This window comes from Zingiber officinale, chromosome 1A, assembly GCF_018446385.1.
Source record: "Zingiber officinale cultivar Zhangliang chromosome 1A, Zo_v1.1, whole genome shotgun sequence".
NCBI lineage: Eukaryota > Viridiplantae > Streptophyta > Magnoliopsida > Zingiberales > Zingiberaceae > Zingiber > Zingiber officinale.
Window position 1 is genome coordinate 171,417,483 of NC_055987.1, and position 62,390 is coordinate 171,479,872.

At 35.6% G+C, this 62,390-nt stretch overlaps 1 protein-coding gene across 3 annotated transcripts; it reads right to left on the reverse strand.

Annotated features, from left to right (window-relative positions):
* Nucleotides 1-16,322: 16,322 nt before the first annotated feature.
* On the reverse strand, nucleotides 16,323-56,424 carry LOC122038411 (uncharacterized protein YfhR-like). Of its 3 annotated transcripts, XM_042598155.1 has the most exons (8): nucleotides 56,308-56,386; nucleotides 55,697-55,815; nucleotides 45,603-45,685; nucleotides 30,311-30,432; nucleotides 29,669-29,833; nucleotides 17,973-18,066; nucleotides 16,612-16,796; nucleotides 16,323-16,481 (listed from the first exon to the last, which is right to left on the reverse strand). In XM_042598155.1, exons 1-8 carry the CDS (start codon nucleotides 56,348-56,350, stop codon nucleotides 16,465-16,467), a joined length of 828 nt encoding a protein of 275 aa, XP_042454089.1. In that variant the 5' UTR covers nucleotides 56,351-56,386; the 3' UTR covers nucleotides 16,323-16,464. The 3 variants fall into 3 exon arrangements, with proteins under 3 accessions (XP_042454089.1, XP_042454088.1, XP_042454090.1); XM_042598154.1 differs by having other exon boundaries at nucleotides 16,327-16,796; nucleotides 56,308-56,424; XM_042598156.1 differs by having other exon boundaries at nucleotides 16,329-16,796; nucleotides 55,697-55,786; nucleotides 56,308-56,424.
* Nucleotides 56,425-62,390: the final 5,966 nt, after the last annotated feature.

A 62,390-nucleotide genomic window follows, 5' to 3' on the forward strand; every position in this document is an offset into this window, starting at 1 on the left:
CACCCATCTTACTTGTATTCTATGTAAGACATCTTTCTCAATCCCTCCATCATTTTGTAAAAATGATCCTAAATATTTAAATCTCTCAGTTTATGGCAACTCGTCCTCTCCTATCTTAACAATTATTTCATTACTTCTAATATTGCTGAATTTAAATTCCATATATTCTGTATTTAATCTATTAAATTTAAAACCTTTCCCTTCTAGTGTTTCCCTCCAAAATTCTGGTTTACCATTTACTCCTTCACGTGTCTCATCTACCAAAATAATATCATCTGCAAACAACATGCACCACGATATTGTGTCTTGAATATGCGCAGTGAGTTCGTCCATAATTAGTGTAAAAAGATAGTGTCACGCCCCGGAGGAGTCCCTGTCCGAAGAAATTTCGGCAGCATCTCTCCTGTACGGCGGACAATCTGAAACTTTCTACATATCCATATACCTCAGCCACATGCGGCTGGAATAATAACAGAAAATATAACACAATCACACAAACATCCACGCAATTATATATAATCAAACAAAGCAGTAATACTCTGACTCGAAAACCACCCTACTCAACTACACTCGTAAAATACAAATCCGACGATAAGATCAACTTACCTCTTCTGCCGTCCAGGCAGACATGTAGTAGAACAAATCCAAACCATACAAAAATCCATCGATCATAAGAATCCATACAATATCCAAATCCTCAAATAGAATAAGTCTAACACAGTCTAAATAAGAAACCAAAAGATAAATACAGCTTGTGGTCTGCAGGGGACTAGCAACTGGAACTCTCTCCTGACAGCATCAACCTGAAAAATATCAACAATGGAGGCGGGGTGAGTCCAACACTCAGCAGGTACAACTGATATACAAAGTAGGGAAATAACACCTAACACTAATCATGCGTACAGTCTCCTGATGTAATAAAGGTAAATGCAAACTGAAGTAAACAGGAGAGAAACTGTACTAACCAGAACCTGGGTATAAGGACAAACAGTCCGAGTGGTATAGAAATCCTGTATGCATGTCAAACATAGGTATCCAAACAATATGCAGCATATAAATGCAGCAAACACAAACACAAGCAATAAATGCATCATGCATATGATGCCAATGATGTGTCCTAGTCACCCCTGATGCCAGTCGATCATCTCACACAATAGTGAGGCCGAGTGGATAGGGCTGTGGCAACCGTGCACTCTGTCGTCACTACTCCTGATGAGTGACCGAGTGGACGGGACGCTGTCGGAGTACACCTATCCTCCTACCCCAAATCATAAATGGGGGAGCGCAATGCTCTCATCTCCCGGTACACGATGACGGGGAGGAATCCCTGTCGGATAACACGTTGTGTCACACTACCCATGAGCGGACCAACGGTGCCTAACAGAGTCCCTGCTGCAACACACTCTGCCTGAATCGACCACTAACCCATGAGTGGTGGTGTGTGCAGATCCATGTAACTGGCGATGTGCTCAACAATAATGGAGCGAACTATCGCACAGCATGCAATCATGCAAATGGTGCATGGCACTAACCACAAAATATCCTGACCTAATCCATATATATATAAAAGTGTATCATATGTCAACGAATCAACTCAAGTCAAAGGTACACAGAAGGTATAAAAACCTAGGTCCTGAACATGGTAAAGTATGGTATATCACTACCCCTATGAACATGTATAAGCAGGTAAAGTATACATGAAATGCAAAACAAGAAATCAATCAATCATATAACAGGTATTGGGTAGTGACTAACCGAAACAAATAAGGAATATAATTAATGCAACTTGTTATATTCACTACTATGTATATCAAATGACACAAGTCAAAAGTACCCGCCTCCAATCAAAAAGTCCAAATCTGGTCCGAATACGACGTCGAGATACTCGTCTCGCGTCAAAGTTCTGTAATACCAATAGTTATACTTTTATTTAGCTAAAATTCCTATAAATAGCTAAATAAATTCTTTAATCCTAAATTAGGGAAAAACCTTAATTCAAAAGCACATAAACCTAATCAACATGTATCATAATCATGTTCCTTACCTAGACTCACATGATCATCTAATTAAGCAATAATGCTAGATTCATAGACCACATCAGATATAAAATGCATCAAGATCTCTACATCATACCTTACTGCTCCTTCACCTCTCACAACCCTCTTCTGTTAATTTACAACCAGATAGGTCAATGAAGTCAGTCCCCAGTAGCATTGTTGTCGGATCCCAATAGCCAGAGTCGCTACTGGAAACCTAGAAAACCCACCAGAAAAACCCCCTTCCAGCTGTAATCCCTCACTGAACATAACAGGAAGAGCTTAAAATTCCAACTAAAGATAGATTCTTATTCCAACTTCAATCCAGCACTCCCTTACCTACAAGATCACCACTCTGCTGTAAAGAAGAGAGTGGCACCGGCAGTGGTGAACTAGGGCACAGTAGCAACATAGATAGAAGAAATCCACTGACTGGTCCAAGCAAGGTCAAGAACTGAGATCATTAACACAGATCAAGCCATAACCCAAATTCCACACCACACAACTTACCTCCAAAACCAACTAAGGCTCGGCTGTACCTGATGGCCGGCGACAGTGAGGGGCAGAGGTGCGGCTCCGTGCAACGCCGGCTACTAGCTAGGGCACGGCGGCGATCGGCACAAGGGGTGCGGCGCTGCTTTGCTGAGGACAAACGGCTGGCGTCAGTGGGCAGAGACAGCTCGGTCCGGCTGTGCTCGCGCGTCACCAGCGCTTGGACAAGGAGGAAGAAGAGATCGGCGCAGTCGGGGATGGCTAGGGCACAAACCGGCTCGGCAGAGGAGAGAAAGGAATCGGGAGAGGAAGTTGGCGCGAGGGAGGTTTAGGGCATGGTCCTTAGCGAGGAGATGAAGAGAAGGGGGAAGAAGGAACCGCCGGGCCGGCGCTGGTTAGGGCAGAGAGTTCGCGTCGGGCGGGGGAAGAAGTGCGGCTCGGGTGCGCGAGGGAGAGGGAAAAAGGAACGGCGAAAAAAATAAGAAAAAGAAAAAGGAAAAAGGGAAAAGAAATTAAAACTTTTCCTCATTAAAACAGGGTAGCCTAAACAGGCTTTTCCTGACCCTATTTTTATCCCCGTAAACTCGTACATACGAGCTCCGAAAAATTCCCGAAAAATTTCCAAAAATTTCAGAAAATTCCCTTATTAATATTCGCCTATTTTCGGTATTTTACATTCTCACCCACTAATAAAAATTTGATCCCCAAATTTCGTTATTTACTATCAGCAAGTACTAACAACAGATATATAGTATAAATGTTGAACGGTAAATTAAATCACATACCTCAAGTGAAAAGATGGGGGTATCGAGCTCGGATTGTATCCTCGAGCTCCCAAGTAGCCTCCTCATCCGAATGATGCTGCCATCCGACTTTAACCAGTCGGATAGTCTTATTCCACAACTGACGCTCTTTCCGGTTTAAAATCCGTACCGGAATCTCCTCATAAATGACGTCAGGCTGAACAAGAACTGAGATATCTGTCAGCACATGTGTCGAGTCAGATATGTATCTCCTTTGCATAGATACATGGCATACGTCGAGAACGCCTGCCAAGGACGGCGATAGTGCCAGCCGATAAGCTACCGCTCCAATCCTCTCCATGATCTGGAAAAGGCTAATGTATCGCGGAGCTAGCTTACCTCTGAAGTCAAATCTCTTCACCCCTTTCGTGGGTGAATCTCGCAGAAATACATAGTCGCCTGCAGAGAACTCTAAGAGTCTCCGACTCCGGCCTGCATGACCCTTCTGGCGGCCCAGCGCCTCTGACATCCTCCGTCTGATAGTACGGACCAACTCTGCATCCTGCTGAACTCTATGAGGTCCCAACAACTGGGCCTCTCCAACCTCATCCCAGAGGACGGATGTCCGACAAGGTCTACCATACAACGCCTCAAATCTTGGTACATACGGGTACCGCCTGGGTGGACAGCAAATCATGAGCGATGAGCCTCCGAAAGTAACTCCTATAAGACCGGATGAGACTGAAGTACGCATAATCTACCTCGGAAGTGTATAACACCCTCCTCGTCTCGTGTGAACTCGGTCTGCTGCCAGAAGCTATCTGGCTGCAAATAAATTACAAATACTGATCAGCAGCCTAGGGCTCTCGTATCCTCGTCCTAATCAACGACTGAGCAACCATGGTAACCAGAGTACCCTACTCTGTCTGTCCTTACCCCTCAAGACCCAAATCGGAGAAACCTTAAATCAAGTCTGTGACCACAACTCGGTGGCAAGCTAAAGTCCCTCCAGACTTCCTGCTAAGCGCATCGGCAACCACATTAGCTCTCCCCGGGTGATAGCTAATGGTACAATCAAAAGCCTTCAGGAACTTCATCCATGTCCTCTGTCGGAGATTAAGTTCCTTCTAAGTAAACAGATATTTGAGACTCTTATGGTCAGTGAGAATCTCAAATGTAATACCGAACAGATGTTGCTGCCAAATCTTCAAGGAAAAATAATGGCAGTCAGCCACAAGTCATGTACTGGGTAGTTCTCCTCATGCTCCTTCAACTGCCGAGAAGTAGGAGACTACCCTGCCGTGCTGCATTAAAACAGCGCACAAACCCTGTAGAGATGCGTCGGTATAGAGCTCGAATCCGTCCTCTTCAGAAGGTAAAAACCAAAAATCAGAGCTGACATTAGTCTCCGCTTCAGCTCCTGGAAGCTGATCTCATAATCCTCAGTTCAAGTGAACCTCACGCCTTTCCTGGTCAAGCGTGTAAGTGACATAGCAAACCAAGAGAAACCCTCAACGTATCTCCGGAAATACCGAGCCAAACAAAGGAAATTGCGAGCCTCTTCTATAGACTCCGTCTACTCCCAACGGTAACAACCTCGATCTCCTGTGGAACCATGGTATACTCCTACTGGTGACCGTGTGCCTCAAACATCTCACAGAAGACAACCAAAATACGTACTACTGATCTTCACATCTAGACGTTTCCATCTAAACATCTCTAGAACTATGCAAAGATGATGTGCGTGACTCACCGTGGATCCGAAATAAATCACAACATCGTCAACAAAGACAATGGAAACTGATCCAAACATCCTGGGAATACCAAAATCATCCAGTCCATGAAAACATCTAAGGCTCCGCAAACCCTAATGGTAAAATCATGACACATAATGTCCATATCACAGACATTTCTAACCATAAGATCCCTGACAATAAGTCTAAATATAATCAAAAATTTTGCCAGGATTCACAAACCAATCCAATCATAATCAACCGGATATCATGTTCCATACATATATCCACTCAACAGACCCAGAAAAATTTCAACTATGACAACCAAAGGCAGCACAACAAAAATCCTACCAGTTCATTGATCCATAATCTATATAAAACTATCCGAAGGGATCCATCTTTATAGACACCAGAGCAAGTAACAACTTGACCCCCAAATAAATTTTCAAATAACTAAATCAGTTCATTGGTCAATTCAACACTAATTACCTCAACTCAAACTAAAAAAATTCCAGCCCACATAATATCATATGTATAAATGTGTACGACCCAAAAGATAAAGTCAGAATTCAAGAACATCAAGACACTCTCATTTTTATCCTCAAAAATATCAGCCCACATAATATCAGATGAATAAGGCTCTACTTCCCATGAGAGCAAGTTGACATTCAAAACATCAAATCATTATTTATCCACATAGTCCAATATCAGAGGAAGCAAATATCAATTTTATCATCCTGTTAACTAACCACAACTAACCAGATTTATTAAAATCTCATAAGCACACTCAACCGTAAACTCTCTAGCACCCAATTTATAATCTGATCACCAACTATAATCAGCAAACCTATGAACATCATACATGACACTCACTATGTCACCATCAACGACAACCCAAATACTAGATCATCAAAATAGTTATCCACTAATAGATCATCAAAACAAATATCTAGTAATAGATCATCAGACAACCACATAACATTTACTCTCATAAATCATTAGAAATCAACATATCACAATATCTGATCTCATAATATCCCTCAACCTCAAACCATTCTCAACAATGATCAAACATGCTAACTCCCAAATGAACAATTTTCATCGTATCAGGTACCCTAATATCCAAAAGATATGAGTAAAAAACTCTACTGGCTAAGTCAACAGGAATATATAGGTATCATCCACTACCCATCAAACAATATCAGAGGTTGGTATGTGCCTCCATCTCCTACTAGTAGTAATAGAAGCTAAAACTACTGATGGTATGATATGAAAAATCACCAGAGACTATAATCCTTGATCTCTATTAAGGTCAATCATGCTCAATGGCTAACCTATCACACGTAATGTGTGTTACAACAACCAAACAAGTACTAAAGATAAAGTGCTAATAAATGTCATAACTATCATAAAATAAACATCATACCTATATGCCGTCCGGAGATGTTCCGTCGTTGTCCAGTCCTCAAATTAACCTCAAAATTTCAAATGAGAAAATCACCGAAAATCCATATAAATCTGAAACGGAAGTCTGAAACATATACGTAATGGAAAACCCGTGCAACCAAAATAACTACCCAGTTTGACTCGCAAACTAGGGCTAGCACAACATATCCAGAATACTAAAAGCAGGTATCACACCCTGCTCTGATACTAATAAATTGGTATCAGATAAATCTCGAAAATCCTACACACGAAAATCAAACAAGTATCGCTAAACCTTGGCGCTCTGATACCAATAAATTGGTATCAGGTTATCCCCAATATCCAAAATACAAAAACACACGATCGTAAAACTTATGCTCTGATACCACTAAATTGTCACGCCCCGGAGGAGTCCCTGTCCGAAGAAATTTCGACAGCATCTCCCCTGTACGACGGACAATCTGAAACTTTCTACATATCCATATACCTCAGCCACATGCGGCTGGAATAATAACAAAAAATATAACACAACCACACAAACATCCACGCAGTTATATATAATCAAACAAAGTAGTAATACTCTGACTCGAAAACCACCCTACTCAACTACACTCGTAAAATACAAATCCGACGATAAGATCAACTTACCTCTTCTGCCGTCCAGGCAGGCATGTAGTAGAACAAATCTAAACCATACAAAAATCCATCGATCATAAGAATCCATACAATATCCAAATCCTCAAATAGAATAAATCTAACACAGTCTAAATAAGAAACCAAAAGATAAATACAGCTTGTGGTCTGCAGGGGACTAGCAACTTGAACTCTCTCCTGACAGCATCAACCTGAAAAATATCAACAATGGAGGCGGGGTGAGTCCAACACTCAGCAGGTACAACTGATATACAAAGTAGGGAAATAACACCTAACACTAATTATGTGTACAGTCTCCTGATGTAATAAAGGTAAATGCAAACTGAAGTAAACAGGAGAGAAACTGTACTAACCAGAACCTGGGTATAAGGACAAACAGTCCGAGTGGTATAGAAATCCTGTATGCATGTCAAACATAGGTATCCAAACAATATGCAGCATATAAATGCAGCAAACACAAACACAAGCAATAAATGCATCATGCATATGATGCCAATGATGCGTCCTGGTCACCCCTGACGTCAGTCGATCATCTCACACAATAGTGAGGCCGAGTGGATAGGGTTGTGGCAACCGTGCACTCTGTCGTCACTACTCCTGATGAGTGACCGAGTGGACGGGATGTTGTCGGAGTACACTTATCCTCCTACCCCAAATCATAAATGGGGGAGCGCAATGCTCTCATCTCCCGGTACACGATGACGGGGAGGAATCCCTGTCGGATAACACGTTGTGTCACACTACCCATGAGTGGACCAACGGTGCCTAACAGAGTCCCTGCTGCAACACACTCTGCCTGAATCGACCACTAACCCATGAGTGGTGGTGTGTGCAGATCCATGTAACTAGCGATGTGCTCAACAATAATGGAGCGAACTATCGCACAACATGCAATCATGCAAATGGTGCATGGCACTAACCACAAAATATCCTGACCTAATCCATATATATATAAAAGTGTATTATAGGTCAACGAATCAACTCAAGTCAAAGGTACACAGATGGTATAAAAACCTAGGTCCTGAACATGGTAAAGTATGGTATATCACTACCCCTATAAACATGTATAAGCAGGTAAAGTATACATGAAATGCAAAACAAGAAATCAATCAATCATATAACAGGTATTGGGTAGTGACTAACCGAAACAAATAAGGAACATAATTAATGCAACTTGTTATATTCACTACTATATATATCAAATGACACAAGTCAAAAGTACCCGCCTCCAATCGAAAAGTCCAAATCTGGTCCGAATACGATGTCGAGATACTCGTCTCGCGTCAAAGTCCTGTAATACCAATAGTTATACTTTTATTTAGCTAAAATTCCTATAAATAGATAAATAAATTCTTTAACCCTAAATTAGGGCAAAACCTTAATTCAAAAGCACATAAACCTAATCAACATGTATCATAATCATGTTCCTTACCTAGACTCACATGATCATCTAATTAAGCAATAATGCTAGATTTGTAGACCACATCAGATATAAAATGTATCAAGATCTCTACATCATACCTTACTGCTCCTTCACCTCTCACAACCCTCTTCTGTTAATTTACAACCAGATAGGTCAATGAAGTCAGTCCCCAGTAGCGTTGTTGTCGGATCCCAATAGCCAGAGTCGCTGCTGGAAACCTAGAAAACCCACTAGAAAAACCCCCTTCTAGCTGTAATCCCTCACTGAACATAACAGGAAGAGATTAAAATTCCAACTAAAGATAGATTCTTATTCCAACTTCAATCCAGCACTCCCTTACCTACAAGATCACCACTCTGTTGTAAAGAAGAGAGTGGCACCGGCAGTGGTGAACTAGGGCACAGTAGCAACACAGATAGAAGAAATCCACCGACTGGTCCAAGCAATGTCAAGAACTGAGATCATTAACACAGATCAAGCCATAACCCAAATTCCACACCACACAACTTACCTCCAAAACCAACTAAGGCTCGACTGTACCTGATGGCCGGCGACAGTGAGGGGCAGAGGTGCGGCTCCGTGCAACGCCGGCTACTAGCTAAGGCACGGCGGTGATCGGCACAAGGGGTGCGGCGCTGCTTTGCTGAGGACAAACAGCCGGCGTCAGTGGGCAGAGAGAGCTCGGTCCGGCTGTGCTCACACGTCCCCAGCGCTTGGACAAGGAGGAAGAAGAGATCGGCGCAATCGGGGATGGCTAGGGCACAAACCGGCTCGGTAGAGGAGAGAAAGGAATCGGGAGAGGAAGTTGGCGCGAGGGAGGTTTAGGGCATGGTCCTTGGCGAGGAGATGAAGAGAAGGGGGAAGAAGGAACCGTCGGGCCGGCGCCGGTTAGGGCAGAGAGTTCGCGTTGGGCGGGGGAAGAAGTGCGGCTCGGGTGCGCGAGGGAGAGGGAAAAAGGAACGGCGAAAAAAAACAAGAAAAAGAAAAAGGAAAAAGGGAAAAGAAATTAAAACTTTTCTTCATTAAAATAGGGTAGCCTATATAGGCTTTTCCTGACCCTGTTTTTATCCCCGTAAACTCGTCCATACGAGCTCCGAAAAATTCTCGAAAAATTTCCAAAAATTCTGGAAAATTCCCTTATTAATATTCGCCTATTTCCGATATTTTACAGATAGAGACTTAGAGTTGATCCTTGATGTAACCCTATCTTTATTGGAAATGCTTCAGTTACTCCGTCTGAAGTCTTTACTCTGGTCGTTACATCCTTATACATATCCTTAATTAGTTCAATATATGTTACGCTAACACCTCTCTTTTCTAAAATTCTCCATATAATTTCTCTTGAGACTCTATCATAAGCTTTTTCTAAGTGAATGAATACCATGTGTAGATCTTATTTTTGCTCCTGATATTTTTTAATTAATTGTTTAAGAAGATGTATAGCTTCTATTGTCAACCTTCCAGGCATGAACTCAAATTGATTTTCTATCACTGTTGTCTCTTTCCTTAATATTTTTTATATTACTTTTTCCAAAAGTTTCATAGTATGACTCATTAGTTTAATACCCCTATAGTTTGCACAATTTTGTACGTCCCCTTGTTCTTATATAAGGGAACTAGAGTACTTATCCTCCATTGACCAAACATTTTTTTCGTTTTCAATATCATGTTAAATAATTTTGTAAGTTATTCAATACCTTATTTCCCTAAGCACTTCCATACCTCTATCGGAATATCATCTGATCCAACGACTTTTCCATTGTGCATCTCATTTAAAGTTTGTTTTACTTCTGAAGTTTGAATTCTAGAATAAAAATTAAAATTTCTATGCTTATTTGACCTAATTAAATTACCTAAGTTAAGTTGATCACCTAAACCTTTATTAAAAAGTTGATGAAAATATCTCTTCCACCGCTCTTAAATTTCTCCATCATTTACTAATACCCTACTACATTCATCTTGAATACATTTTATTTGGCTAAGATATCTTGTTTTCCTTTATCTCACTTTACCTATTCTATAAATGTCTCTTTCCCCTTCTTTTATATTCAATTTTTTATATAACTGTTTAAAAGTTTCATTTTTTACTTCACTCACTACTTTCTTAGCTTCTTTCTTGGATATTATATATTTTTTAAGTTTTCCTCGTTCTTACAAATATATAATTCCTTATAAGCTATTCGTTTTTCCTTCACTTTCTCTTGTACTTTCTCATTCCACCACCAAGATTCTTTACTTAGTGGTGTATGTCCCTTTGACTCACCGAGTACACTCTTAGCTACTATTTTCAACTTTGATACCATCTTATCCCATGTTGTTTTAGAGTCATCGTATATTTCACCTAATACTTGCACTTCTACCTTCTCCTTAAATATATTTTGTTTCCCATCCTTTAACTTCCACCACTTAATTCTAGGAATTGTATGTATTTTATTTCTATTGATACTATGTTTGAAGCGTATATCCAACACTACTACCCTATGTTGGGTAGTTAAGCTTTCTCCAGGGATGACTTTGTAATCTTTACAAATTTTTCTATCCTTCTTCCTAACCATAAGAAAGTTAATTTGCGATTTATTATTCCCACTTTTGAATGTGACTAAGTATTCTTCTCTTTTCTTAAAAAACGTATTAGCTAATATAAGATCATATGCTATCGCAAAATCTAATATAGTTTTCCCTTCCTCATTCCTCGTTCCAAACTCATAATTTCCATGTACTCTCTCATATTCCTCATTTTTTACTCCGACATGCTCATTTAGATCACCTCCTATTAAAATCATTTCATTTGGTGGAATATTTTGTTATATTTCATCTAAGTCCTCCCAAAACCTTGATTTGGTAGTTTCATCTAATCCTACTTGTGGTGCATATACGCTAATTATGTTCATAGTTTCTTTCGCCACTATTATCTTAAGGGCTATAATTTTATCCCCTTTTCTAACTACTCCTACAACTTCATCCTTTAACAAACTATCTACAATAATACTCACTTCATTTCTTGCTTTACTCTTTCCAGTGTACCATAACTTAAAACCTGAGTTCTCTATCATCTTTGTTTTCTCGCCTGTCCATTTTGTCTCTTGTACACACAAAATACTAATTTTTCTCCTAATCATCATATCTACTACCTCCATTGATTTACCAGTAAGAGTTCCTATGTTCCATATTCCAAATATTAGATTATTAGTTTTCCTATCATATTTGTTCTTATCCAACTTATGGTGTGAGAACTCTTGCCTATTTAACACTACACCCAAGTTCTCATGGAGATGTAGCGATCTTTGCTGAGACGTTACAGTCGGACCCTGTAACGCAAACTCTTACATATTTATCACTACACCCGAGTTCTGGAGATGTAGCGGTCCTTGCCAAGACGTTACAGTCGGACCCTGCAACGCGTTCCTTCAGAGGGACAACCTAAAATTAGCACAATAGTTTAATGGATTCATTCATTGAATATTTGCCATAGTTTGACGTTGGCTGACAACCTAACACAACCCTCCTCCTTTATCCAAGCTTGGGACCGACTATGACCGGTCGTCATGGGCGGAGTGTGGCGGAGATGTAGTGGTCGGGAATAATTGAATATAAAGCAAGAAAATATAATTTTAGGTATTTTGAGAATATAAAATATAAACTATAGAGATGAAAAAATTAAAGATTTCTTTTTAAAGTGTGATTATAAAAATCATTAAAGGTAAAAAAAATCGAAAGAGCTTCTCAAATTATACAAATCATTAAAAAAGATGTTCTTTTTCAAAAGACAGTCAAAAGGGTATCCCATCATGTGTTTTGTAATCAAAATATGGTAAAAAAAGTAACTATTTTATTTTAATCAAAATTATTATATACAAATACTATTATATCAAAATACTCTTTATCAATTTTATCAAAATTACTTAAACTTAATCAAAATTACTTTAAACTAAAATCACTTTGAAACCCTTATAGAAGTTATTAAGTAGTTACTATATAGTTGTAAAAGCTATTAAGTAAGCTGCTAAACCCTAAATCATAAAATCCTAAACTCTAAAATCTTTAATCTTAAATTTTAAATCCTGAATACTATTATATAAACATACTTTTATTATCTTCATCAAAATTAATTAAACTTCATCGAAATCACTAAAATTGGTTTAAAAGCTACTAAGTAGTTGCACATGATTATAATTAAATCCTAAACCCTACCTCTTAAATGTTAAAATATTTAACTCTAAATTTTACACTATGAATACTATTATATCAAAATACTTTTTATTAACTTGGTCAAAAATATTATCACTTTATCAAAATTATGTTGGTGCTGAAAACACAACATTTAACCTAGAGTTTTAATATATGACTAAGGTTAAAGTTATGTTTGTTGTGATCTAACAAGTTAGTGTCAAGTGTGCAGGAGTAAATTATTTGACAGTGATAAAGTCCTGGTTGGGGGCCAGGCAATAACTAAAGTTCTAGCGGATCTAGACAACTGAAAACTTGATTGGAAGTCAAGTAAGGGAGCAAAATTAGACAGTCCAGGCGACTAGCTAGTGATAACTCTCGGCAAGAAAAATCAAAGAGTCCAAACGATCGTATTTGGGTCGGGGCGATTGGAGCAACTTCCAAGCGGCTGAAGATGACATTATCCAACGATTCAGGCAAGTCAAGTCAAGAACTGGTTTGACCCTTCTCTACGCTACCGGAGGGCTTCCAGTCAATCGGAGAATGTGGATAGTATTATCTATTGGATAGGTATTGTAGCCACATCAATACTCTCCAGGTGACCAAGGAGGTTCCAATCGACCGGAAGTGCCATATTATCAACAGGAGAGGGCTATATAAAGGGCATCGAGGTAAAACTTTCAATACATCTCAAGTCACTCATTCTTGTGCTCGTGCTCTAGTGTTCTCATGTTTTTTTGTGTTGTGACATGCTACAACTTCGCGCTTCAACATTGATCGACAACATCTAACGTAACTTTTCATTATTTCTTGTGTTGTCATATTTGTTTTATTTGAGCTTAATTTTTAGATTCTTTTTCTGTACGATTTCTTTTCTTCAAAGACTTTCTGGAAAGGAGAAATTAAAAATAAGAATCACTTATTTTAATTTCCCTGTGTGTAGATTATACTCTGATTTATAAACTGCTGAATCATTCTTGTATATTTATATATCTTGTCTTACTTCATCAAATCTATGCAAGTTAAATTATTTTCATTGTGTTAGTTTATAGGATTAAGTTGTGTGTAAGTATTAAGTTTTGTGTTAATTTATAGGATTTTTTAATTTTTTTAAATGATATTTTTTTGTTTTTTTGTTTGTTTGTTTGTTTTGACGAGGAAAAGAAGAAAGTGTCTGTCATAGAAGAAGAAGATGATTTAGTGATGTACATATTGACTTGTATGGATTGTCTTGACTTATTTTTATGGATTATATTGACTTGTTTTTATGGATTTGATATGTAAAGTACGTAACTTATTTATTTGTTTTAATTTCTGGATTGATATGTAAATAGGATGTGTAGGTAACCTCTTGACTTGTTTTGACGTATGAATTTGATATGGATTTGGTTTAGAATATAAATAGGATGTGTATGTTGTGAAATATGATGTGTTGGATGTATATATTAAATAGGATATGTTATATAAACAGGTTTGTAAATGGTTGTTGATGTATATTGTATTAACATGATAAAATGGAGAAATGGCTAAATTCTAGCCAAAATTTTAATATTTTGGGATGAATTTGGCAAAGAATTATTTTTTCATCAAATTATCATAAATTATTATGTATCACAAATCTACGATGAATCTAGAATTCATCATAGATTTAGCAAATTAGCATTGTGATAAATCTATATTCATCGTAGATTTAACAACGAAAATAATATTTATCACCAAATCTGAGATGCAATGAGGATTCATTGCAAACTAGATTTTTTGACTTTTCATTGTCAAATCTACGAAAAAAACTAGATTAGTTGTCAAATTTGGATCGAAAACATATTTTCATCGTAGATTAGCATTTGGCAACTATGACGAATTTCAAAATTATAATGAATTTAGCAACGAAAATATAATTTATTGTAAATTCTATGTTTTCATTGTAGAATTTGACAACACCTTTTTGCCAAAAATATATATATATATATATATCGTAAATTTATTTTATGATGATTTTTAAAAAAAAAAATCATCATGAAATTTGTCCCAAATTATTAATTTTTTTGGGATAGTGTAATATTATAGATTGATTAATTGTAGCTTTTTGCAGTGCGACCAAATGCTACGTAATATATATCCGATACTAGCTCTCCCCCAGAGGTGTAGTACAGCGCGTCCAAATACTATACAATATCAATATATATCCAAAACTTTCCTGACTAGTGACTCATCCTACACTCCCGACTGGACTCATGAAGACGCTCGACGATCACTTGACTCGGCAACTCAGTACTCTCGGTGGTGCTTGGCGACACAATCGACTCGACATCCTAGATTGGCTCTTGATGGTGCTAGCCTGCTAGGCGACCTTGGCAAAATGTGGAGGCGATGCTCGACAGCCCATCTGGCATCCCCGAATCTTGGCAACCCGACAACGAACTTGTGGCCCATTTGGCAACCCGGCCTAGGTTCTCCCAAAATATTTCCCGATATCCATGACTCCTCTACAGTAGGTGCTCACAAAATATTTCCCGACTGGACACCCATTCGGCACTCCCGACTGAGCTCACGAAGGCGTTTGACGACCCATTCAGCAAACGACATTGTGAATTGGAACTCTAAGGTGATCGGTGAACAACGGCCCACTCAAGGACTTGACGATTCACTTGACTCAGGGCTTGGACACTTGGATGGACATGGAGGAAGCACTACTATCTTGCAAGAAGACCGGAGGATAAAGAGGATAGACGTGATGCACAGAAGGTCTGGAGGGGGCTGGGAGATGTAGGGACACACCTCCCTTCGCTAGTTGGGATTCAAGCTAAATGGTGGCAGTAGGCTCGGCACCCTACCAAACATTCATGTGACAAAAAACGAAATCGTTCGCCTCCAACGTTTCCACCGCATCCGACCTCAGGCCATCACGAGAGAGATAAATCATTACAGCCGAGAGGGCAAGTGGTGATGAGATGAATTATACAAGGTCCAAGGATTTACACTCCAACAACCCTGTGATTTGATCCGACGACCTCATGTGACAAACATGCCACCACTTATCATCTCAGAACTCTACCAGACATTCATGATACACCATCTATGACTGCTAGGGTACCATAAGATGTTTGATGGCGGTCCTTTAGCAACCGAGTTGGTATACACAAAATACAAATGCATGTCTAAGAAGTCTAGATCCTTACTTGGATATAATATTTCATCAGACATGAGATGAGCATGGGCAATGGCGTAGCCAGCTTGAACAACTGCCCTGGGCTAAAAATGCTAAGCCCAGTAAAACTTAACCCAGCATAGCAAGGTTGAAGCTTAAAATTACTGGACATTGCTAGGCTGAACAACTGGCCTGGGCTAAAACTGCTGAGCCCAGTAAAACTTAGCCCAGCATAGCAAGGTTGAAGCCTAAAATTACTGGGCATTACTTGCTGGGTGAGGCCTAAAATTGCTAGGCATTGCTAGGCTTCACTGGGCTAGAACCCAGCAAAGCCCAGCCCTGACTACGCCTTTGAGCATGGGAGTATAGCCACTTGTGTGTGTTTGGTATATATATATATATATTTATATACTAATTCTTAGTGTTGCTGTGCTAGCAAACATTGTTGTCGTCGACCTAGGAAATCCTCAATCAATAGTAACATTACTCCATAAGGTTTTTTATAATGCCACTCAACTTCTCAAGCAACTGAACGTTCATAATTGTGCAGGGCCACTAAACCATGCCCGAGATTACAATTAATTCTAAATTCACCGGTAGTCTCTTCGATCAGAAAATCTCAGCAACTTCTTCAGTCAGTAGTCTAGTCACAACATTTATCTTTAACCATGGCAAAGCAAAACCCATGCAGCAGACATCGATGTTTCCCCATAAATCAGTTGCACGATTAATTAGTATCATCTGTTTTTATCACACAGTTAGAGATTACATTTCTGCTTTTCTGTCATACCTTTGAATACTTGACTGGATTTCATGAAGTCCAGAACAACTGAAGCCAGTTCTTCCAGATGTGCAGTATAACAATGGTTGGCACCTTCCATAATATGTAATTTGTGGTTTGGAATGAGCTTCGCAAACTGCATTGCATCTTCTGCCGGAACAGTTTGATCTTTTGAACCATGAACAGTCAAGACTCTGAAACAAGCAGACTTATACTTATCCAAAAAAACAAATGTTCGAACAGTGGAACTGATAAGAAACACCAATTATTCAATGTAAAAAAGCATCCAACCCCTCTTAAATGAAACAATAGGCACATTTATAAAATGGAATTATAGGATGAAACTTAGTAGTCCATGCGCATGTTTATAAAAATGCAATTAAAAGATGAATGTTAGTAGTTTTAAATAACTTCAGCTTAAAACAACTTTAGATCAGTGCTGATGCAAATAATATTCTTAGACGTTAAAAGGTACCGAATCAATTACGTATGTGCGAATGACAAGATATCCATAGTCTCTACCTACATGAAACCAGTCAACTAAAAAGTTTCCTCAAACTTCAGATATAGAAAAGGTTCCTAAAATTGTCAAAAAATAAAAAAATAAAAAAATAAAAAAAGGCAGAAACTAGAGATAAATATTAGACAGTGAGTACCATCCTTTTTTATGTACCCTAAAGCTTTGTTTCTTACAGGGGAAGGAAACAATTAGGTAAAGAAAACGGTAGAAAAAAAGATCATATATAATATTTTCTATATGTTCTTTTCCTTTGATGGAAGGAAAGAGTGAAAAAAAAAGTTTTAAAACATTATTTGTCAAAGATAAAAAAAAATACATAAATGAAAAATAGATTTTAAAACATTATTTTTTTTTGTGAAGTTTGGATTTAAACTCCATTCCTTGCAACAGTGAGTTTTCGGCTCAAATCATATGACAGGATATATATAAAAAGTGAAAAAAAAAACTTTTGCCAGTGGTTTCTTTTCATCAAAGGAAATGGGAACAATTGCAGCTGGGAAAATATATTGTTTTTTCCTCATAGGAAACACTCCATGACAAAAATCATTCAGCAAATCAAAAGTTCAATTCAATACCACCAAGTAAGACAAAAACAACAACAACAACCAAGCCTTTTCCCACTAGGTGGGGTAAGACAAACAAGACTAGAATTTTATACCATTCACTAACTGCTCTGACTTAACTACATTGAAATTCCAAGTAAAATACAGGTAAACATGCCTACTGTGTTATTTAATATATTTCAAATCTGAAAAATTGTAAAAGAATGGCCTCAACACAGATCCATACCTGAATTGGATTTCCCGGGTCAATGGAAAAGGTATAAGAAGATTACAGAAACTTTTCTAACCTGCATTTCTTGTCAATAGAATGGCATGCTATGCACATATCAGTCTCTAGTCTATCCTTCAGACTGTCTTCGGTGACCCTATACTCAAAATTTCCTGCGGTATAATCAGAAAAAAAAATATGCCTAATCTTAGCAATACACCAAATGCACTAACTGACCACTACTGCCACTGGCAAAGAAGATAATTGACAGAAAGGAAGAAATGAAATACAGCAGGAACTAAAATTTATGCATCAAGTTGTAGATACCAACCATAATAGATTTACAAGAATTATAATAAAATTGAAGCTGTTGATTATATCTTCTTATAAATATAGACTCGATCAGATTGATAGAATGATCATTGAGATCCCCAAAAAATATAGAGATAGGACTCATAGTTGTCGTGTGAAAAAAAAATGAAACAATAATCAATGGCCAAACTAATCCTCAAATCAGCCCTAAATTAAATTTCTTGCCTCCACAGCCTCACAATCCCAAGCCTTTGAACCCTTCAACCAACAACTCTCCCAACACTGGACCAATTTGTTGGCAGCTCACTGCTACACCAGTTTTTTTTTAACATCAATCAGCAATTCCTGCTTCTCCTAGCAACCAGTGTGATCCCTACACAAACAATAGCATCCAATTTATCTCCCTTGTCTTTAATCTTTTCACTCTGACTTTGAGGTACACAATTGACCTCTCTTTGTTGTTATTGACTTAATGTGGTACAACAACAACAACAACAACAACAACCAAGCCTTTTCCCACTAGGTGGGGTCGGCTGTATGAATCCTTTTACGCCATTGAGCTCTATCTCCTATTATATCATCATCTATATTTAAATAAATTTTATCTTGTTTTATTGTTGCTAACCAAGTCTTTTTTGGTCTTCCTCTTCCTCGTTTTATATGCATGTTTATCATAGTTTCACATCGCCTAACTGGAGCATTTATTGGTCGTCTAAGTACATGTCCATATCTTCTTAAACGTGTCTCTCTGAGTTTTTCCTCAATAGATCCAACTCCTACTTTCTCTCTAATGCTCTCATTTCTTATTTTGTCCATCCTCGTATGTCCACACATCCACCTTAACATCCTCATCTCTGCAACTCTCATATTCTGCTCATGTGCTCGAGTCATAGCCCAACATTCAGCTCCATATAACATAGCAGGTCTAACTGCGATTTTATAGAACTTACCTCTAATTTTAAGAGGTACTTTACGGTCACATAAAACACTCGACGCTCCCCTCCATTTCATCCATCCTGCTTGTATTCTATGTAAGACATCTCTCTCAATCCCTCCATCATTTTGTAAAAATGATCCTGAATATTTAAATCTCTCGGTTCCAAGTAACTCGTCCTCTCCTATCTTAACAATTGTTTCATTACTTCTAATATTGCTAAACTTAAATTCCATATATTCCGTCTTTAATCTACTAAGCTTAAAACCTTTCCCTTCTAGTGTTTCCCTCCAAGATTCTAGCTTAGCATTTACTCCTTCACGTGTCTCATCTACCAAAATAATATCATCTGCAAACAACATGCACCACGGTACTGTGTCTTGAATGTGTGCAGTGAGTTCATCCATAATTAATGTAAAAAGATAGGTAGGCACATTTTAAACCCTATCTTTATTGGAAATGTTTTGATTACTCCACTAAGTCTTTACTCTGGTCGTTACATCCTCATACATATCCTTAATTAGTTCAATATACACTATAACACCTCTTTTTCTAAAATTCTCCATATAATTTCTCTTGGGACTCTATCATACGCCTTTTCTAAGTCAATGAATACCATATGTTTGCTTGTTTTTACTCGATATTTTCAATTAATTGTCTAAGAAGATGTATAACTTTATCATCGACCTTTCAAGCATGAACCAAATTGATTTTTCATCAAGTCTCTTTCCTTAATCATTTTTCTATTACTCTTTCCTAAAGTTTCATGATATGGCTCATTATCTTAATGCCCCTATAATTTGCACAATTTGTACATCTCCTTTATTTTTATACAGGGGACTAGATTACTTACCCTCCATTGATCGGACATGTTTTTCATTTACAATATCAACTTAAATAACTTCATAAATCATTTAATGCCCTACTTCTCTAAACACTTCTATATCTCTATCGGAATATCATCCAATTCAACTGTTTTTCATTTTGCATCCCATTTAATGTTTGTTCTACTTATGAAGTTTGAATTTTCCAATAAAAATTTAAATTTCCATATTGCTCTAACTTACTTAAATTACCTACACTAAGTCATGTAAACTTTCATTAAAAAGTTGATAAAAATAGCTCTTTCATCACTCCTTTATTTTCTCATCCTTCACTAGTATCCTATTTGATTCAACATTAATACATCTTATTTGGGTTAGATCCCTTGTTTCTCTCTCTCTCTTGCTTTAGTTAATTTATAGATATTCTTTTCCCCATCTTTTAAATCAAGCTACCTATACAAATGTTCGAAAGTTTTATTCTTGACTTCACTCACCGCTTTTTTGTCCTCATTATTGACTATTGTCTACTTTTTTAATTTTCTTCGTCCTTACAAATATATACTTCCTTATAAGCTATTCGTTTTCCTTCATTTCTCTTGTACTTTCTCATTCCACCACAAGATTCTTTACTTAGTGGTGCGGCCCTCTTGACTCACCGAGGACACTCTTAGCTCTATTTTCAACTTTGATACCATCTTATCTCATGTTGTATTAGAGTCATCGTATATTTCACCTAATGCTTGTACTTCTACCTTCTCTTTAAATATATGTTGTTTCCCATCCTTTAACTTCCACCACTTAATTCTAGGAATTGTATATATTTTCTTTCTATTGATACTATGTTTGAGGCGTATATCCAACACTACTACCCTATTTGGGTAGTTAAGCTTTCTCCAGGGATGACTTTGCAATCTTTACAAATCTTTCTATCCTTCTTCCTAACCATAAGAAAGTCAATTTGCGATCTATTATTCCCACTTTTGAATGTGACTAAGTGTTCTTCTCTTTTCTTAAAAAACGTATTAGCTAATATAAGGTCATATGCTATCGCAAAATCTAATATAGTTTTCCCTTCCTCATTCCTCGTTCCAAACCCATAACTCCCATGTACTCTCTCATATTCCTCATTTTTTACTCCGACATGCCCATTTAGATCACCTCCTATTAAAATCCTTTCATTTGGTGGAATATTTTGTAATATTTCATCTAAGTCCTCCCAAAACCTTAATTTGGTAGCTTCATCTAATCCTACTTGTGGTGCATATACGCTAATTATGTTCATAATTTCTTTCGCCACTATTATCTTAAGGGTTATAATTCTATCCCCTTTTCTAACTACTCCTACAACTCCATCCTTTAACAAACTATCTACAATAATACCCACTCCATTTCTTGTTTTACTCTTTCCCGTGTACCATAACTTAAAACCCGAGTTCTCTATCATCTTTGCCTTCTCACCTGTCCATTTTGTCTCTTGTACACATAAAATATTAATTTTTCTCCTAATCATCATATCTACTACCTCCATTGATTTACCAATGAGAGTTCCTATGTTCCATGTTCCAAATCTTAGATTATTAGTTTTCCTATTATATTTGTTCTTATCTAACCTATGGTGTGAGAACTCTTGCCTATTTAACACTACACCCAAGTTCTCATGGAGATGTAGCGGTCCTTGCTGAGACGTTACAGTCAGACCCTATAACGCGAACTCTTGCATATTTATCACTACACCCGAGTTCTGGAGATGTAGCGGTCCTTGCCGAGACGTTACAGTCGGACCCTGCAACGCGTTCCTTCCGGGGAACAACCTAGCATTAGCACAATAGTTTAATTGATTCATTCATGAAATATTTGTCATAGTTTGACACTGGCTGGCAACCTAACGCAACCCTCCTCCTTTATCCGGGCTTGGGACCGGCTATGACCAGTCATCATGGGCGGAGTTACTTAATGTGGTAATAAATATTAATTTTGGATGGTTTAGATTATGCTTCTTTCTCTTGATTTTTCATAAATTGATTAATGTGAAAAATTGCTGTAATTTTTTCAGGACTTAATTATCATTAATTGGGCAAAATAACAATTTCTGTTGTAGTAGAAACAACATATTATGTTTAACTTGATATAGTTATATCAATTTTCTCTTTAAATTGGTGATTTATGGTGGAAAGAATTGATTCCACATTGTCCACACCAAAATAAGGTTGTAAAAGTTCCAAGCCTAGTTAAGCTTTGTGTGGTTCAAGCTTATTTGATAAGGTAACCAAGTGAAACAATGTCGAGCCTAAAATGAACCAAGCCGTTGAAAAGGTTGTTCAAAGTTGGATTGCTTTCTTTTTTAAGAGCTTGTACTTGGTTCAAGCTTGCCTTGAGCTCCATTCAAGCTTGGCTTGAGCTTGATTTGTTTAGATGTTATTATGCTCTCAATTCAAACTTGTTTGATTGTTTAAAATTTTTATATTTTTAATCTTATTTTGTTGATTAATGAGCTTGATATTATAAGCTTATTTATTCATATTGAGAGTTTCTTTATAAATGGATTTTCTTTATAATTGGGCAAATTATGTCTATTACCTTGATCCGCAATTTTAGCTTAGATGCTACTACTACAAAAAATGGATTAAAGTTGCTTTTCTTTTTAATTTAATTTCCAATTTTTTAATATCATTGGAGGTTCATGAAAATAGCTTGCCATTCTTTGAGATAACAAGTAGTTAAGGTTACATAAGCATTGGCAAATTGAGAAATTCATAGTGGTAGAGAATTAACCAAGAAACGAGTATTAAGAAGTCTAGTGACACTCGTTGGAGTTTCCATTATGGGACTATCTTGAACTTATTAATATGCTTCTTCTACCATGATGTACTTAAGATTATCTTGGAGAATGGGTCAACTTTAGAACAAAGAGTTGAGGCAAAGGCCTTTTGAAGTTAATGCAAACATTTCATTTTCTAATCATATTGCATATTTAATGAAGGAATTAGTACAAACTTTATGAAGGGAATCTTTTTATTCAATGAAGCCATAATTTTTTTTTTTTGTAAAATTAATTAAATTGAAATTTCTTTTATGAATGTGACTGGAACAATTAATTTTGACGTATGGCGAAGACTTAAGTTAGGTCATTATTTGATGACTTATAACAAATATATGCAAGAGTAGCGATGGAAGAAGTCCTAGCATATGAAGAGTGACAAATGTTAGGCAAGAAGAAATCTTGGTATGTCGAGGTTAATTAGGAACTTGACTAAACGGAAGTCTCGGCGCAAAAGGAAGAATACCTCAACAAAAGTCTTGAAGAAGGGTATTCTCCAGTGACTTGCCAGATTTCAATTGTGCAACAAAAGTGTGAGTCCATATGGAAATCAAGGGCTAGATCTGGCTCAGACTAAGGCCTTAGAAGTGGCTAAGTCAATATTTTATGTGATCACTAGTCCACTGATATTCGAGTTGACTACTGAGTAGACAACTTAGGAATAAAAAGCCTTCAATTTACTTACGTTGATTAAGCAATCAACTGAGGAGTCGACTTATCTAAAGGAACAAAAGGTTACAAAGATTGTCTTTGTTTAAGAGTCGACTGGTGATTTTTGAATCAACTAGAAATATTGATTAATCTATCAAAGAGTCGACTCATGGTTTCTTGAATACTGTTAGTGGTTAAATGGTTGTAATAGAACCATTAGTTGTTATGGTGGTTATTTTAGAAGTTATAGTACAGAGCAGTCAACTGAAGTGACAGGTAAAGTGGTTGTGCACCAGTGGCCAATAGACTGATGCAAATTAGAATAGATGATTCTAGAGATTTCTTGGAAGCTTGGTTGCTGAGTATAAATATAGGGCATGTTGGCTATGAAATTACATCAATCTATAGCAAAGTTATTCTATCATACTCTCTCCTCTCAAGCTCTCTTCTCTACTTTTGAAATTTTCTTTCACTCTTTTGTAACAAAGGCTTTATAAAAGGTTTCACCACCTTTAGAAGGTTTCAAAAAGGAGAAAATTAATGACATTCAAAGAGTGACCTGTTGAAAGATCATAGGCTCTGAAGTAAGAGCTCAGAGACTATTGAACCACGTAAACAATTGAGTTACATTGTTATCTTCTTTATTTCTTTTACAATTGCATTGTTTTGTTTCATGTGTTTTGCCTTTACATATACTTGTGCTTGTTGCAAACTAAATATTTGTCTAAAATCGAGAAAAGGCTAACCCTTCCCCCCTCTATTCTTCCCTCTTCAGTCCTTCAGAATGAAATATTATAGACAAAGGATGTCAACAACATGAAATTATACAACTTAATTTAAAACATTAGCATTTGGGATTGTTTTATAAAGTGAATACTAAGTTGCTCTATGTGGCATGCCTAAGTACAAATAATTTTTTGTGGATTTTGATAAAAAATAAAAGATAAAAAAATAAAAAAAATTCAAGTAGCTTAATTCTATTGATATGAATTTTTTGTTATAGATTTGATGGTTTTGGATAATTGAGACAACTGATACGATTATGATTAAAGGGAGAAATCTTGAGTTGTATAGAAGTCTCAATCTTTAACCGGAAATACACCATTCCAATAACCTATTGTGTCGTTCTTTTATAGTTTTGATATTTATTTAATTGAGTTATTAATGATAACATGATTTATTAATTATAAGTTATAATTTTTAATAAACTATTTTAGTATTGTTAATTATTATATAAAAATTAATTAGATTGTTAAAATATGTTTGTTTTTCTCTTTGTATTTATTGATTAATTTGATACTCTGAGTTAAAAATGCTCGCCGCCAATTAACTTTTATCTAGAAGGTCCTAAAAACCTTCCATTGTTAAGGATGTTAAGTAATAATGCTTTTGACTTCTTCTAAGTCAAATAATTTAACAATACGTTTCGACCATGTCATGTAGTATAGTATGAGATTTTAAGCTATGGTGCAGAGATAAATTTAGATGAAACTTTAGCCCTTTTAGTCTTTCACTTATTTTATTTGACATGCTTTGTCATATGTTAAAGTGTGACAAAATAAAGCCAGCTAACAAAAGATGATACCGGGGCGTTGACCAGCTTGACTTTGACCTCCCCCATGTCATCGACCCTCCGAGGGGTGGACCCTTCTCCGAGGGGTGGACCCTTCTCCGAGGGGTGGGCCCTTATCACCGGATCAGTACTTATTCTCCAATTACGGGAAGAGATGTTGTCAGGCTTACAGCAAATATCACTCTTGATAATGTTCTTTTTGCACCTAAATCTCCTATTAGTTTACTGTCCATAAGCCAGCTAACAAAAGCTCACAACTGTTCTAGATCTTTTTATTCATTCTATTGTATTATTCAGGACCTGCACATGAAGAGGACAATTAGTGGAGGACATGAGAGTTATGGCCTATACTATCTCGATTCGGTTACACTTTTAACTGTCTCCTTATCAGTGGCATTAGTCATCCATCTTCTTTTGCTCTCAAAAATTTAGTTCTCATTCTGTCTACTAATTTTCAATGCGAGTCCTGTGAGTTCGGCAAACACCATCATACTTCTTTTCCTTCTAGAGTTGATAAACGTAGTTCTTTTGCTTTTGAACTTGTTCATTGTGATGTTTGGGGACCTAGTAGAGTTAAGTCCATAGGAGGTTTTCAGTATTTTATAATTTTTGTTGATAATTATTCTCGTATGACTTAGTTATATTTACTCAAAAATTGGAGTGAGGTTCCTACGGTGTTAACATCATTTTATAATGAAATAAAAACCCAATATTCTATTGTCTTACACAGTCTTTGTACTGATAATGAACGCAAACACCATCATATTTTAGACGTAGGTCGTACTCTTCTTTGTCACATACATGTTCCTAAGTTTTTGCTACTGTGTTACATGGGGATATCTCTTATCTTCATCCCGACAAATCTCTTTTCTCTATGCCTCCTCACATATTTGGTTGTCTTTGTTTTGTCCATAATTTTACTACTTGGATAAATTGTCTCCTCACTCTATCAAATGCATCATACTTGGATATTCTCACACACAAAAAAGATATCATTATCTTGACCCACTCACAAAACATTGTTACCCCTGTGCTAATGTTACGTTTTTTTAAGTCTCAATCAAGGTTTAAAATTTCGACCCGTGCCGAGGTTTCGGTTCGAGACCGGAACGATACAATTTCAATATCATACCGTGCTATGCCAATACAGTTTCGGTAATTTTATTTAAACATTAAATCAGTCAAAAATATAAAATAATTAAAATATATATATAAGAATATAAATTTGATTTAATAGAATTTTTATAAAAAATTTTAATTTTTTTAGAATTTTAAAGAATTTTTAGAATTTTTAAAATTTTTAAAATAGTAAAAACAATTTCAGAATATTATTTAATAAAATTGATTATTTTTTAAAAAAAATTCAATATATTTTTTATATTTTGTTGGGATAATTTACTTAGGATTTATAAAAGCCTCTTTAAAATATCACAATTAAATGAGAATTGTTTAATTTATTTAAATTGTAATTTTGCACAGTGATCCCTTCCCCGCGACCCAGCGCCCGCGCCTACGATGCCTCCAACGCCCCGTGGACGCCTCCAACGGCGTCAGAGGCGTCCGGCGGAACCGGAGGAGTTCGGCGACACTTCCGACGGTGCCAGAAGCGTCTGTGACATTTTCGGCGTCACTAGAAACGTCGCGTCTCGACGCCTCCGGCGCCCATGACGCGCTTCAGGCGCCGCGAAGCTTCTGGCGACGTTGTTCCTCCTAGTGCGACGATTTCTGGTGTGCGTGCAACTCCTCCTAGTGCGTGACGCACGACACGACGAAATCGTCGCTCGTCCGGTGCCGATTTCGCTGCGCGGGCAGAATGGTAAGTTTCACCCGTTCCGTCCGACATGGAACGAAATTTTGAACTATGGTCCCAACCATATTTTTCCCCCATAGTTCAGTCACATGATCCATTAGCATCTCTTCCATTACCTATCCTACTATCCATATTCCCCACTACAGATGTTCTGTTTCCTAAACCATTGCAAGTGTACACAAGGCGTGCTCGGACAGAACCAAATTCATGTCCTTCACCTCTTCTTCTTGAAGCTCCTGATGCTCTATTCCCCACTACAACTCCGTTTCCTAAACCATTGTAGGTGTACACGAGGCGTGCTCGGACAGAACCAGATTCATGTCCTTCACCTCTTCTTCTTGAAGCTCCTGATGCTCTATTCCCCACTACAGCTCCGTTTCCTAAACCATTGTAGGTGTACATGAGGTGTGCTTGGACAGAACAAGATTCATGTCCTTCACCTCTTCTTCTTGAAGCTCCTGATACTCCTCGCCCCTCCAATATTGATCTGTCGGCTTTTCGTATAGGTATTCGTTCCTGCACTACTCATCCTCTGTCTAATCATATCTCATTTGATTACCTTGGTCCTGCATTCCGTGCTTTTGTTGCTTCTCTATCATGTACAGAAGTTCCAACTTCCTACTCTAAGGTTTATTAACACTCGGCTTGGTGAACAACAATGGATGAGGAAATGTCTGCTCTTATCTCTCGTGATACTTGGGAGCTAGTGGTTGCACCACCCTTTGTTGATATTGTTGTCTGTCATTGGATATTTACTCTGAAATTTAAAACTAACGATACTATTGATTGATATAAATCTCGTTTGGTGGCCAAAGGATTTACACAGACTTATGGTGTTGATTGCTTTAAGACGTTCTCTCCTACTACTCACCTAAATTCTATTAGAGTTCTATTCTCCTTGGCTATCAATCAATCTTGGGCAATGTATTAGCTAGATGTGAAGAATACTTTTCTTTATGGTGATTTGAACGAGACCGTGTTTATGGAGCAACCTCCAATGTATGTTGTTAGGGGGAGAATGCTACTATGGTTTGCAAACTTAAAAAGGCTATTTGTGGTCTTAAACAAAGTCCCAGAGTCTGGTTTGATAAATTTAATAATATAATTAGTGTTGTTGGCTTAATGGTGCAAATCAGATCATTCTGTGTCTATATAACAGAGTACAAATGGGATTATCTTTCTTATTATTTATGTTGATGATATCCTAATTTTCGGCAGTGATATATGTGAGATAGACGAAGTTAAGAAGTATTTGCAGCAACACTTTGTGACGAGAGATATGGGACGTCCTAAATATTTCTTGGGAATTGAAATTTCTCACAATAAATCTGGAGTTTCACTATACTAACGGAAGTATACTACAGATTTACTCAAAAAAATTGGATTACTTGGAACGAAGTCGGTTGATACACCTATGGATATCAATTCAAGTGTTTTGGATGATACTGGAGAGCTCTTTGAGGATAAGGCAAAATATAGACGGTTTGTTGGGAAACTAATCTATTTAACAGTAATGAGACCTGACATCTCCTTTGTAGTTGGAATAGTCGTTTTATGAATAAGCCAAATCAAGTTCACTAGGATGTCACTATCGGGATTCTTAAGTACGTTAAGAAATCTCCCGAAAAAGAGTTGTCATTTAAGAGAAATAGGCACCTAAAAATCAAAGTTTATTCTGATGCCGACTATGCTGGATCTAAGACCGAAACACGGTCCACTTCTAGGTATTGCACTTATATAGGGCGAAATCTAGTAACATGGTGTCATAAAAAAATAAACTATTGTTGCTAGATTGACTTCCGAAGCCGAGTATAGAGTCATGGCTCATACTATAACCGAGATGTTATGGCTAAAGAATTTGCTTAAAAAATTAGATTTCACCTAGAATGAACCACTGCCAATATACTATGATAATCAAGCAGTTATTCACATTGCAAGTAACCCAATTTTTTATCAGAGGACTAAGCATATTGAGGTCGACTGTCCATTTATTCGTGAGTGTGTAATGAGTCAGAAAATTATCACTCCATTCACATCATCATCCAACAAAATTGTCGATGTCTTCACTAAAGTATTAAGAGGAAAACTATTCTCAGAACTTTGTGACAAGCTAGATATGATTGATATATATGCTCCAGCTTGAGAGGAAGTGTTAAATACTTCCAAAGACTCCCTTAATTGTAAGGACTATGATTGATTTAGATTAGCTTGATTATAGGGATTAAGATTGATTGTAATTAACGATTGATAGACATACCATAATTATAATATCCTCTTTCCCTCCTTATGCATACCTACATGTAAACAAATTAGGTCATGGAAAATATATTATCTCTTTCTCTTTTACAACTTCAATGTAAGACTATATCAATAATGGAATTCCAATCAATTAAATTAATTTTTATTAAATCAACTAATTTTTTTTTGTCTCTCTTTACTCTTAATAATTTTCTTCTCTAATAAATTTAAGTTTTATAATTATATAATTTATTGGTCTCCTTTAAACATGTTAATATCATCAAAATCTATTTTCTCTCATTTTATCATCTATTAGAGCTATAATTAATTGCTCTCATATACAATTTTTTTTTCTTCCATCTGATAACTCCACACATATATATACATTTTCCATGATCATGATGGTTAAATTTCCTTGAACAATTTTTTATTTGTTGCCTCTTACATAGAAAAACATACTATCCATAGAGCTTGAGGAGATACACTCATTATTTTCTTCTCAAAAATCTGTAGTCAGAAAAAAAGAAATGCACAAAAATTGTAATATTACAAGTCGAACAAACAAAAACAAGTTTATGGAAGACATAATGCTTTAGTCTGATGTAGTTTGCATACCTGTCTTATCCTTCACATCAATAAATCCATCTTTCTCAATTCTTTGCATGAAATCTTTGCCTAGACGTCCTTCAATTCCTCTTTCTAAAGCAAAACGACCAGAAATGTTGATGACTATGTGGACGTCATGGTATACTGAAGCATATAAGAGCACTGCATTACCCCCTGGAAGAATCATTTCATCAATAAAGAGTTGCGGGGATATTTGATGAGTTAGATACCTATATATATACACATTACAAATATTCATACAAGTCTAACATAGTTTTTAAATGGTTATATTTTCTTTTTCAGAGAACAAAAGCAATGCAAATGAAACTAAATGAATTTCTTTCAGTAATAGAAGAAAATTGTCATTTCTGTCCTACAATTCGGCATATAAAAATATGTTTCCTATTGTGGAGGTTATAAAAGGGCAACCCGATGCACAAAGCTCCCGCCATGCGGGGTCCCGGGGAAGGATCCATTGTACGCAGCCTTACCCTGCTTTTTGCAAGAGGCTGTTTCCAGGATTCGAACCCGTGACCTTTTGGTCACATGGCAACAACTTTACCGTTGCACCATGGCAACAACTTTTGGTCACATGGAGGTTATCCGACCAAGAAATATGGTTAAATGCACATGACTGACAAGTGCAATTACCTTTACTATGTCCAATAATAGCACTTATTTCATAGTTCTGCTCCAAAAAATACAAGATTACCGATCTTATATCTTCAGCCTCCCTTTTGTAGTTGCCATATCTGAAAACACCTTCACTTTCCCTGAAACCATCATCATATCTTGTATTATTCACGAGTTAGATTAGAATAGTAAATTATTCTTACTCTATAAAAGGAGTGCAAATCGCATGAATATTAAGTATATACATGTATGCAACTAGTGAAAAATCATTCATTGGCTAGGTAGGATCAAGTGTATGGGATGTTCTTGATTGAATCTATTCAAGCTATGTGTAAAATTTTAGTTTAATATGACAATCACATGTAAACACTGGTTCAAGTTCACAAAATCTTATGGATAATCAGTGAATGAGTTTAAAACACCAGAACCAACAAAAGTTTATATATGGTTTTTAATGTTTCTTGTACAATTAGTATAGTGTTGCTCTCTTAAAAAATTTAGCCTCCATAAATTTCTCGAATGTACCTAACAAGATCATGTTGTTTATATAGCCAATGGGAAGAAAACCTGTTTGATCTAATTAATCATCCATTATAGAAGATAAAATAGTGTAATTTTAAATTTTTAATTCCATTAAATCAACTCATGAATCTAGAATTAAAATAATTGAGCCTATTCTGTTGAAAGAATATTGTACAATAGAAATCTTCAGCCTCCATAGCTTGCTAGGAAAAAACAGATACTGAAGTAAGACATGAATAAACTATATGTTTCCATTTCACCTCCCATATATTATGAGTTTGAGAGTTAAGCATATGTTGAGGGGTACCATCTATGCTTAAGTGCCATATACCAAAAGGATCAAGTTGCTAATGAGAGTCCTATAATCAAAAACATATAAAAGAAGGCCAGGGATAGTAATCAATTAGAAAATCCTTTGGATTCTTACAACATTAAAAACAAGAGTAATCAATTTGAATTCCATAGGATATTTTCAATTTGAAGCAAGGGACAGTGATCAATCTGAAAATCATTTAAAACCTTTCAAGATTAAAACATGGAAACAAAAAGCTAGGAGACTTGAGGATGGGAGCGCATTCTTTAAGCATGTGTCAAGGAATGATCACTGAAGGGAAACGGTCTTCCTTCAATGTGTTAGCATTGGTAAGTGGCATTAAATTATATTATCATGTGTAACTTGGTAGGTCATTCTATTCTTCTTGTGTAAGGGGTATGCTTGAAATGCAACTAACCTAACAATAACAGTACATAGGGAAAGTGGTGAGCCCTTAAACACGCTTACAATTTGTTATCACTAAATGTTTTGCTCTCAACTCTATCATACCATTGTGAGAAATTAGAGGAAATCCATAATAAATGTGATTTATCCTTAAAAACTGAAATTTTTATCTTTAATTTTCGTGTCTAAAAAGAATAATTAAATTTTAATTGATAAAGTAAATCAACCCGAATGTCAAAATAAAATTAGACGTCGAGTTGAAGTTGAATTGGATTCAAATTGAGCACATCAAGTTGGTGTAGTGGTTAGAGTTACATGGGTTCAAACCATTTAGAATTTTGGCCAATTTATGACAGACCATGGTTTAAAATTTTGAGCCGTGATGAGGTTTTGGTCCCAGACCGGAACGATACAGTTTCGATACTATATCGTGTCATGTCAATATAGTCTCGATATTTTATATATGGGATAATTTTATTAGACTTTAATTAAGCATGTTTAAATTATCTCAATCAAGAGTTGATTAAAATTATTTAATTAAATCCTACATAAAAATGTCCTCTTACCACTATTTCAGTCCGCGTGACGAGTTTGGACGCATCATCGAGGCCACGCAACGTGTCCGGACGAGTCAACAAGCTCGCGCGACACTTCCAAACGCGTCGCGGTGCACCGACATCGAAGGCATGCTTGTGCTGAAGTCGGTCCACGGGAGGAACAAGATGTTTGCTTGTATAAGGTGAAACAACTATCCATGGACCAAACCAAATTTTAAGTAGGATACGTAGGAATTTTATTGAGGACTTAGGGATAAATTTCTCTTTTTCTCTCTCTTGCAATTCTCTCCTTGTGTACGCACATGGCATCTTCTTTTAAATGCCACCACCGCTCCCTTCTTTCACACGTTCAACCCATCTCTCTTTTTCCTCTTCTTCTCCCCAATCTTCTTCTTCCTCTTCTTCCAACAAGCAACAACATCTCCATCAAGTGCTGCCTTCTTCCAAGCACTTCCAATTTACCACTTTTCTTTTCCTTCCTCTCTTCTTACACCTTTCAACTACCGTACCAACAACGCCATCCTTGTTCCTGTTATCATTGTGCCTCCATCTGACATCGTTTTTCCCTCTTGATTCTCTTCTTCCCTTCATCTATCTCCTCCTATGTGTGCATAGAATGATAGAAGCAATTATCATTGTTGCTCTTCATCATAGCAAGTATTGTGTGCTGTTGCTACTATTCATTGCAACAAGTGTTGTTGTTCATCGTAGTATCAACCAAGATCAACAACAAGCCGAGAAGACCCTTCCTCTTTGTTTCTCCCATGTTTCCATTGTCCATAGCAATCATCCCTCTTTGTTCCGATGTTTTTGCTTGAACCAAGGAGAACCCTTGACTTTCCTTGGTCATAAGCCTCTCAATATCCTCGTTTAGTGAGATTATTGCTTGTACATTGCCAATCAAGGGTAAGAAATTACTAAATGTACGTATGTTAGTATCGATAAACAATTAATTATTTGGACTAATTACGATTTGTTTTACAAGTTGAATTGGTCTGAGCAATCCATATCAGCAAATCATCTTACCATATTTCATTCATTGAGAGAAAAGGTAAATATTTTATTTTATTAAATTCAATTTTAGGTTGGTGTCCCTAAGTTAGGATGAAAAATAAATTATTGTTTGATAGTAGCATGTGTCTCGTTTAGGAAATAGAATCATATCGAGATAGTGGGATCAAGATTTAATCCATTGATTTTGAATTTTAGTTAATTTTTAGATTTTTATATTATTATCATTATTGAATATTTATCTTGAGTTGTAAGTTATTTTCATATTGTATTTGTCAATACCAATTCGAATGAAGCATGTTGATTTGCTGACTCTCAAAGTTTTTGGCTATATATAGAGGTGGGAAAAATATATCCTTTGACTTCTCGATGCATAAAAAATGCTAAAATGAATTACATATATGCTCCTATAATTATTGTCAAAATTAGATCAAAATAATATTTTAAAAAATAACGAAATGCATTTAAAATAATTAAACTATTGGGGGATAAATAATTGATATTGCATAGGGGTTTCAAATGGGGATTAATATGGGGTTTTAAAAATTCAAATAGATGCTTCAAATTAGTATTTAGTTGGTACCTATCATCTACTTGTCCTTTGATGCAACTTGATGATCTAGATGTAGATATAGCTCTTATCTATAGACCCTTTATACTAATACATAATTAAAGTAGCTTAATTTTTGCCTAAAAGTTGATTTAAGATAGTCATTTAGATCAATGTGAATCTAGAGATAAATAATTGTGGTGTAAATGATTAAAGTGAAATGTTAAATATTTTGAATGGTGAAAAGAAATATTAAAAAATAAAAATTGAATCTAGCCTTACACTGGAGTAGTTAATCGCTACCCATAGGAGGATGTGGTAGTGACGGATCGTCCGCGGTCCGGATTTATTTGTGCAAGAGTGTTATGTTATTATATATCACCGATAAGGGCTTTAGCCCATACATTATGACACTATGAGGATAATAGCTCTAGCAATTCAATTTTAAATGGATTTATTGGTCTAGATGAACTCAAGATTTATTATTAGTGAAAAATATATATTGATGACTAAATGATCATAACTAAAATTATATTATCCTATAAAAAAACAATGACAATTTAAAGTAGCAATAGAAACTCTAAATGTTAATAAAGAATAAAAAAAACAGAATAAAAAAATAGTCGATAAAATATATATAGATAGATAGACGCACATTAAATAACTAAAATAAAATTTTAAAATAGTAATATAAAATTTGGAGTTACTTGATTTTCTTGACCTCTTATGCAATCTCTCTCCTAATTATTCACTTAGCAATTTGCGCTTGCATTTTGTTTTTCCTTGGTCTGTAATTTTTAGGCAAAGGGACCCTTTTAATATCTGCTGATAGATAAAGTTGTTTCAAGATCTCGAGTTGCTAATTTTGGTTTCATTTTATTTTGATGTATTTTTGTGCTTACAAAACCACCAATATCGGTTCCAAGTCTAGATAAAAAGGGCGAGGGGTGCACATTAGGTTGTCAGCTAACATGAACTTTCAGGCAAATATTCAATAAATAGATCTATCAAACTATTGTGTTAATGCTAGAATGTTCCCCGAAAGAAACGCATTACAGGATCCAACTGCAACGTCTCAACAAAAACCGTTACATTTTCATGAGAACTTGGGTGTAGTGTTAAATATGCAAGAGAACTCACGTAAAATAATAAAGGTAGTAGATATGATGATTATGAAAAAAATTAATATTTTATGTGTACAAGAGATAAAATGGATAGGAGAAAAGGCAAAGATGACAGAAAGTTTGAGTTTTAAGTTAGGGTACATAGGAAGGAGGAACAAGAAATGGAGCAAGTATTATTATCGATAATTCGTTAAAAGATGAAGTAGTAGAAATAGTTAGAAAGGGGATAAGATTATAACTCTCAAGATAGTGGTGGCGAAAGAAATTATTAATGTAATAAGTGTACATGCACCTCAAGTAGGATTAGATGATATACCAAATCTAGATTTTGGGATGACCTAAATAAGGTATTACAAAATATTCCACTAATCGAAATAATTTTAATAAGAGAATCTAAATGGACATATAGGAGTGAAAATAAGGAATATGATAGGGTGCATGAGAATTATGAATATGGAATAAAAAATGAAGAAAGAAAAATTATACTATGCTATTTATCTCATATTAGCTAATACGGTTTTTAAGAAAAGAGAAGAATATTTGGTCATGTTTAAAAGTAAGAATAATAAATCACAAATTGACTTTTTTATGACTAGGAAAAAGGATAAAAAGATTTATAAAGATTCAAAGTCATCCTTAGAAAAAACTTAACTACTAACATAGGTTAGTAATGTTTGATCTACACCTCGAACATAGTATCAATAGAAGGAAAACTATAGATGCCTCTTAAAATTAAGTGGAGAAAGTTAAAGATGGGAAGCAAAACATATTTAAGTAGAGGGTAGAAGTATAATTATTAGGAGAAATATACAGCAACTCAATACGACATGGAATATGATGGTATCAAAGTTGAAAATAGTAGCCAATAGTATTCAGTAAGTCAAAGGGAAGTGCACCACCAAGTAAAAATTTTGTGGTGGAATGAGAGTATAGGAGAAAGTGAAGAAAAAACAAACCTATAAGGTATTATATACTTGTAAAAATGAGAAAAACTTTAAAAAATATATAGTAACTAAAAAAGAGACTAAGAAAGTAGTGAATAAAAATAAAAATGAAACTTTTGAATATTTATATCAAAAATTGGATTAAAAAAAGGAAAAAGACATTTACAGAATAACTAAAGCGAGAAAGAGGAAGACAAGAGATCTTATGCAAATAAGATAAATTAAAGATGAATATTATAGGATACCAGTAAATGATGAGAAAATAAAAGAGCGATAGAAGAGGTATTTTTATCATATTTTTAATAAAAGTTTAGGTGATCAACTTTAACTTAGGTAATTTAAGTAGGTCAAATGAATATAGAAATTTAAATTTTTATCGTAAAATTTGAACTTGGAGAAGTAGAACAAGTTTTAAATAGGATGCAAAATGGAAAAACAGTTGGACATTATGATAGAGGTATGGAAGTGTCTAGGAAAACAAGTTATTAAATGACTTACAAAATTATTCAACCTAATATTAAAAAAAAAAAAGTTCTCTTATATAAGAATAAAGGAGGCATATAAAATTGTACAAACTATAGAGGTATTAAATTAATGAGTGATACCATAAAACTTTAAAAAAGAGTAATAGAAAAAAGACTAAGGAAGGAAATCACGGTAACCAAAAATCAATTTGAATTTTTGTTAAAGGTTGACAATAGAAGTTATACATCTTAAGCAACTAATTGAAAAGTATCGGGAACAGAAGCAAGACATATGTATGGTATTTGTCGACCTAGAAAAAACTTATGATAGAGTCACAAGGGAAATTATATGGAGAATTTCAGAAAAAAAAAAATGTTAGCATAACATATATTAAACTAATTAAAGATATGTACAAGCATGTAATGGCAAGAGTGAAGACTTTTGGTGGATTAACTGAAGTATTCCCATAAAATATGGTTACATCAAGGATTAACTCCAAATGTCTATCTTTTTACACTAATCATGGACAAAGTCACCGTACACATCCAAGATACAGTACCGCGATACATGTTGTTTGCAGAAGATATTATTTTAGGTGGTGTTTAGTTTAGGGGTTTAGGAATGAGGGAATGGATTTATTCCCAAACCTTGTGTTTGGTTGATGGGAATGGAATTAAAATTTTAGAATGAAACCCAAAAACTTAGGTATTGATGAAACTCACCTCCTCCTATGGGTTTTAATGGGATTGGAAATGATAATTAAGTTTTGAATGAAAATACCCTTACTATATTTGTTTAATTTTTCTTTCATCACTTTCTCTCTCCTTATTATCTCTCATCACACTTTCTCTCTCCTCATTCTATCATCACACTTTCTCTCTCATCATACTTTCTCCTCATCTCTCCCATCACACACTCTCTCTTCATTTACTTTCATCACACTCTCTCTTCATTCTCTCTCATCACATTTTCTCTCTCATCCTCTCTCATTATGCTCTCTCCCATTACACTCTTTCCTCATTTTCCCTCATCACACTTTCGCTCTCTTCATTCTTTTCCATCACATTTTCTCTCTCATCATATTTTTCTCTCATTCAACTTTCTCTCACATCTATTTTTTTCTCTTATTTTTTTCTAAGGATAAAAAAGAAAATTTTGATTTATTCCGATAGAAAATATTCAACTAACCAAATATTATTTTTAAGAGTGCTATTCATGCTCATATCCATTCTCATTCCACAATACTATGATTCTCATTCCCATTTCAATTTCTAGGAAAGAACCAAACGCCACCTTAGTAAATGTTAAACTTGAATTTTGGCAAGAAACGCTAAAAGTGAAAGATTTCAGACTTAGCAGAATAAAGATAGAATATATAGAATTTAAGTTTAACAATATTAGACATAATGAGACAATTGTTAAAATAAGAGATGATGAATTGTTTGTAATTAAAAGTTTTAAGTATTTAGGATCAATTGTTAAGATGAAAGATGATAAATTATCTTCAAGTGAGAGTTTAAGTATTTAGAACCATTTTTGTAAAAGCATGAAGGGATTGAAAGATATGTCTTATATACAATATAAGCGGGATAGTTGAAATGGAGGAGAGCATTAGGTGTTCTTTGTGATCATAAGGTACCTCTAAAACTTAAAGAAAAGTTTTACAAAATAATGGTTAGACCTGATATGTTATATGGAGATGAATGTTGAGCTATGACTCGAACACATGAGTAGAAGATGAGAGTTGTAGAGATGAGGATGTTAGGTGGATGTGTGAACATACAAAGATGAACACGATAAGAAATGAAAATATTTGGAATTGCATCTATTGAGGGAAAACTTTAGAAGACGCGTTTAAAATGGTACGGATATGCACTTAGACAACTAATAAATGCTTCAGTTAGACAATGTGTGAAACTATGATAAATGTGCATCTCATATGAGGAAAATTAAAAAAAACTTAGTAACAATAAAACAAGATAAACTTTATTTAAATATAAATAATGATATAATAGGGGATAGAGCGTAAAGGAATAGAAGAATCCATATATCTGACCTCACCTAGTGAGATAAGACTTGGCTATTGGTGTTACATTTATGTGCTAACACTATATTATTTTCATTGTATTTGTAGGGGGAAAAATATGAATATATAATAAAGTTTATAAAATTTCTGATTATGCTAAGTAAATGTTGCTTGGCTCTTGGTTCCTTTTTTTCACACTATCACCAGGTAAGTGGGAATTATACCCCAGGCCTAATATCTGTTTCCTCGAAAACATAATAGTAAAATACTTCTCAACTACTTGTCTCAAGATATGGTTTCTCCTCGACGGATCTATGTAGTTCAATCTCGCCAATCTGTTGGATGATCATTGAAGAAAAAATAAAGGAAAGAGTAACTTTGTAAATATAAAAAAGGTATGTAAACTCAAAATAACTTTGTAAATATAAAAAAGGTATGTAAACTCAAAATAGGAATGAAAGGCATTTTCATCATCTCATGTTAGCCATGTATTCTTCTTGAGATAAAGCAACCTCACACTTATTCCTTAGTTATACCATAGAGCTTAATGTCAAGCTTCATTATGGAATATGGCAAGCTTAACATTTTTAGGTTTTGTGGTGGCTTACTTCCCTCCTTTTTTCTTGGAGGAGTGGGGGGAGGTAAATATATATAAAGAGATCTCAAGGATCACAAAATCATTACGACTCTAGACATTTATGAAATGAAATGAAAGACGTCATCGCAAAGCTACTACACTCTAGACATCTGCGAATTGACAAGCAACATCAAGTAGCTACTACTACTCTATGAGTTAATGAAACAAAAAACATGAATCTAAACCTTGCAGAACAACCTCTCAACACAAGGAATATCACCCTCAAAACGGCATTTGTTGCGAGTTTGCCAAACCAGAAAAACCATTCAAGAAACCTCCAAATATCGAGCCTTTGTAAGTCGTCCATTGCCTCGATATAGCCTTCGGAATGCCCTGAATAAGATAGAAAAAATCTAATGGCAAAAGCCCAACCAACCCCGCAACTTGTCCCAAAGCTCCCTCACAACGGACACGGGAAACATAAGAGGAAATTGGACTTCTCTTGCTATTGGCACAAAGAACACAGCTTGTTGGTTACATATGACATTCTATCCGCTATCCTCAACCGTCCGTGGGCCATTAACCAAAGGGTGAACCAATGCTTAGGCAGCAAACCAACCCTCTAAACAACCGATGCCAATAAACCTTGGTGGCACGAGGTCTGAACAATTCATATGTGTTGACTGCCCCCTTCTTTTCCCCGTAAACCATTCTATCATCTTCATGTTCATCGCTCCTTGGCTCCCTATTCTTTGCAATGGATCATCCCGATCAAAGGAGAATCTGACGGCTTTCCTTGTTAGTGCCAAAAATCTACACCTTTAAGATAGTGATGATGCACCCATCAAACCCAAAGTGAATCCATCTTATTTTGAACATTCTAGAGCGTCCAGCATAATATAGCATTGTTCCAAGCTTACAAATCTCAAAGACCATAACTCCCTATTTTCCTTCAGTAAACATATTGTTGCCCAAGAGATCAGTGGGTGCTTAGTAGACCAAATGAAAGATCGGCGCATACCATAGAGTTTATCAATTAACCCACAAGGCATTAGAAGAATACAAAGTCAATAGCATTCAACACCTTGAAGCACCGAACGTATCAACTCCAACCGGCCAGCATAAGAAAAGGTATGTTTAGGCCATGCTGCAACCTTCTTTTCCATTGCACCAAGTAAAGAATTGTAGTTAGCAATGAGAAGCCTCTCCGTGGCTAGGGAAATGCCAAGATATTTAAATAGGAAAGTACCAAGTGATTTGAAGTATATGATTTCAAGCTTGATCATCTACACTAGTCGTGTAAATATTGGACTTCAATGGATTGGCCTGAAGTCCCGCCTTGTTGCCAAAATCCCTCAACACCTACGCCAAGATAGAGATGAGATATCGATCATCGACATAAGCTAGGTGTGTAATTTGGGCACCCCCACACATACGATGAGAGTGAAAATCGAGTTGTCGTAATGCCTTCTTTAGTTTTCTAAAAAAACCTCCAAGCATAACACGAAAAGCAAGGGTGAAATTGGATCTCCTTGCCTCAAACCTCGCCTCCCACCGAAAAACCCATGCTTACTACCATTGATACTTACAGAGGACAAGGTCGTGGTGACACATTCATGAATCCAAACTCGAAATTGCTGTCGAAAACCATAACCAACAAGTGTGAAAACCCCAATCAACGCTATCGAAAGCCTTCTTTAAGTCAACCTTGATCATGCATCTTGGCGATATGCATCTGCGAGCATACTTCCTCAATAATTCCTGTGCAAGATTAATGTTCTCCCAAGTAGAGTGGCCTTGAACAAAAGCCGCTTGTGCCGAATCTAAAGCATCCATTACTTCGCCAACCTTCCCGCCAACACTGTTGAGATAACCTTGTAGAAGACCGCACAACACGATATTGGGTGGAAGTCCAAAACCCGTGGTGAATGATTAGATTTGGGTATTGACGCAATCAAGGTGTGAATCCATTGCTTGAGAAGCTGCCCATGTTGGAAAAACTCACGAACTGCAGTAAAAAATTCTGCTCTTGCCGTGTCCCATGTCAAAGTAAAAAACTTGGCATTAAACCCATCGGGGCCAGGGGCTTTATCCTTCCCAATATCAAATAGTGCAAGGCGGATTTCCTCATCAGCCACGGGCATGGTTAGCTCCTTCATTTGGCCCTCGAACAGCTTCCTTCCATGTTCCTACTGTTCAGCGGAATACAAGGTTCGCTAGTGCCCAATAACCCTTGAAATATACCACAAACTCATTGGCAACCTCCTCCAAATTAGATGTTTGTTCTCCGGATTGTTTCGTGAGTATGATGATGAAATTCCTCTTGTCGTTGCGCTTCACCAAATCATGAAAAAACTTTGTACATTTGTTGCTATTCTTGAAATAAACACTCTTAACTCTTTGTTGATAAAAAGTCTTCTCCGCCTTCGCAAGTAGCGTTGCTTTCTTCCTTAGTGTTCCATACTCGCTTGGAGCCCCCCCCACCCACCCACCCCACCCCCACCACCAAGAGTCCATATTAGGCTTCTTCTAACTCCTTCTTTGCCCTTGCCGCTTTCTCCGAAATATTTGGAAGTGTTCTTTATCCAGAAATCACAGCTTACCCTTCAAATGTGAGTTTCTCCTTTAGCCTATATTGAGCATTTCCATAAGTCGGCTCCCCACAAGAGATCTCTACCAAGTCTTGGAAGCCACCATGCAACATCCACATATTAAATAATTTGAAAGGCTTGTTCAGCGCCCTCTCCCTTGCTAGTGTGGAAACTGTGCCACATAAGTGATCTGAAAGACACCGAGCGCCATGAACTCCGCATAACTCTCATAATCTGCCAATAGTCAATGTGAGTTGACTAGGATATGATCAAGCTTGCAAGATACCGTGCCATTTGTCCAAGTCAACCTACAACCAATTGATTGAATATCCACGAAATCACACAAATGTACAAACCTCTCCAGGTCATGAAGTTCATAGTTGGTGATCGGTTGCCCTCCCTCCTTGTCTTGGACCGTCAAAAGAGAGTTGAAATCACCCATTAGAAGCCACAGTTCATAAATGTTCTGTCCAATTGCCGTAAGAGAGTCCCATAAAGGCCTCCTAGACACTATAGAATGGAGACCATAGATAAATACAGTGAGGAAGCTTCGCATATGACAATGAATGTATTGCTCCTCCATAACGAGTAAATCCAAAGAAACCCTTTGCATTTCCCATAAGAGCAAAATGCAACCATGGTTAGACAAACCAAAATTATCAGCTTGTCCCATACCTGCAAACCGCCATGTCATGATAGGCTCAAGAGAGCTTTTGTAAGTTTTGTCCCAAGTAACGTCATTACTTGTACTCCTTTGTGCTTGAGGTGGTGCTACACTCCCTCATGTTAAAGGGGCTTATGGAAGCCCCTTATGTTCCATACCGCAACCTTCATTTGGCACCCGTCCAGGCTGCTCACACGGTAATTGTCTACTATATTGCCTAATCACCATACCTCCTACCATGTCTTTACTTGTTGCCCCATTGCTCGTTGATGAGGATGAAGTTGAGGACTTATAGGATAGCCACCTGGACACTCTTCTCCGATAAGGTGGAGGCACCGGTAGCTGTAGTGATCGGTGCCCTTTCTTGTGGTGTGTGTTAAACAACCTCCACTTCATCATCTTGCACTTCATCCCGTGAGGATAGTTGTGATGTACTTTCTTAGTGAGTGTTGTGTCTCAGTTCTCGCCGCCCCGGAGTGTTTTCATCCGGAGCTGGCGGTGCCTCCACCGCAACAAGGATGGGAGCCTCCACAATCGCCAATTGGTTTGTATCCTCCAACCCCTCCCTTGTCCTTGCATCTGGAGTCGTTCCTCTCCCTTGTTGAGTACGGCGACGATACCTCGAATGTCAATGCCCTATTGCAAGATGAGAGCGTTGTCTCTCGTTCTGATTGTAATTCTGATAGGTCAGTACCTCTCGTCTAGTTTGATTATGATTTTAGTGACAAGTCTCCTTCCAATGCCCCATTCTTCGGCAACCTTCACAAAAATCCTACACCATCTCATAGACAACCTTTAGATCAAGTTGAACTCCAGTGGGCAATGTAATCGGCACGCTCTCAACTCTTTCCCCGATGACTGCAATTTCCATCATGAGGCACACATACTCCAATATGTCTCTTGTTCGTGTCATTTGATCTGTGTAAAGTGGATTCCCAATCTCCAAGCCTATCAAGCTTAGCACCTTCGATGACCAACAGTCCGGTGACAAGTCATGGATCTGAATCCACATCGGGATGAAATGCCCATCTACATTGAAGAGAAAACAGCTTGGCATAAGCTTCAAAAAGATTGGAATTCCATACGCAAAATACGGCCCTTCAAGAACCACCTTCTCCCTATCCTCCATTGTCTCAAACTGATATACAATCCATCTATTCCTGTGCATGAAAAATTTGTACGAAACTCCCCATAGGGAAGTCTCGGCCAGGATGGCACCTCATGAAGCACCCCACAATACAAGCCCAATGCCCCATCCATTGTTTCAACGTCGTCATATTCAAAACGCAACCTACTTCCGATTGCCTCGTAGTGTTCCAGTGGCATTGCTAACTTCGCCTTTCGATTGTCTTTGAAAAGGTTGGCTCATGTCCTTCCCTACTATAGGATTCTTCCTTTGCTAGGAATTCCCCTATGCTCCTCCTGAACTTCTTCCTCTTCTTGCTTTGCAACTGCCTCTAGCAACCCCTCTTCTTTCAGCACTCCTCCTCTCTCTCCTAATGGTGAGACTCCTTCATGACTTCCTTTGCTAGGAATCCGCCACATCCGCCTGCTGCCTCATTATTACTGCAGGATTAGCTTAAGGTAAATTCAGAAATTCCTGCTCCACATGAGCATTTTGGGGACCGCTTGGTTGTGCTAATTGATTTCGAGATATATTTGTAGCGTTAATAGGGATGTAAATGAGCCGAACCGAGCCGAACAGTATTAGGCTTGAGCTCGGCTCGTTTTAGAATTATCAAGCTCGCGAACAGTTCGAGCTCGACTCGTTATTAGCTTGATTATCAAAGTTAACAAGCCTAACTCGTTAAGCGAGCTCGGGCTCGTTTTCGGACTCGTTTAGAGCTCGTTTTTGGCTCATTTTAGAGCTCGTTTTTTTTGTTCATTTTAAAGCTCATTTTAAGGCTTGTTTTAGAGCTCATTTTTTGGCTCGTTTTAGAACTCGTTTTTTTGCTCGGTTTAAGGCTCATTTTTTTTGCTCATGAGCCTATAAACGAACATATTCGCGAGCTCACGAGCCGAATATCCTTAAGCTCGAGCTCGGCTCGATAAAACTGTCGAGCTCGAAATCGAGCTCGAGCTCAGCTCGATAAGATAAACGAACGAGCTTTTTACCGAATCGAGCTCCGTATAGCTCGCAAACCGTTTGGTTCATTTACATCCCTAAGCATTAACCAGCTTTCTTTTTTGTCATTTCAGTGTGAGGAATAAATGTAAAAGATGTTGGACAAATTGGATTCCAACCGGTCACAGAGAAACTTCTTTGTGTAACCCTGTTGTTAAACCTCTACCAAATTAGCCGCACCTTCCACCTTTGTACCCGTCATCTTCCTCCCAATGCTCCGATGATCACCGGAGTAGATTCCAGCAAGAAGAAAATACCCTTCCCTGGAAACTCGTCAGAATATCCCAATCAGAAATCACATTCAGGAAGCAACCAGCAGTATTGCAGTCTTCAAAACCCCGAGCAGCCACCTTCCTCCAAAATCGCAGATTTGCCACCAAATACTACAAAAACCAACAGTTCCACCTCAAAGAAGTGATGCCACACCCTTCCCACGTCCCTCACCATTGGTGAGGGGTGGGATGCCACCCAAGAGCTCTCGCAAGTCTCCTAATCAACTTCCAACAACCATGTCTCAAGGAAAAAACTAGAGAGAAAGGAGAGCTTCTCTCTCTAAATTAGAAGCCATTTTTATCTCAAGTGAACTTCATATACTGCTTTCATTCTAGGATAAAAATCCAAATTGATGGGGCATTCCAATCTTGAGAAATTCAAATACATGAAAAACTCCGGCGTAAATTGGACTTATTCCAGCTCAACCTAATGACTAACCTCAGATAAATGTCACTTGTTTATCCAATCGATATTCTACCTATTGAACATATTGATATTCTTTATTTTTCTCCTTCCCTCAAAAGATCTTTCTTTCTCTGTCTTCTTATCATTCATCCTGTATTTTAAAACCTCTTAGAAATAGAATGAGGATAATACCTTCTATTGCACGAAAAAAAAACTACATCAAATACATCCAGATATCTTTATAATATCTTGTGAATCTTTTGTATGTTTTTGTCAACCTTGCATGTTTAGAAAGCTTTAAATGGTTACCTTTATTGTGTATAGCTAGGAAACACCTTACTGTTCACGAATAATTTACTAGCTCATTTAGAAGGAAAATTCAACTTAATATTTCTTTTAATTGTGGTGGCATGTGATGTTTTCAACATAGAAGCAATCTAATCAATACAGATTGGTTGTTTCAACAACATTCTCTTTCTCTGTCTTGCTTAGAGGTCATGTCTGATAACAAGCAGAAGAAAGTGTAGGATATTTCATTTAATTAACATGAAGCTAGCATTTAGCACTCTGGAATTGATGTGATTCTTCTAAACAATTCTATGTTAGTGTGGGTGTAAGAATCATGTCAGACAGTAACTATTCACCCATAGTTCCATATATTTTCAACAATGCATAAACAGATATCAGTTGCAGAATGATGGAAATACAATACAATTCATACATGTGAGGCATGGTTATCTAGAGTTTTATATACATACCCATTCCCAGCAAAATCAAAGCGAAACACACTGATCCCTTGATTGGTTAATGCAGAAGCAAGGCTAACAAAAATCTTTTCATCCTGAATAGTATTCAAAAAATATCAGGAATGATTAACATAGAAGAAAATTCATTATTAAGTTGCATGTTGGCATACAAGTTTAAGAAATATAAGAACAAATTAGTTCCACTAGTTAAAAAACTTCATTCCCACGGAGATCTATATAAAATGTAGACCATAGAATGAAATGTCGTTCAGTGCCGCCCGACACGAACGGTTTTTATCGTTCCGTCAAGCGGCCGAAACCGGCACAGGAGGTGTCCTTGTCTCGGCGGCGCCAGAGGAGTTGCAGGAATACTTCCGGAAGCGTCCCGCAGGCGTCGCGGGGCGCCTCCAGTGATGCTTCCGACGCACCCGGACGCAGCGATCACGGGCGATCATGGTTTCTTTTCCGATAATTAATTATTTTATTTAATTAATTTAAATAATTTTTAAAAATGTGTGATATTTCGAACAGTCTTTTATAAATCCTAATTAAATTATCCTAATAAAATATATAAAAAAATATAGTTAAAATTAAAATAAATTTAATAAATTTTATTAATTAATATTATGAAATTCTTTTTAATGTTTTAAATTTCATTTAAAAATTTAAAAAAATATAATAATTCTTATTTATATTCTAATATATTTTTTATTATTTTGTATTTTTTTATTTTTATTTAAAATTTAAAAAAATTTAAAAAAATCTTTAAAAATTCTAATAAATTGTATTTATATTCTGATATATTTTTTATTTTATATTTTTTTACTTGATATTTTTTACTATTTAAAATACATATTATTTAATTAATAATTAATTAAATGAATAAATAGTTAATTTATATAATTATTAATATATATAAAGTAATATATTATATTAATTTATATACTTATTATTATAGATAGATCCATTTAATTCCAGTTATTGATATATCAATTTTATTTAAATAAAATTATTTTTAATTATTTTTCTAACAATACTAAGTTCAATAATTGAGAACTTATATAAAATCAATATATAACTTATTTTTATATACACCATAAACATATTTATCTTATAATTGTTATATAATAAAAAAATATCGAAATCATATTGGCACGGCACGATACGATACCAAAATCATATGGTTCTAGTCTGAGACTGAAACCTCAGCATGGGTCGAAATTTTAAACCTTGATGTAGACTATTATTGACCCAAAGAATTATAAATATAAAAGAGAGCATATTTATAATATCATCAAATATATATTAATATCATCACTAACAAAATTCTTGAGAATATTTTTTTGCCCCACCCAATCTCCAACCTCTCACACTCAAAAATGTTAAAGGGGATGGTAGGGGCAAAATAAAAAAATTCCCACATTTCTTCAATTTAAACAATTGACTCCAAGAATTATCTAGAAACCAAGTTGCTAAACCTTGTAAAAAAGGCAAAAATTCTTAAAAATAGTATGCTCATATTGTTTAATAGTCTAAATATACACAACACTAAAAGGATCATTAATGTAGTAAGGGAATAAATTTCAAGTTTGAATTTTGATAATTATTCTAATTTGTTACTTTTTAATTGATAATGGGATAATTAATTTTTTTTTATTTTCTTAGCCTTTATTACAATCAAGGCTTTTAAAAGTGGTATAAGCAGCCACCCTAGGTGATCATGGCAAGACTCTGCTTTACCTATTGTGTAGGCGGTCATGGCTAGGTGGGTGATTTAAAAATTGAGGAAGGCACTATCTAGGTAGCCTAGGCGGTCTACACGGCCATTTGGTTATATTAGAGAAATAATGAGTTCAATGATGAAAAAAGGTCTAAAATGATGGGGAAAAAAGTAGTTCAGTTCGTGAGACAGATGAAAATACGGCAGTTCACTTAATAATTGTAATCATTTCTCTTCTACTATGCCAAAATCTGACTCCACTTCTGACTCACCAAAAAAACATCCTTCTACCTAACATCCAACAATATCTCATACGAGAAGCGGCTAGTCACATATGGCAAACACCAACCGCACCGCCCATGATGCCTGTCATCCTCATTCAAGGCCTTCTCTCAAAACCCCTTCTTCACTCATTGCATCGACACTCTAGAAAACCCTTCTTTTCTCAACACCCATCAATCGTTGCAACTCTTTTCCACATGCATTACCCCCAAAAACCTTCCTTTCCTTACACTCATTGGTTGCAGTGACTCCTTTACAAAGGATGTCTATCCATAGATATTGAATATGACATCATTGATCCTTTGTTGTTTACCACAACTCCCCCACAAAGTCTCCACAAGTACTAAACGTTCCTCTCCATCCACAACTCTACTAATGCCCCTCCCTCCATAGTGACTCATCAGCAATACCGATCCCTCTCCCTCCACAACATCCCTCTATAATCCATCAAATCCTTTCATCCACATCAGCAACCAACCACACTCCACAATAGTAAAGAACCAACCTTTGGCTAATTTTTTTTTATTTTTCATTGTTTTCTCCACGATAGTTTTACTTTCCATTTCAATCTCTAATTGTATATTTTTGTTGTCTTGTTTATTATTTAGTGAATTAAAGTATGAAAACAACCTCGACACACAACATAAAAGTTCTAAATGCTATATACCGCCCAAGGCAATTGATCCATCTTGTAATTATAGATATATTCCTAATAAAAATGACCTTATACTGTTAAGTCCAAATTCTGAGGGAAGACAATCAAAGTAAGTCTAGAGCACTTAGCTCATGTCCAAGGTAATATTGTGGTTGTTCGAATGTAACATCTAAAGATAAGAAAGTGATCATTGAATGCATGGAGTCAACAAAAAAGAATGACAAGACAAAATTGCTTGATAAAGAAAGAGCTAAGGTAGAGAAAGGGATGAAGAAATACAAGAAGTGGGTAGTAAAAGACAAAAGGCCAATGGATCAATTCACAGCTAGTGATCTTAGAAATGATTATGGCATCAACATCACAAAGCTCACTGAGGCAAAGTAGCCTCAAAGATAAATTTCCCAAGGAAGAAAAGGTAGAGTTTACCAGTATGTTGCCAAATGGTTCTATGAAGAAGGTATTCCATTTCATGAAGCCTTAAGTTTTTCCACACTATAGTATGCAATGGGTTTCCGGGCTATAAAAGTCCAACTCCTTATGAGATTGGTGAACAATACTTAAGAAATAAGTGGAAAAAATCTAAGATTTGCAAGCAGGATGCTTGGAAGAGAATCAATTGCAATATTATGATATATAGATCAGAAGAGCAAGATCAGTATGCTTTGTACATGAATTGATAATTAGGCACAATTATCCTGAAGCCCATTGATGGACCTAAGAATTATACACTCATGAATACATTTTTAAAATTGTTGATGAATGCATAAAGGATGTTGGAGAAGAGCATGTTGTATGTAGTACCAGATAATGTTGCTGGAAATTTAGTTGTTAAGAGATTGATGAAAGAGGAATTGTTGGGACTTTCGGGCCGCAAAAACCGCTTTTTGTATTGCGGAAACCCCGAAGTCTTGCCACGGATCCGTGCGAAGACATATAAAATAAATCATGTACATGTTTTATCCTAGATCTACACTAGATCTACATGAAAAGGGAAGTATACCTTTGAAGTGAAGTCCTTCGCAAATCCCGCTCGTCCAAGGTCCGTCGGATCTCAAGTGTGTTCAAGTGTACACACCTCTAGAAGTATCCACACGAACAAGAGATGGAGAGGAAACCTTAGAGTGTGCTAACACCCCAAGGAGTCTCGTCCAAGGAGGAGAGGGAGAGAAGAGAAGAAGAGAGGAAGGAAGAAGATGACTTGAATTCACCTTGAATGCTTGCATAAAGTGGTCGGCCACTTTTCTAGAGGTTTTATACCTCCATGTAATACCAAGAGTCATGACTCTTGGTCTTCCTCATGAGGTGGCACACAATGAGGTGGCTCTTGATGATGTGGAACACCATCATTGGCCGGCCCATGCCAAGTCACAAATGAGTTGGCATTTGGTCAAGTCAAACTTGACCCTTCATCTTCCCTCTCAAGTCAAGTCAAACTTGACTTAAATTCTCCCATGGTTGATCAAATCTAACCATTGATTCAAGTCAATTTGATTTAATGAATCTTTATTCATTAAATTAAATTGATTTAATGAGACATAATCTAAATTAGACTCATTCAATACATGAATCAAATTGAGTCCAACTCAATTAGTCTAATTTGGATTACCCTTAATCCAATTTCGTTCATCACATGAATCTAATCCTCTTGGTTCATCATATGAATATATTCTCCATCTAATTGTCCTTTGTGTGTGACCCTATAGGTTCTTGTAACGTTGGCAATGCTCCTAAACCCATTTAGAAGCATAAGTAATGAATGGTATCTAGTAACACATCATTACTACCCAAGTTACAAGAATGTTGAGATCCAACATCACCTTTGTAACTACTAATTGTGACTCTCACAATATGTAACAATGTCCTTCTATCTTTGACATCTAAATTGATCAAATGAGGCATAGACTGTGTCATCCTCTAATCAATTTATATCTTGAACTCCAAGTAGACTCACTCTAAATAAATGAACTCAATATCTCATATTGACTCATTTGGGCATGGCCATGCACTTAGTGGTCTCACTCTATCAAGAATCATGATGTCACTCCCGTCATATAGGAGGGATAGATCTCATCTACATCACTCACATCCCTCCGCATAATTTGTTACATATCCAGTAATCGCCTTTATAGTCCACCCAGTTATGGGTGACGTTTGACGAAGCCAAAGTATGCAACTCCTTATGTAGGGAACCATGGTGACTTCAGGTCCAAGGACTCATAGTCATACTAATAGTCACATGAGAAAGTATATGACACTCATATAACGATCCATGATACTTTCTCATGATGGGTCATTCAATATACATTCTCCAATGTATACCCATGTGTCAACTTGATATCTCTATATCCATGACTTATGAGATCAAGTCATCGAGTTGACCTACATGCTAGTCTCAGCGCATTAACATTGTCCCTGAATGTTAATACTTGACTAGGAATGATTAAGAGTAGTGTTCTTTATATCATCTCACTATCGATTCAACCAATCGATTGATATAGATAAGAACCTTCTACTCAAGGACGCTATTACACTTAGTTATTTGGCACCAATACAAGTAAGTATAACAATCATAAAGAAATGTCTTTATAAATATATAGGAATATGATACATCGAGTCCATACAACAATCATCATATGATTGGCTCTAGGACTCTAACTAACAGGAATACCCACACATATCCTGGTCCTCTTGTAGCCCACATTATTTATTTGATGCTTGAAGAGATTGGCAGGGGAAAACGATTAAGGATGCAGTTGAAAAAGCAAGAGTTCTCACCCACCATAAGGCATTGAACATAATGCATCACTTCACTTAAGACTTTAAGCATAGAATGTCACTTCACTCAAAAGTGTACAAGCTGGAATCACAAGCTTTGCAACTTCTTTTCTCACTATGAAGTCTTATGAATATGAGGGAAAAGTTTTCCCTGTAAAGTCTTATGTGAGGAAAAAGTTAAGGATCATATTTTCTTAGGATGAGCAAATAGACTAGAAAGTGCTAAAGGCAAGAGAGCAAATGTTGGTTATGAGCACACAATCTTAAGCATGTGTGAATTTTACACTGTGTCTGTCTTTAGTGAAGTTAGTGTCTGTCTTTAGTGAAGCTACTAAGGATTGTTGATACCGATAAAAGGACAATATGTGATTTGTGTAAAATGGCATAAAGGATGCTAAGAAAGGAATAATGACCTTTTTTAAGAATGAAGAATCTTCTTATTATAATAGATATGTGAATACCATTGAGAAATATACGAAGGGAAAATTAGATAGTACTCTACATGTTGTTGCTTATTACCTTAATACATTTTAGTATTGTAGGGACTCCATCAAAATAGATGGAGTTAGTAGTATTATCATGGATAGTATATTCACATATGTAGAGATTTTCTATCCTGATCCTACCCCTTAAGATAATGTGATAAGCATAAAATTGAATACATATAGATGCATTTGGACCTAACATGTAGCTCCTCTGGTATAAGAGGAATTAGAGTTTAAAGGATATGCAAGAATAGCAATGATTGTTTAATTGTGAATTTTTTTTTTGTATATAAAACATTTTTCAATAAATAGATCTCTCGTAGATTCATACAAAGAGAAGGAAATAAGCATAGAATTGAACACAAATAGATGCATTTGGACCTAACATGTAGCTCCTCTGGTATAAGAGGAATTAGAGTTGAAAGGATATGTGAGAATAGTGATGATTGTTTAATTGTGAATTTTTTTATTGTATATAAAACATTAATCAATAAATAGATCTCTTGTAGATAATAGATTCATACAAAGAGAAGAAATTCCTAGATCACTTGGAGTCAAATGATGCTGCTAGTGCTAGAGAATGGATGAATGAAGATGTAGAAGAGGAAGTAATTCCAAGATTAGGTTATACATAGGAAATAGATACAAAAGCCTCGGGACTCTAGCAAAGAGAACATAGAAAATAGTTGCAGAAGCCAATTCTAGCAAGGAGAAGTTGGTGCTTCTATAAGGGAAGACTTTGAAGAAGAAGAAATTAATTATGAGGAAGAAAATGAAGAGGGCAATGAGAAAGAACTAAATGAAGCTTTATAAATTTTCTCCCCCTTGAAAGGACTAGACTTGATTGTTCCTTACCACTATTTTGATTGTTCCTTAAACTATTCACTTATGAACTTATTTTATTGCAACCTTGAATGTAAGATTAGTTATCTTTTTCGTAGTTTGATATTGTAGAATGATAACTAATTACAAAAAAAAAAGTAGATCTGCCACCTTTAGTGTCAACCTCACGAATATAGAGGAAGATAAATGCAGGTCTAGGCATCAGGCACATGGTGGGGTAAACCCCAGGTCGTCAGTTCCTGAGAATCGATCTTTGGCCATTACACTAGAGATGTCATGCGTCCACCGTCTGCACTACGCTCGGGGGCATAACTAATTACAAACTTGATAGGCTCTTATTTGTTTGCACAATCTAGCAAGTTATAAATTTTATCCAAAGATTGTAGTTGCCCGCCCTCTTACACTATTGCATGAACTTGTGGAGCATTTTGAATTGCACAAGTCAAAGGACTTACAAAAAAGGCATTAAGAGACTATGATTCCTTTCGTGGTCCTTGTTTTGCTAGCACCTAAAGAGGATGACTTTTAGAGAATATACATCGATCACTATTGAATGCAAGTTTCTCATACCTGCACTTGACAACATGCTCAATTTTATGGCAATTTTAAGTGTTTAGTGATGGCTTTCGGACTAAACATCACAAGAACTTTTATAGAGATGATAAATCAGGTCTTGAAATTATTTATAAGGGAATTCCTCATATTGTGTTTCAATAACATTTTAATTCATAATAAGAAACATAATACCTACCAGGAGACATTTGCCATGTCCTTAAGACCCTTAGGCTTAAAAAGTTATTTGTTAATTTAAAGATGTGTCCTTCTTAAAACCTAAATTCTCTTCCTCAATTTATCATCTCAATAAAGGCATTTTGATCAACCTAGAGAAACTTAGGGTAAGTAAGACCTGGTTGAAACCTCATACCCTTAAGTGGCTTAAATGTTTCAAGGATTTGTGACCTTCTATAGGCACTTCATGAAATACTTTAATACCATTATAACTCTTGTAAAAAATTGCATTAAAGAAAGTTTGGTGCTCTAAATCTACCTTTTGTACTTTTTGAAAAATTAAGGAAAGGATGACTAAGTATCCTTTTTTAACCATCTTGAGCTCTTCAAGCCTTTTAAAGAATTTTGTAATTCTTCTAGAGTAGAAATAGAGAAGTGTTATGTAATCTGTCTAAAATAGGAATAGGCAGAACTCTATGTCAAGAAGGGAAGCTAATTGCATTTTTTAGCAAAACACAATAAAATTCAACAACGTTTTTCCACTTATGATAAAGAGTTTTACACTATTGCCTTATGAATTCATCTTGTATGAAGACAAGGATTGAATTTTATCCAATCACAAAACAAGCTAAGTGTCAAACATGCTGTGTGGGTTGAATTTTTCAAGAAATACACCTTTCTACTAAAAGGTTGACTTGGTGTAAACAACATATTCGTCAATGCAATGTCATGCTATAGTCATGATATACACAATAGGTACAATGATGGTAAGATTTGACCGACTCAAAGATGAGTATGATACTTGTCCCAACTTCACAATATTGTTTTAAGGGAATGTATTTGTAAATTTATAGAATATCATTTAGAGACCTTTTTATTTAGAAAATGCACTTGAATGGACTAGTTGGACGCTTTAAAAGGATAAGACCATCACCCATATTTTGAATTGATTTTAGTGGCCATTATTGTGACTAGATGTTACCTAAATTGTATCATAATGTCGCATATGTTAGACAAAACACATGAGTTCACATGGTTGTCGATTTCTCATAAACCGAACTAGACATTAGCATAAACTTCATTTTAGATTTACCCCAGACTAACCAAAACAACAACTATATTTTAGTAGTGGTAGACCAAATTTGAAAGATTACACATTTTATTTATCTAATAAAACAAATAATGCATTATATATAGCCAAATTACGTTTTATGGCGATTGTTAGACTACATAGGTCTAATAATGTTAAATAATTAGATAGGCATGTACACTTTGTCACATACTTAAAACTACTTCTTACAAATTCTATTGAAGTTATTTGAAATCTAGCTTAAATTTTCTTCTACCTTACCAATCACGGATGATAGATAGACCAAAATCGTCGACCAAAGAGAAATTTGCTTAGGTGTCTAATGAAAAAAAAAAAGTTGGAAATAAATTTTACCAGTTACTGAATTTGCTTATAATAATTCGATAAATTAGTCTATTATCAAATTTTGTTATCTACCATTTTATTCTTATCTAAATCAACTAAGAGTTTTGTTGACTTCTAAAATATGTATACTGATCTTAGGAGGAAAACTTCACTAAGTAATGAAATTTATAATACCCATCATAAATTTAATGACTACAATGTAGGGGAATATGTGTTCATTAGGACCCACCCTAAACATTTTACTAAAATCAAAAAGTATCATGTTCATTCTTTTGAACCCTAGAAATTTGTGAGACAAGTAGGTACTGATGTATATGTTATTGACTTTACTACTAATTACTACTAATTGGACAATAGTAAAATTTTCAATGTTGAGGACTAACTATCATACTGAGAGACATTTAAGTCTTCATCCTTATCTATTGATTTGTTGATAGGTTATGCTCCCATAGTGTTCATTCCTTCACTCTTATATGTTGCACAATCCACTGCTTAGATCAAGTGTGTTATGGACACTCAAATGGTGATAGCCCTCAAGGAAGCACCCAACAATAATTAGTACGTTGGAAATGAGTTCTAGAGATTAATGACATATAAATTACTGAAAATGAACTTGGACACCACACTCTCAAGCTACTTGAAGCAATAGAACATCAATCATATAGTCCATCTACAAAGACGCCTCTACTTTTCATCCATGTTCAACATTGTAAAGTCTAATTTGGCAAGTCTCTTCAGACAGTCAGGTTTTTTTTATTGGGAGGGGGGCAATGTAGAAAAGGAATAATTTTAAATTTAAATTCTAATTTTGAGTTGTTTAGTAATTAAGCCATCTGCTTATAGACTTAGATCAATCAAAACTAGCAATTGATATAGTGAAAATAAACATATAGAGAATCAGCCTCTGAGTCATGTATAACAATCTTATGTCTGTAGTTGATAAAGTAAGATGAATTTTCCCTAGTAAGAATGGATTTCCCATGTAAGAAATAGAAAAATGAGAATTAGGTTAACAAATTGTAGAAATGGGAATATTCATTACACATGAAATTGACAATCATCTGAGACCTAAAGATAACTACGCAATGTTGAATGGAACACATTTTTCTCTTTCTAATTTCACCAAGAAATAGTATGCAATTGAGCTAGAAAAAAAAAAATAGCAAACAAATGAAGACCTACCTTTGATGATCTGAAACCATGGCACACAATCACAAGCTTCATAGACCCATTATAATGGAGCAGCCCGACAAGCTTTTCTCCATGCTTATTCTGGACGGTAATTTTTGATTGAGAAACCTCTAAACTCAAAATATCAATAAACAGTTGTCTCAGATTGGGAATTTGAAAAGGAAATCAGACAACAAAATCGCATAGAACAACAACTAACTTTATACCACTAGGTGGGGTCGGTTAGCAACAACAACTAAATCCTAAATCGCATAATAATAATAATAATAATAATAATAATAATAATAATAATAATAATAATTAATTCAATCATAAAAAGTTAACCTTTAATTGAACTATTGAGGTGTGCTAGAATTTAGTTCAGAGGCAAATTTTAACGGGTTTAAGGAATTTTTCTAAGGAAACACTAAAAAAAAATGTCTTTCTAATAAGGAATTCAACAAAGCCTGGTGTGGGAGCAATAGCATTCACCAAAACTCAATGAGGCCCCAAATCTTATTCATCTTTCCACAATGTTGCCCTAGAATGAATTGAACTCAAGGCGGTTCACTTATTGGAAAGGGAACGAGAAAGAAGAAAAAAAATCGGAAAAAGGGGATCACCGGAGACTAATTGCTCATCTGAGCCAGGAGGCCGCTCCGCCATCCTCCGTTCCGCTCGGGTTGGATCTCAATTTGTCTGCTTCAGTCCGTGTGGATCATTTCCCTCACCTATTTAACAAGTTTAAATTTCAATAGAGAGAAACTTTTATTATTTTTTAAAAATTAAAATATTTCTTAATTCCGTCCCTATAATTTCATTTTTATCATCTCATCAATCATATTTCCATAAAACTAAAAGAAAACCAATTATAATGGTAAACTTAATGGCATCACAAAGTGAATACAAGCGAATTTTTATTATAATAAATTTAATCATTAATTATTTTCATATATTAATATTTTCTGTTTTAATCATCATTAAAGTATTTTTTGAGCCATTTCAACTAAGTGAATGTTATTCCGTTTTAATCTATAAAATTATATCACTAAAAATAAAAATCTATAGGAGGAAAAAAAAATTGAAGTTAAGAGGAGCATTTATCTTAGCACAGCAATTGCGACACTTTGTATTGAAAATATATTCAATGAAATATTATATATCCATTCAAATTTGGTCCCAAAATTATTGAAACAACCACATGTTGAAAATGAAAATCTAATTTTCTAAAAAGAAAGAGAGACATTTGCACTTGACAAATTCAAGTCGCTTAATTTAATTTTAATTTTTGTATCTGAGCTTAGAACCATCTTTGATTTATTTTTTTTTTTTGTTATATTTTATATCTACATACTAAAAATATATTTTTTATAAAAAAAATGAATTACACATTTTAACTGTTTGCACACAAATTGTGATTTATTCTTAATAAGGATTTATTATTTGCCTGAATTTATCAGATTTTTTTTAAAAAAACTTTAGAATTGTTGCTGAAACTATAGTATTCACATTCTGGTTGAAACTTAGGTTAATTTAAGTTTTATATATGTCATGATTTTAAATTGAATTGAACACAAATTGTACACTAGGATAATCTAAATAATGTTTTATCTGTAATAGTATGTGGTTGGAGATTGTTAGGAATGCTTTGATTTTGATAATTTGATAATTTGTGATAAGGACATCTAACTTTAAAATGCCCTCATATTCTGGATAAAGAAAATCTTAATTTAATTTTTTTTTTTTTATTAGTGCCATGAAAATAATTGAATTGTATAATGTAATTGAATTATTATAAATAAAAGAATAATTTTATTTATAGTCGTATTTTCTATGTAATTGATAGATAGATATATAATAAAATATCTTAATAGTCTTTGTATTTTATATTAGATTGAGTATGATATCAAACCCCAATCATCGAATCTAAAAAAATATTATAAAATATAATTATATATTTAATAAATAATTAAAATTATTCTTGCATTTATGTTTGTAACTAAAGATTGTTGTATAAAGTGTTAAAGTATTGCAGTAATAAATCTAGATATGTATTGGACGAACTTATAGAATGAGACCATGATTAAAAAAATTAAAATTAAAAGGGCATTTCTCATGATCGTTTTTGTTAATAGGTCACTCTGTTTTTAAAAATAAAAACACTTTAAATAATTTTAATTAAGTTGGTAAAAATATTTTAATATAATATTGTTTATGTATATCAATTTGATCAAATTGGAGTAATTTAACTCTATATCATAACATATATATTGTAGCTACTGTAACAACCTGGAATATATATTTTTGGGATGAGAAATGTATTGGATCTTTGTTTTGAAGGTTTTTTTAAAAAGGCATGTTTTTTTAAGAAAATGATAATAAGGAATGCTATTTTTGTGCATTATTAAAAGGTCCCTAGCAATAGTGATTTTAAGAGGGGGCATTGACATGACATTATGATGAATACATAGATTATTTTTTTAGTTGACATCTTATATTCCGTTTACGTCGTCTGATACAGTATATTAACGAGTGGATTTAATAAAAAGATAGAAGTCAAAGTTAAAATAAGGTGTAGATTTAATTTAGATACATTTTAAATTCCTAAATTGAGACCTTGATTAGATTTTAATATTGGATAGATAGGGTCTAATTAACACTGCTATTTTATAATTGTACTAATTCTGTTTAATAAATTAAATATTTTTCTTGTTGAACTAACATGTTTTATAGGAGCAAAAAAAATAAAAAAACCTTAGGTGAACAGTGCTCGAGGCGTCTCTTGTGCTGCTAAAGGTGCCTCGACAGCAATGGTCGAAGGCCCTGCGTAGAAGGGTGCGAAGGTGACTTCCATGCGAAGGAAGACGCCTTGAAGCTGGGCGCTAAAGGCGCCTCGGAGAGCTTTAAAAGCACATTCGATTAGATAACGCAGAAGACCTCAGCAACGATAAGAAGCAGAATTCTCGAGATAAAATTTTGAGAGTTGAAAACGCCTCCAGTGGCATTGGAGGCTCCAATGCTCAATAAAAGAGAGCCTCAGCCAGAGTTTTTTTTTTCACATCTCCTCTACAAATTGTAAAGACACTTTTGCTGCTACGAACACGCTCGACTGCTGTTATGATACTACTCTGCGACTTCCAACTGCTGGCAACAGACTGACACCAACTCTTGAGTGCTTTGGGATCATTTTTCTAAGAGTTGGTAAAAAGTTAATTTCTACATGTCTTTACTATTTACAAAAAGGAAATATAGGTTGTTACACTTCCCCTTCTTTGATATATTGTATTTGATTCCCTCTTTCAGTAGTTTCAAAAGAGGTTCTTAGTGAATTACCCATTAATGCGGTCTAAGGGATTGTGGATGTTGGATTAAGAGTCACCGAAGGTTCCGAACTAAGTAACTTCTTGAGTTATTTTGTTTGTTCCTTTTTATTTTATCTTATTTTCGCTGTGTACTCGTTTTCAAAACCCAAAAAGAATAAATTTTTTAAAACCATGTGATTCCCCCCCCCCCCCCCCCCGGCGCGCGCGCGCGCACGGGCATAACGATCCTACATAAACTACTTGTGCTATTATCAAATATATTTGTGAGACATATTTTACTATCTTAGTTGATAAGTCTCGTGATGTATCAATGAAAGAGGAAATGACAATTGTTTTAAGATACACGAATAAAAAGGGAAAAATACTAAAACATTTTCTTGGTATTGAACATGTTCCTAATACAACTGCAGCTTCACTTAAGGATGTCATTGATCAATTATTCTCTCATCATGGTTTAAGTATGTCAAGTTTGCATGGTCATGGCTATGATTCAAATCATAATCTATTTCGAACTATGAACTATAACCAACTTTGAAGATTAAAGTTAAGGTTAAGAGTCAAAAAAATTTTGAATCATCAATTCTAAATCGGGATCAGGTTTAACTCAATCATAATCCAATTCTCCTCATTTTATTGTCCTTGGATGCTCCCCATCCTTCTTAGATCTTCATGGACCTTAAGCCATCGAGTCATCAAACTAGCTTTACCCCCGCTAAGTCATCTTTATGTGTACTTCCCTAAGTCTTACATGGCTCAATTCACATGGTCAATACAATGATAAATTCTAACTTAAACTCTTTGCATAAATATCAGGATCTATGATCGATCCTTATCAACATAGGAGTCATGCCAAAGGGAAAGAAATTAAATTTGTGGATGACCGTGATGTATGCCAAATAGAGATGTCAAAAAAAGTAGAGTGGTGAGAGATTTAAGTATGGGATATGTGCTTAAATTTGACATTGGCATGGTTGTTGGATGACCTTTTTAATGCATGGTAAAGGGGGGGAGATGAAGTATTTTAGTTAGAAAACTTTCATTTGATTTAACTTTGCCAAAGGAAAAAATGAAATGTTTATTTAACTTTGACATAGGATATGAAATTTAGAGTAATGGATCATCTTAACTTAAACATATTATCAAATATAAGAAGGGAGAGTTTATTGATGTAATCCGATGATTGTTGTGTTTTGATGTCTATACACTATGTTGGTGTAATCATATTGTGGGTAATAGGATTAAGGTAAGTTAACTTAGGCCATATGCCAAGTAGTCGGACATAAGAAATCCAGCTAATAGTTGATAGTGGCAAAGTACAACAAGGGTTGATAAGGGGAAATCTAATAAGCAATTAACAAGAGAAAGGTTCGGTAGGTATTGACAATGGAAGATTAAGCAGGTCAAAGAGGACTAAATATTTGACAATATTGGAAATCCATACTGGTTAAAGAGGATGGGACGTTTGGTAGTGGTGAAACTGAATAAGTGAAAGTTAATTGGATACCATGCAAGGATGAAGTTATAGAGGAGTGGTCTCTAGGAGTTGAAGTCCTAAAGGGCAAAGTTAACCTAGGGCAGGGCAAATGAGATGTTGTGGTAGATTAATATCGATCTATACTAGACAAACGAAAAGTCATGGAGTCTCTTGGCATGAAGATGATTTAGCTTTAGAGTGATTGGAACATAGTAAGTTGATTGATATAGGAATTTAATTAATTGATGATCAAGTCAACTAGTCAATCGACTTAGGTTGGAATGCTTGGGAGTTAGTCGATGACTAGTCTACTAATAAGGTCGATTGATGCTACAAATCAAATCCAAGAAGGGGTTGTTAATTAGATAAGGCTATAAATAATAGTCGAATTCTTCAACTCCTACAATGAATAAGTTGATTGGATGGAGTGTCAGTCGACTCAAGTAGTTGTTGCAGAGACAAGGAGTTAATTATAAGAAGGATTAGTCGATTGAGATGAAGCAATAAGTCAAGCAAGATAAGTTAGCAGTTGACAAATCAAGCAGATTCTAAAATTAGTAGAAGCTCTATAAAAAGGGCATTAAGGAGGAATTTTTGGCATTGATTTTTGAGTGAGTGTTGTTGTACTCCTAAACTATTGCTGAGCGTTGGAACAAGAAACAAAGCATGTAAAAGAGAAAAATTCATTTTTGCAGCCCCTTTATTATTATTGTATATTATCTTAATTTTGCTTATTTTTATATTTTCTTATATTTGCTTAAGTAACAAATGTTGTAAGAGGTTTCTTTTCCTTATGAAAGTATTTGAGAAAGAGAAAAGATAGTGGAATTCAAGGAGTGATCTATCAACAAATCATAGGTTGTGAAGTACGTAGGTGCTTGGGGATTGTCGAACCATGTAAATTAACTTGATTTGTTTCATGTGTTTGTACTTTTGTTTATGTTGCTTATGTTTTTATATTTTTCTACTATATACTAACGATTTGTAGATGAATGTATGGAATGAAAATTGAGTGTTTATTTACCCTCCCTCTCTAACCATGTCTCATGGTCCTAATAAATTTAGTTGACTGTTGACTAGGTCAGATACAATCGATTGACAAACCAATAGAAAAATAAAAAATAAAAAAATAATGATAAACCTAATTAAGCCTCTATTGACAAACTAATAGAGAGCCAAGAAGAGAGCCCATTGATTTGACACGGTCACGCTTCAATTGTCAAATAACTTAGAAGTTACAACACTTAAATTAAAGATCCGTCAACTTAAGTATCTGTTGCAATGCAACAAGCTTATAATGTAATCATGTCTGGGGTGATGAAACAGCAACTGGCCACACACTGGAAAGTAGAAAGATACAAGGCTACCCAATCTCACTTACCAAATTCAATTGCAAACCTTTTTCTCCCCCAACTTTCGTCTTTCATTTATATGCATCTGATCTTGTCCAAGGTAGAGTTGTTTATACTCATCATTATATTCTAGGGCGATTGGTGAACCTTAATGTGTATTTAAATACTGACTAAACGATCCCATATGCTCTCCTCCAAGTTAAAACTCCACCAAGTTCAAATGAATCAAGCAGAATCTACCAATTATCATCCCATTTGCATCTCAACAATAAGGAACATCTAGTTACGTTCTAGGCTGGTCATGATTTATAGAGAAGCGGAGCAGACAGCGACTTAAAATTCTATTTATTCACCAAAGTCAAATACAGAAGAAAACAGTGGAGAAAGATGACTATACACCACATCTCTCAGTTGCCTAATGCTGCTAGATATATATTCAACAGTTGCAGCTCCTGCAGCTTTTATTCCATTTCAACACAAAATCTATTTATTCAACGTGACTACCCTTAAAATCGCATCACAACTGGCTAATTACTAATCATCTACACTAAATGCAT

What these genes read in the sequence shown, in the direction of transcription:
- LOC122038411 (XM_042598154.1), bottom strand. Translation starts at nt 56,350, where the DNA reads ATGGCGGAGCGGCCTCCTGGCTCAGATGAGCAATTAGTCTCCG. An exon ending in TATTATTGGACATAGTAAAG is followed by an intron (nt 29,834 to 30,310) that starts GTAATTGCACTT and finishes TGATTCTTCCAG; the next exon opens with GGGGTAATGCAGTGCTCTTA. An exon ending in TCTATTGACAAGAAATGCAG is followed by an intron (nt 16,797 to 17,972) that starts GTTAGAAAAGTT and finishes TGCTTGTTTCAG; the next exon opens with AGTCTTGACTGTTCATGGTT.